The sequence below is a fragment of the Castanea sativa genome, chromosome 9 (assembly GCF_040712315.1).
Source record: "Castanea sativa cultivar Marrone di Chiusa Pesio chromosome 9, ASM4071231v1".
Taxonomy (NCBI): domain Eukaryota; kingdom Viridiplantae; phylum Streptophyta; class Magnoliopsida; order Fagales; family Fagaceae; genus Castanea; species Castanea sativa.
In genome coordinates, this window is record NC_134021.1 from 40,174,861 (window position 1) to 40,246,949 (window position 72,089).

At 34.4% G+C, this 72,089-nt stretch overlaps 3 protein-coding genes and 1 pseudogene across 3 annotated transcripts in view; 3 read left to right on the plus strand and 1 right to left on the minus strand.

The window, feature by feature from the left end:
* Positions 1–11,008: 11,008 nt before the first annotated feature.
* LOC142609214 (lycopene beta cyclase, chloroplastic/chromoplastic-like) lies at positions 11,009–38,043 on the minus strand (annotated as a pseudogene).
* LOC142609899 (UPF0481 protein At3g47200-like) lies at positions 24,699–26,445 on the plus strand. The gene has a single exon (XM_075781628.1). It carries the CDS (start codon positions 24,699–24,701, stop codon positions 26,175–26,177), a length of 1,479 nt encoding a protein of 492 aa, XP_075637743.1. The 3' UTR covers positions 26,178–26,445.
* A 1,240-nt stretch (positions 38,044–39,283) lies between the features above and the next one.
* On the plus strand, positions 39,284–41,014 carry LOC142609900 (UPF0481 protein At3g47200-like). Its single transcript, XM_075781629.1, has one exon. It carries the CDS (start codon positions 39,284–39,286, stop codon positions 40,736–40,738), a length of 1,455 nt encoding a protein of 484 aa, XP_075637744.1. The 3' UTR covers positions 40,739–41,014.
* Positions 41,015–70,905: 29,891 nt separating this feature from the next.
* LOC142609215 (UPF0481 protein At3g47200-like) overlaps positions 70,906–72,089 on the plus strand; it is a 1,581-nt gene continuing 397 nt past the window's right edge. The window contains exon 1 of the mRNA XM_075780819.1: positions 70,906–72,089. This exon is cut by the window's right edge and continues 397 nt beyond it. Within this exon, the coding sequence (XP_075636934.1) occupies positions 70,939–72,089 (1,151 nt within the window). The 5' untranslated portion in view covers positions 70,906–70,938.

A 72,089-nucleotide genomic window follows, 5' to 3' on the forward strand; every position in this document is an offset into this window, starting at 1 on the left:
CAAAAATGTACTATACCACACCAAACTTGCTATGCGTAAATATACTATAAAGGAACCAGCTTTTTTTATTGTATCATTTAATTTTATGGAAAAAATTACCCAGTAGATATCATTTGGGACAGCTTATTTTCATTTCTTATTTTCTTCAAAAATTAAGTTGAATAAAATTACAACCACGCATGAAATAAATATGGTTTTAAAAAGCTATAGTAAACTCTCTTTTGTATAGGGAAAAAAACTATAATAAACTGACCGTGAAAATAAGTTAGATTTTGTATATCAAATACCAGGCTCACTTTTTTATTTTTTTTATTTTTTATAAACAATACCAGGCTCACCTTAGTAAATGGTGGAAATGGATAAAATAAAATAAACTGGTTCGTTGGTCATGCACACAGCTTAATCAAACTTGAGTTACAAAACAAGTTAAGACTTCATAAAAATGTGTACAGTTGATTAATTCTAGTGGTATATCAATAAGTTCTAATTAAGAGTTTAAGACTCTTCAAGCTATAGAGTTTCAATACGTCACAATCAATCTTTCGTGTATCACATTTAGCTCCTATTGTCTGAAGCACGAATGGCATAATATCGTTCTACCCTTTTTTTCTGAAAAAGATAACCGTGAATAAGAAAAAATAAAAAATAAAAAGAACAGTTTTACTTATTCTTGATACCATGCTTGATGCAAGAGATAGAAACAAAAGCAGTAATTTTATTGCAAAAGTTCATACGAAACTTGCTACGTAGGTAAAGACAATTTCACGTGTCTATCACATTTTTAAGAAGTCAAATGGCCTCTTAATAACCTTCCACCCTTATACCTTTGAAAATTAAATTTTGAAAGCTTTCATGGCCCTCAAAAGTGTTTTATCTTATTTTGAGGGTCAAAAAACCCTTAAATAAATAACCTTATTTATTAAGAATTAAAGATTTACATGTACAACCCTTGATAAATAAGGTTATTTAAGGGTCTTTTTATCTTGAAAATAAATTTTTTATTTTTTAAACTACAATTATGCACAAAATCCACATACAACAACCAAATACATCAAAAATCCAATGTACTATAACCAATCAACCCAGATCATTACAAGACAAAAATTAACATATGAAAATAAGGATATTGTAAAGGTACTAAAAGAGCTCAACAAGGCAGCCAAAGCAGAGGCAGCAGCTGAACCAAATTCAAGTGCAGAAGCCAATAATGGAACTAACTGTATAAATAAATAAAAAATAAAAATAAAAACATAAGCTGGCATTCAAAGACATTTCAAGTAGATAGATAACATTAGAATTTCCATGTCATACCTTTTTCAGGACAATTGGACGAGGAAGCTGCTCTGCTAAATTTGGAAGCTTGCGGAAGAAGGTATCCTTTGCAACAGTGTCTTTTAAATTTAGAATCTCCATAAAATGTATTGTGTCCACCAGTTTATTTTGGAAATATTCTGCCAATCCATTGGTTGAAAAACTTTATAATAAGAGGAAAAAGAATGGCAGAGAAAAGAAAATCCAAGAAGCAACATTATGCCAGAAACAGAAAAGCAGAGATGAGTATAAGAATTCATAGTGAATTTCATCAAAATAGGTACACAACTTGACATAGCCACCACTCACAAGGCACATCATGTAGCAGGTTACTAGGACTAGAGTTTCTCCAAAATTATTAAATACAATCAAGTTTAAGAACTCACCACTATTTTCAATAAGCTTTGATGTATTCAACCTACGAGAAGGCATAGCACTTAAAAGCCGCTGATAATCTTTGAAGAAAACTACAGAGAAAGAGATAGTCCAAGCCATTACTGACAAGATAAATTTATAGCACTATTTGTACTCCAACTTGTGCATCCTATTTCCATATTGAGATTGCACATAGTTTTGTAGATCGTAAGAAAAATGCTTGCATCATGAACTGAAGCAGAGATGTGAATTACAGAAAACAGGTTTTTTTGGCGCTTATAAACTAGTATTGTAGTTCTAAGGATGCAATTTCTTATTTTCAGAGATTGAATACAATTCCACAACAAAGAACTTTGATATTCAATTTAATTCCTAATAATCAAGTAAGGAAAGAGGAAGGTTTATAAAAACAAAAAACCTCAGAAATTCTTAAGAGTTATGAGAGTCATATCAAGAACTAGACAACATTAATCACAATATATATATATATATATATATATATATATAAATCTATATGTTTTGTTTTAGTAGCTCAACTATTGTATTGACAATGTTACTAACACACCACAATGCCACATTGTAAGCATTCACAACACCAAACACAACAACAGATATAAAATACTCAAAACTTTTTTTTTTAAATCTCATTTCAAGCACCAAAGGGAGATCTGAGAGGGATATAGCAAGAAAAACTTCACAAAAAATAAAATAAAATAAAAGACATAACTGATCAGTTGGGATCTCACCCTTTAGTGCATAAGACATACCTGATGATTGTAAACAACACGAACTCCCTCTGGATCAGAATGTCGTTTCCTTCAATTTGCCAAATTTCCTGCAATTCTAACATTGTCGTCCCAATGGCCTCTACTAGCACCCCCGTTTGACTTTGCGTTGTGATTTTCGGCATCCCTGCTATTCTAGAAAGGCATGTGTTGTTTGTTCTACATAAGTATTCTCCACTTGGAAAGAACTCGACCTCAAGTTACCACTATTTGGCTCATAAGGAGAGTGATAATCATTCAAGCCAGCAACATTGAAGGTAGAAGAAATGTTTATGTCTGGGGGAAGAGCAACCACATAGAAATTGTTGTTGATCTTCTTAGTAATTTGAAATGGTCCATACTTCTTGTCTTTCAATTTATTGTAAGTACCAATAGGAAACCACTCCTTCCAAAGGTAGACCAGTACCAAATCCCCAACATTGAAGATCTTCTTGTTAGGGACATATTTTATGTAATTGACAAATCTTTTGACAAAATGCAGTTTAAATGGATAGATCTAGGATGGGTTTAGCACTTTAAGAAATAAGAGTTCAAGTCAGGTTTTAAAGCCATGAAGATCTGACTAAGAAACAAGTGAAGAAAGAGTTGTTCACTAAATCTCGACAGAAGTCTCGACAGAATCCTTTTTATCGAGATTTAATGTTGAAGCTCGACAGAAGCTATTTCTGTCAAGACTTACGAAATTAGAATTTCTAGATCTAAGTTTCAGCCCATGCTGTAATATTTGCATAGGGTTTCTTCTCTCACAACCTTAGACATATATAAGACTTATTTTAAAGGCCGTCGCGAATGCAGATAGTGCCCTAGTTAATTATTCACTCTGATGAAACTACTGCGTCTTTACGCCAAGGGTTTTGTGACCAAGGAGTTTCCTAATCTTCATTATTGATGAACTGAAGAATTTTGCAGCCAACAACCTCTTCAAGTTGCTAGAGTTAGTCACGTACTAGGATCTATGCATCATTGGTTAGTCATATACTGGGATTCGTGCATTGAACGAAAAGATTGCCGTTACAATACAAGTCCAATTGGATATTGGGGTAAAGGTTCAATTATATGTTGGTATTTCGAAATAGGCCAAAGGTTTTGGTAAGATCCTAATAGTAGTGGATTATTGGGAGTGGTGACTTTAAAATCACCCAGTGGAGTTTTGCCTCAGTGGTTTTCCCAATTCGTAAACAAATCACTTGTGTCAAATTTATTTTCCGCTACATTTAGTATAATTGGTGATTTGTTTGTGCTACCACGCCGTCGCATGTAATTTGATCTAATTAATTAACTTAGGTAAGTAATTAATTTGCAAATGGTCAATTCACTTTAACCCAACATTTCTCACACCTCTTCTTATCAACAACTTCCTTGTATTTAGCATTCGAAGCTTCAAGTTTCTGCCTAACTTCTTCCTGCACTACCTGAATGCAGTTAGCCATATCTTCTACTTCTTGACTCACTCTTGGAAGCTTAGGTAAGGGTACCAAATCCAAAGCGTGTTTTGGTGGCACGCAATAGACATTGGCAAAAGGTGACTTACTCGTGCTCCTACTAACAGTGTTGTTGTAAGCAAATTCAGATTAGATTACCTAAGGTTCGGTTGACAACCTCTGTCTAGCCATCAATTTGAGGATGACTAGTGCTGCTGTAATTAAGGGATGTATCAAACCGTCTCCATAGAGTCCTTCAAAAGTGACTGAGGAACTTCGTATCATGGTCAGAGGTAATGGATTTGGGCACTCCATGCAAACGCACTACTTCTTTGAAGAACAGGTTGGCTACTTGAATGGCATCTGAGGTCTTTCTACAAGCTATGAAATGAGACATCTTCGAATAAATGTCAACTACAACAAACACAAAATCTATACCTCGCTGGGTTCGAGGAAGACCTAGTATAAAATCCATGGACAGATCCTCCTAAAGTGCTTGAGGAACCAATAATGGCATGCACAAACCAGTGTTTTGAGACTGCCCCTTAGCTGTCTGGCATATAGGACACTTCCTCACATGATTGCCCACATCTCATTTGAGTTTAGGCCAATAGTACAGCTCCTATTGTCTTGTCTCGCCCCATATGACCACCCAAACCTCTGCCATGCAACTCCCTAACAACCTGCTCCCTTAAAGAACTTCGAGGAATACATTGTTGATTCCTTCGAGAGAGAAAACCATCTTATAGACGTATGCCATCCACAACAAAGTGAATCTCCTGACATTGACTCCAAACCTTTCTAAAATCCTCATCTTCTCATATAGCTCCTTTAGATAATCAAACCCTATAACTTCTGTTCGCAGTGTAACCAGCAAAGAAGCTCATCGACTAAGTGCATTTGCTACCTTGTTAGTAACACCAGATTTGTGCTTTATAAAGAATGAAAAACATTGTATGTATGCAACCCACCTGGCATGCATTCTGTTGATGGTTGTTTGACTATTGATAAATTGCAAAGCCTGATGATCTGTAAACTACCTTCGGATCAAAATGCCGCTTCCCTTCAACCTACCAAATTTCATGCAATTCCAACACTGTCGCCCTGATGGCCTTTACTGCCACCCCCCTTTAATTTTACGTTGTGACTTTCGGCACTCATGCTACTCCAGGAAAGCATGTGTTGTCTGTTTAACATCAATTTTCTACTTAATTTCTTCCATACAACATTGATCTTAGATCTAAATACTTGATATAGTGGTTAATTTAAAAACACTTTTCCAAATTAAAATTTTTTTCTAAGTCTCACTATTTTCTTTCTAACCACAGCCTGCTTCAAATATTGCATTTTCCAGAAACTTAAAAATATGCACATTTTCAACTTACAATATTTTTTTTCAAAAGCATATATATATATATATATATATATATATATATATATATGTATGTATGTATGTATGTATGTATGTATGTATGTGTGTGTGTGTGTATTTGGCATTTGGAGGATTAGAGATGATACTATAATACTTTTAAAAGTAAATAACAGCTGCATTTTTTGTGGTTAGGAATTAGATATATATCTTTATTGTGTTTTTCTTTTATGAATGCAGTTTCCCTGTAGCTTTTATTGTTTTTATATTTTTTCTTATATTAACTTGTATAAGTTTAGATATGTAAAGTCACACTTATTATTTAAAGTAAACAAATCTATATATGTTCCAAAAGTTTTAAAACTATTATTATACTCTAATGGTGTAATTTCTAATTTATTAAGTAAAAAATATAAGGTCATATTTAATGCATAAATCTTCTACTTCTACAAGGTTTCGGAGAAATGATTAGTAGGCAGTCCAAAATTTTCTTTTTGGAAAGGGTAATTCTCTAAATTCAAACCCACAAGCTTTCTAATTTATTCAAAGACTAACATAATGTAAATTTTTGTTAGATATAACATAACATATATTAAATCACGTAAAAAATACATAGGTAATTTTTATATTTAATTTTTAAAGAAAATTAAGCACATATATTGCTTGTCGATCAAATACGCTTGCATTAGTAAATAGTGGTAAAAATGTGTTTTATATATATATATATATAAATTAACTGGTTCGTGCTCATGCACAGCTTACTTCAACTTGAGTTATAAAACAAGTTAAATCTTCATCACAAAATTGTGTAGACTTAATTAATTCTAGTGGTATATCAATAAGTTCAAATTAAGTTTTTAAATTTTTCAAGCTAGAGTTTCAATCCGTCACACTCAATATTTCGTGTATCACATTTAACTCTATTGTCTAAAACACGAATGGCATAATATCGTACAAGAATCATTTCGCTCATTCTTGATGCAAGAGATAAAAACATAAACAGTTTTATTGCAAGAGATATAAGACTATTTCACGTGTATCACATTTTTAGTTTTTATTGTTTGAAGCACGATACATGCAGTGGGTAATTAATCTGATTGAATGTCCTGGTTTAGCCAGTATACCTAGTTAAAATCTTTAAATAGTCTAGCTATTATTCAATACCTTAACCCCAAATAGATATATTCTTAGATAAGTACCATAGCACAGCTAGAATATGACAAAGTATATATTTTTTTATTGCATGCACAGATAAATCATAAAGACTAGGCTTCATTGCAAAAGTGTATTATAAAATTTGCAATCTAAATAAAGTCAGGAGGAAAAGCTTTTGTTCACTGTATCATAGAACAACTAGCTGTATATTAGAGTAGCATAAAGCTGGTATAAATTAAAGCAAAGACTCCAATAAAATTATGCATGTTTAATATATGAGGGCTTGTGGGGTGTGGGGAGTAAAGGCCGGAGTTCAAATCTCCAAGAAGAAACTTCACACACGTGTACACTTAGATTAAATTAGAGCAAAATTTCTATCTTATATATATAAAAAATAACAAACCTGTTCAACGGATAAATGCATAAAGCTAGTCACCATCAATGCTTTATTCAGAAAAGGATACCATATATATAGTGAAACCCTAGCAAGTTTCTTTTTTATTTTTGGTAAACAACCGTCTCAAGCAAGTTTCAGTTTCTTTTATATTTGTTTCCACATATCTGGTACTGGCAGATTAAATTTCAAGCCTGCCATTTTTATCAAGTCATAAAATATAGTTGATTAGGAAAAGTCAAAAGTGTGTATATGTATTCATAACTTTTAAAGAATCCAATAGAAGATGTTGGCATAAAAGTTGTCTGTGGATGTATAATAGAATTTTTTTTAAAAATTTAGATAATTTTGCCTAAATTGACCCATAATAATTAATTAGTGTATAATTGTATAAATTTATAAGTTTTTTTATAGTAATTGTATAAATTTATATTGATATTGTTCATTTTTCATTCAATTTTCTATTATTTCTTTACATATCTCGAGGAAGAAAAAAATGTGTGGACAGTAATTGTTGTGTGAAAAAAAAGAGAAAAAAATTACAAAAATAAAGAAAAATTGATATTTTAATGAAATATAATATAAAATAGATAATCTAATGTGTGGTGTTTTGAAAAATATGTATATAAAAAAATGTAGATTCTTATATTAAAATAAACATAAATTTTTGTATAAGTTGATGGCCCTTAGAGCACTCACATTAATACTTGTATAATAGAAAATGTATCACATTTTAGCCAACAAATCTCAAAATTTACTCTCATTTGGTCATGCAAATTTATGTAAAAATACATGATTGTTACAGTAACCGTACCTATAAATATATTAAGGCACTATTCATTTTGTATTAAGTTTTTTAATATTTCTTTATGTATTCTGAGAATGAAGGAAGAGGTTAAATGGTGGTTTTTATATGTAAAGAAAGAGAAACAACTAAGTTTTTTTTTAAAAAAAGTTGATATTTTATTGAAATGTAGCATGCTATAATTGGTTTGTGATCTAGATTCTAGACAGTTAGAAGTATTTGTGGCTGCTCTCTTTTAATTTCAGCTTCTTGTTCTTTGTAATATCTTTGCATGTGTGTTTCAAAAAATCTTGCTTATTCATGGAAAGAAAAATTGCGACACTACTCTTAAATTCCTCAAGCAAAGTTTATCAAGTATATTCAATTCTACGACATGGATGAGTTGCATCGGAGGAACATAGTCATAAGACATTTATTACTTAAATTATTTTAAATTAAATAATCATTCATTGCATGGTTTGAGTAGTGCCAATTTTTAATATTAAAAAAAATCATTCATGGCATGAATCTTTCACTTTTGCATGGTTTGAGAAGTGCCAATTTTTTTGGACCCATGCTAGCCAATTGTCAATTGGCATTATGACTTTAAGACATAATTTCAATTATTTTTTTGAGTGTGTAACAAATTTTTCCCTTAAACAATTGCCTTAGTGCATTTGAACTTTACTCATATATAAGGTATCAAATTTACGTACTTCTTTGAAGTCCAAACTAGTTTTTTATTCAGGTTTGAGTGTTCGATGAAGCCGTACATGGCAGCATGAGCACGAACCAAACCATTTTTTTTTTAACCTTTTTACTAAAGCAAGAGTGGTATGTGATGCCCAAATTTCAAAATACTTTTCCTATAAATTGTGGGTTACTCCTTCATGTTTATGCAGCAAGATTGCTATCTAATGTGGCGCACTTTGTCAGAGTTTCCTTATGATTCGAACCTAGCTAGTACATAGTTCGCATCAACATATCTATGATAAATCGTGCTTCAAACAAAATAATTAAGAACATATGTGATACACGTAAAAGACTCTTTACCTACCCAGCAAGCATGGTATACACTGTTGCTATAGATCTGTTGTCAATGTGATACACGAGAGATTATTTGCAGGCATTGCTGCCCACGGAAGGAAAGTTTATTTTCCGTACAATAGTGAAGTATGCAAACTAAATTGAAATGAAAAAGAAAATTTCTGAGATTTTTTTTACCAAAAAGAAAATGTAAACTAATTTGGTAAAACAAAAAATCAACAGGTGACTAAATCCCTCCAATTCCTTGGGGAGATTTGGATTAATTCCTTATCACCGATGCCTTATTGTTTTATCTTAAGGGCGGTTTCATGACATATTTCCATTGATCAATGTCTATTTTATATCATTAAGCTGGTATAAAAGCAAAGACCAAAATAAAATTATGTATGTTTAAATACTGGACCTGTTAAAATGGATAAAGACAAAAAGCCAGTCACTATCAATACCTTATTCAGAAAAGTGTACCATATATGTAATGAAACCCAAGCAAGTTTCTCTTCTTTGGTAAACAACCCCAAGCAAGTTTCAGTTTCTTTTATATCTGTTTCCACATATCTGGTAGATTAAATTTTAAACTTGTGATTTTATCAAGTCATAAAATATAGTTGATTAAGAAAAGTCAAAAGTGTGTATATTTATTCCCAACATTTAAATATTCGAAGAGAACATGTTGGGCTAAAGTACATGCAGTAGTTGGTTTGTGATCTATACAGTAAGGAGTGTTTGCGGCTGATCTTTTAGGGTTCGTTCGGTTGGAGGAGTGGAAAAATAGGAAGATAGAAAATTGTGAGAGGATGAAAAATATTTAGCTTTCCCTCTTGTGTGTTCGGTTGGAGGGGTGAAAAAGTGAAAGAATGGAAAACTCTTTTGTTCTGTTGGAGAGAAAAATTGAATGATGGAAAATGTAATTTATATAAATTAACTATTATATCCTTGTTACATAATATGTAAAAAATAAAATTTATTTATACTCATTACATAATATAAAATTTATCATATCATATATATAAATTTTTATTTTTATTTTTATTATTATAATGTAAAAATTCAGCCTTCAGGTAACTTTGAAGGAAAAAGAGAGAGAGAGAGAGAGAAGAGAACGTTGAAAAAAAAAATAAGTGGAAAAAGGGTATTTTTGTAAAAGTGCTACTATAACACTTTTATCTCCAGATTTTCCTTTCGATTTGGAAAGAAAAAAAATGTGGGACCGGAGAGAAAACTTTCTCCCCAGTTTAGTTTTCTCTCCTTCCTATTTTCCTTCCCCAAACGAACATTGAAAAACAGTATTTTCCACTCTATTTTCCATCTTCCCTATTTTCCACCCAAACGAACCGTGGAAAGCTGCATGTTATTTGTAATATCTTTGTATCTATGTTCCAAAAATTCTTGGTCATTCATCAAAAGAAAAAAAAGGCAGCAGTCTTAAATTTCTCAAGTAAAAGTTTCAACGCACTATCAAGTATATATAAATTAAATTCTAGAACATGGAATGTTGTCTAAGAGAAGCAGGGGAAACCGGCAGTGACCACGACCAACCTGCTGAGGAGGCACAGTCAGAGGGTTTCATTCCCAAAACGCTTGCAGGAAGCCAGGTTTAAAACGGTAACGGAGGCAGAGGAAAATTTGATGAATTTATATCCAACCAGTTTTGCATTTTTACCTAAATTTTATAAATTTAAAAGTGTAGTAGGACACACATTAAGCCATCTATTTTTGAAAATATTTTTTCGAAAATTGAAAAAGCTATCAATACTTTTTTAATTCCCTAGAAAATATTTCCAAAAAATGATTAATTATTGTGTGCCCTTAAGGCACACATCAGCAAAATCCAATTTTAAATGACCAGACAATTTGCAGAATGTTAAATCTAAAAAACAAATTGTGCAATGGAAAAAATAAAGAAAACTTGATATAGAGAGGATCCTAGGAGCACACTCTGAATACCGATGGTGGTTTATCTTTATATTTATGTGGCCTATTAAGCCCAATGGCTGTTTTTTTTTTTTTTTCCTTCTTTCTTTTTTCAGACAACTGAACGAAGTAGATTAGTAGATGAAACTTATTATCCAAAAGAAATGTTGAATTATTTCAATTAAAAATCCAACTATATATTTTGTTAATTTCTGAAAATGTAAGCCCTCCATACAGGCTCGATGCAAAGAGGCAAAACAAATGAATAGGAAGAAGTAGTAAAAGAAATTAATTTTATAGGGTTGATTCCAGTGCTATTATTACTAACATAATCTGACAAGTTTTCTTTGAACCAAAAAATAAGTAAAAATTCTGGCAGGTTTCAATCGGCATAACAGAACTCTTCCTCTTATGACAAAATGAGTAGCCAAAAGAGAAAAGACCATGAAAATAACCTTAATAGATTCGAATGACACAACGCTCATCCTCTTCAATGCTTTTCACTTTTATGCCCAGGTGCCTTAATCTAGCCACCATTCTTCCCTTGATATCTTCCAAAGGCACTGCAGGCAGAGCAACTAGGGAAGTTTCCTAAAAAAAATTAATATCCTGTCAGAGGAAAAGGGAATTGCATATAGAAAAGTGGGGATCCTACGATTTCTCTCTATCAGCTCCACATTGTTGTTCAGATTTGAATATCTCTGGTCCACGAAAACCATTTTGTTTACATCAAATGGGTGTTCTTTAACCCCAGCCAAAATCCCATAAGCCACTCAGTAACCAGGATTATAGGGCCACTCACAACAAGAACCATGGCAGCCTGAACTGTGAAACTATCATTGCAAATCAACAAAGATTTCGGCTCCTCATGAATAACCTTAATAACTTTAGCTTGGTGAAACTTGACACCATTTGATATGCATTGTTGCAGTATTTTTTACTTCAACTGCTTTTGAATAACCCTTCCACAACGGTCTATCAAGGTTCTTCTCTGACAAATCATCAATAAACACAGCAGCTCAAGTCTCCAGAACAGGTAGTTGCAAGGCAATCAAGTAAGTCTGTAAAGTTGTGATTTACAACTATATTTTATGTTGGCTTTATTCCATGACAAAAAGGGTTGTATATGCTTTAATTTGTTCCTTATATTTTGTGGGATTTTATTTTATTAGGTTTAGTATTAAGTTGGTGAAGAATCGAGCATGAATTGAAGAACAAGTGGATTTCGCGAGAAGCTCGCGAGAAGCTAATCCACGAAAGAGCCACATGAGAAGCACATGTTAAAAGCTGAAGAGTCATACCAGCCCGGAGGATTTCGCGAGTGTCTCGCGGGTAAGGCCTTCTCACAAGATACTCGCGAAACTCTCTGCCTGGAAGATTTTTAAGTGTGACTTTATTACCCTTCACCCATACTATATATACCCTCATTACTCTCAGAAATTGTAAGAAGACCATTCAGAGAGAAAAACCCTAGATAGGTTTTCTACAACACACACCCATCTTTTAGAGAGAGAGAGCTACTCATCCTTAGTGAGAAATCATTGTAGCCACTTCTCCTTCCCTCTCCCATTGTCATACCTTGAGAGGAGATTTGTACTCAAACACAACCCACACATTTTCAGAGTGAAGAGAGTGTTTTGGAGTTTGAGAAGTTTTGGGGATTTGCCAAAAGAAGCCAGTGAGGTTTGGCGGATGCAATCGAGCGTATTACGGGGATCCGGAAAGCTAGACAAGACACAGTTCTAAGAAGCCTTGTTGGAGTAGAAGCTAAATGGGCTTAGGTGCATTGGGTATATTAGGCTTGAAGGGTCTCTTGCTATTCGTGTATCCCAACTTATTGTCTAGTGGATTGATTTATCACTTAGAAGGAGGCGGAGAGGTTTTTTTCCGAATTCTTCGGTTTCCTCTTCAATAACACATCAACATGTTATCTTGTGTTTGCACCTTTCTTCCCTTACTCTTGTACTTTACTTTTATTGTTTGTTGTTCATGTTTATGCACTAAAATAGTTATCGGTTTATTGCGCCTCATTTACTCTTATTTCGCACTTAGATAAGTTAGAGTAAAAGTAATCTAGCCATAATCTTTTTTTAGGGGGTATAAACAAGCTCTTGGTTCTTAACACAAATCTGAGCTTTCAATTGGTATCAGAGCGAGTACACTTGTATTGGTTGCATTACCTAAGTGTGATCCTTGACCTCTTATGTGCGTTGCCATGGATTGTGTTTTGTATGCTTTTATGGATGTTGTTGAGTGTAACATGTCATGTGTTTGTGAAAATGCCTCTATGAGTGTTAATTCTCAAAATTGTGATGACATGTTACATGAATCTATGGGTGTTGTTGTTGATATTCCAAATTTCAAACTCTTGAAGAAAAAGTTTAAGAAGTTTCATAAGAATTGAGCAAGCTCTCTAGTGAAAAGGATGATTTGATTGCTAAGCTCAATGAATCCAACAAATTGGTTGAAATGTATAAGAAACTTGCTAAAAAATCTTGTGAAAAGTTGAAAGAGTTTGAATGTTTGAATATGGACTTATATGCTAAACTTGTTTTGTCTAACAAACTTGTTGATGAGCTAAAATGTGAAAATGAATCTCTTAAGATGCATGTCAAGTGTTTGATTTCTGAACCTACTGCTAAAAATGATGAAAATATTTGTTGCAATCATGTTGTGGTACCGGATTTTATGCCTATTATGAGTTCTACCTTTAAAAACAAATCAATGTACATTCCTCCACACAAAAGAAATCAAAAGGTAGAGAAAAAAGCTCTTAAGCTAAAACTTCCGTTTAGGTCTCAATCTAAGGTTTTGGAAGGATCTAAGTTTGTTTCAATTTGCCACCATTGTGGTGTGATTGGTCATATAAGACCTCAATGTCCAAAGTTGAAGAGAGAACAAAACCATGTTGCTAGATCCTTTCTCAAAAAGTCTAGTGGACCTAAACACATTGTTTGTCACCATTGTGGTGTTTTTGGTCATCTAAGACCTCATTGCTCTAAGTTTCAAGCTCTTAAGAGAATTGAAAGAAAAGAGAAACTTGAGCTTTTTGGAAGTTGTGCTATGAAAGCAAAACCGGATTTAGGGGAAAATTGTATGTTGTTGAAACAAGTTGTTAATCCTCTTACCTCCTTGTCTATGTGTATCTTTGGTTCTCATTCTTCCAACTCTCGTCTCACTTCTCATGAGACACTCATTCCGAACAATCATTCCGTTTGGAAGAGAAAGGGTTCCTATGGTTGAGCTTATACTCTTTTGGTCTTTGATCTAATTCTTTCGATCTTTGTAGGACCCTTCATGCATTAGATGCTTCATTGTCATGCATTTGTGCATCTTGCATTTCTTTATATGCATTTTTTTTGTTTTAATCTTACCTTTATGTTTTTGTTTTGTGTGAGTAAAAATCCAAAAACACATAAAAAGTGAAAAATTCAAAAAGATTAATCGTATATGTTTGAGCACATTTCACATGTGAGTTTGACCTAATACCTTCGTACTAATGGCGTAGTGCATTTACAAGTGTAGTTTGTTTTGTATGCACATCTATCTTTGTGCAAAAAATCATGAAATCTATGTGTGATTATTGTAAATCGATCTTCAAGCTTGTCATGAATGATTACTTAATAGTGTTGTTGGTCTTGATACATGCATAGACTTGTTCATATATATCTTCCCATGTTTTTATGTTTTGCCTCTATAGTTCATCAAATGTAAAATCTCGAAAAGAGATATTGAGTTGCAAAAGTCGTTGCACATACTAGTATTTAACTAGGAAAAAGGGAAAGCGACTTGTATTGAAATTTATGGTGCCTCAAAAAGCCAAAGGTTTACTCTCAAAGTTGAAATATCAAAAATTTCAGGCATTAATCTCAAAATGAGATGTAATGTTATTATATGATCAAAAGTTATAAGTTGTAAGAAGCTAAAAAGAAAAGTTTCAAAGTTTTGTGATCACTTTTTGTGAGAGGTCATATATGTTCATTTCTATAATTGAGATAGACCACTTGACTTAGTACTAGTTATGTATGGCTTGATTAAATTGATCATTGAAGCTTCACTTTAGACTAAGGACTATTCCGTATTTGATACACACACACACAACACACAACACACAAGTCTATTGTTCAATAAATGCTTATTTCATTTGTGTGATTGTGCATGCTCAAATGTGATGTGTGTGTGCTCAATCATATGTGGATCAAACCAAAAAGATTTTTGTTCTTTTTTTTTTTTTTGCTTTTGGAAGTGATTTGTATCACCCATTTTTTCAAAAATTTTCAAGTTGTTTTTGTTTGAAAAACATGTTTTTTGGGTGTTTTCATAACTTATCTCGTGTGTAAGCTCAGTCACGAGTTATATGATCCAATTCTCAAGTTTTTCAACTTTATATAGAGAGTTTCGCGACTATTTCGCGGGTAAGGTCTTCCCGCAAGTTACAAGCGAAATTACTAGCGAAATTTTCGCGAGAAGCTAACCAGCGAAAATTCCTAACTTCCCACGAAAATTTCCAGATCAGCTTTTTAAAGGGCATTTTGTGGGACATTTGTTTTAAACTTCTCCCATCTTCTCCCAAACCCCTATTTTCATGATTCTACATCAAAACCCAACTAAATTCAAGTGTTTTTCATTCCATTAACATCTCTAAGGTAATCTTTAACTCTTTTCATTAATTTTGATCCTTAAATTATGTTTTTGAGGTTTTTATGTTCATAGTTGGGATTTTCTCAAATGAGAGTAGGAAAACTTATTTTTTGTCAATCTTTTTGATTGGGTTTTGTTTTAAATGATGATTCGCTTTGAATGTTGGCTCCTTGTGGCAAAAATAACATGTATTTAGGCAAGATTTTCATATGTTTATGCAATGTTTAACATACATGTGTAGTGTGTGCACTCTATGTAATTGATAAAATGCCTAAATGGCATTTTCTCATTGTTTTGGACTCCGATGAGTACTAAACTTTGAGAATTACCATGATTATGCATGTTTATCATGTTTTGATCATTAGTTGTATTTTTTATACACTTTGCCCCATGAGTGCTTGTTCATGCATTGGTCATGCATCTCACATGCACACTAAATGCACCTTTGCTGCACAAACTCTAACACATGACATGTTTTGCATTCACTTATGCTAGTTAAGTCTTTTTATACCTTTAAGCACATATAACATGTTCTTGTTCTTGTGTCTATGTCATGCCTAGGTTTATATCTTGTTTCCACATCCTTAGTATGTCATGTTTACCTTATGCTTTGTAGAATTGTGTCTTTAAGATGTTTTATCTTTTGTTTAAGCTTCATTTTCTCATTCATCCTATACCCCTCATGCAACTTACCTTTATTCATATCTTCTTTTCTTTCCCTCATTCCTCTTGTTTCATTTGTCCATTCATGAAAAAAGGGGGAGAGTATACTAGAGAATATACCAGATTGTATCTGTTCGATTTTAGACCCCTTAACACAACCAAATTAACCTAGTTATTTAGCCAAGTTATTAACTTAGTTAAATTAAGCAAATCTAGGTTAACACAAGTATACCATATCATGCAAAGTAACGGAAAAATAAAGAACACAATGATATGATGACCTAGGAAAACTAAACCGGTAAAAAACTTGGGGAGGATTTAACCTAACTATCCTCAAGGTAAAACTGAATCCACTATGAAGAAATTGAGGTTTTTACAATAGATACTTAGACCACTAATGTCAAGTTTCTCCACAATATCAAGCATGTTCTAAATCAAGAGAGATATCATAATTCATGTAATCCTCAAAACAAATAAAACAAGACACAAAATAAAATATTTTTGTCTTCTTGAAATTTTTCAATGTTTTTGGATTTTTTTTTAAATAAAAAAACAAAAACAAAACAACCAAAAACAAACATAAAACATGTCCACAAACAATTGAAAGAATTAAATTAGGAACAAGTCAACAACACTCACCTTAGAGAATCTTTTCTCACCCATATAACACGAATCTTCGGCTTTGTAGGTGAAAATCCATGAGAAGTAGTGTATTTGAGAGATTACACCAATTTTCTGAGAAAGACTAAAATCTTGCAATTTCCTTTCACAAGCCAACAAGCTTAAATTTTTCAAAAGCATATGAAACAATTTATATGGACTTATGGCAGGAGAAATACCATCACATATCCTAGATTGAAATACAGAATGCTTAAATTTTAATTTATGACAATTAGGAAGAATGTGACCGAAGACACCACAAAAGTGACAAACAGAACAAATTTAGGAACATCAGTATCCCTAACAGCAAATCTAGTCCCAGATTTTGGTTTTTGCCTCAACAAAGAACAATTTGGTCTAATATGACCAACAACACCACAAAGGTGACAGGTAGGCACAAAAACAGATTTCTTATGCTCTCTAATGGTAGGTTTAGACAGGTTTAGAAATTTCAGAGTTTACATTAGAACTTTTACCTTTGTCTAACCTAGCAAAATAAGTCTTTTTTTTTATTATTCCTCTTGAAATGAGGGATATGAACTTTTTCAGTTTTAGGCTTAAGAGAAACAGAAACACTTCTGTTATCAACAGCAGGCTTGGTACTAGTCAAATTTTCAATTTTTGCCTTAAATTCAACTAATTCGTGTTCCAAGCTTTTCATCTTCTCATCTTGAGAGGAAATTTGATTTCTAAAAAATTCATTATTTTTATTAGATTCATCTAATCTCACAATCAATTCCTCTTTTTCAAGATTAGCCAATTTTAACTCTTGCTTGAATTTCTTAGCAATTTTCACATATTTCAATAATTCCTTACAAAGAGTTTCACAGGCATCAATAAAATCAACACAAACAACAGTATCCTTTTTATTCAAATCATCACAGTAAAAAACAGTAAGACAAAAGATCTAAAGATCTAATAGGGATCAAGGATCAGCTCTTAGATCAAAATATCTAAAACAAAAGAGCTACCCGCTCTGATACCACTTGTTCGATTTTAGACCCCTTAACACAACCAGATTAACCTAGTTATTTAGCCAAGTTATTAACTTAGTTAAATTAAGCAAATCTAGGCTAATACAAGCATATCATATCATGCAAAGCAGCGAAAAAATAAAGAACACAATGATATGATGACCTAGAAAAACCAAACCGGTAAAAAACCTGGAGATGATTTAACCTAACTATCCTCAACGTAAAATTGAATCCACTATGAAAAAAATTTGAAGTTTGTACAATAGCGACTTAGACCACTAACATCCTATTACTACCTCGAGTAGAAAACTTACTATCACGACCACGTGATAGCTCCGAGTCCACGGACTACTTTCTTCTTGGATTCCTAGCAAGCGAGTCTAAATCTTCTGTCCCACTTTTCCTGTTCCACTCTATACTCCACCAATAAAAACTTGCCACGTGTTCATCTAATTAATTAAATATTACTATTAATTAATAACCGTAGCATTAATAAGTCAATAATGATAGTATTTAATTAATTAGATGAACACGTAGCAAGTTTTTATTGGTGGAGTATAAAGTGGAGCAGGAAAAGTGGGACAGAAGATTTAGACTCCCAGCAAGCACAAGCACCACCGCTTGTATATCGTTAAGCTCTAAATGCAGCAACTGAATGATCACCAAATTCTTGACATAGTCTTGATTCTTGATAACCCTAAATATATGTGAAGGAAAACACTTCTAGATCTCACAAGAGATTGACATACACAACAACAACAACAAAGACTCTAGAGAGCTTTTGGGTACAAACCCTAAATACAAAAAGAGGCACACTCTTCTCTCTCTTAGAAACCTTTAAAAACATGCTTAGAGTTTCCTTTATATAGTGGGAGAAGTAGACCTGAAACCCTAATCCATAATGGGCTTGGGCTGAGTTGGAAAAATCTGCAGAAAAATAATCTGCACGACTTTCGATCGGTCGAGTATAATTCTCGATCAATCGAGCTAGGCAGAATTGCACAGTAAATTCTGCAGCAACTTGATTCCAACTTTACATATAAGACATATACTTTGAGCAGTTTAAACAAGACTAAAACGTTTTGATCATGGTTTGCCAACATTACAAATTAATGTTCTAATACATTTAAATCTAAAGGTCTTAGAACCTAACAGTATTGTCATTTCTATATGACTCATATGCACATTCTTAGGGGGAGAAATTCTACCTCGTGCACCTTCGTAAGAGGAGAAAGCCATAGGAGAGATGCATATACCAAGGGAGAGAAGACAATTTTTATGAGAAAACTTTGTTTTTGCTTTTTGCTTGTTTTCTCGTTGTTTTATGGTGCTTTGAGTTACATTTAGTATCTATGCTTTGTTGCTCTCATCGCATCGTGTTTATGTGTTGGAACACACTTGTGCCCTTGCTGGATCTTGTATCCTTAATGTAAATACCTTATGTGTTTTGCATTGGTTATGTGTTCTTATGCCCTTGTTGGATCTTGTATCCTTAATACAAATACCTTTTGTGTTTTTCATTGGTTGTGTGTTCTTGTGCCCTTGTTGGATTTTGTATCGTTGATGCAAATACCTTTTGTATTTCGCATTGGTTATGGGTTGAACATGCTTATATCCTTTGTCATTGTGCCTTATAGGTCGCATGTTCAGATGATCATTTGTTTTGCTATATGATCATTGTAGTCATTTCCATATAACTGTTATGTGTTTGATCAAGTTGCTTATATGTTTCACATTATGTTTACTTGATCGCATTTTACTTGTTACATTATACTTGTCCTTTTATCACTTGCTTTACCTTAAGGGTCTAATGTGTTTTGTGCAAGTGTTTCAGGTTACAAATATATATGTTCCAAGTGCTTCACAGCTTCTAGATTTAGGTGTGAGTGAGTTTTTCCATTGTTCCCAAACTCACGTTTAAGTGTAGAGACTGTTATAGGGTGTTTTTTCAAGGAATAGCCAAAGGGGGAGATTGTAAAGTTGTGATTTACAACTATGTTTTATGTTGGCTTTATTCCATGACAAAAAGTGTTGTATTTGCTTTAATTTGGTCCTTGTATTTTGTGGGATTTTACTGTATTAGGTTTAGTATTGAGTTGGTGAAGAATCGAGCATAAATTGAAAAACAAGTGGATTTCACGAGAAGCTAGCAAGAAGCTAACCCACGAAAAAGCCACGTGAGAAGCACATGCTGGAAGTTGAAGAGTCATGCCAGCTTGGAGGATTTCGTGAGTGCCTCGTGGGTAAGGTTTTCTCGCGAGATACTCACGAAACTCTCTGCTTGGAGGATTTTTAAGTGTAACTTTCTTACCCTTCACCCATACTATATATACCCTCATTACACACAAAAATTGTAATGAGACCATTCAGAGAAAAAAAACCCTAGACAGGTTTTCTACAACACACACCCATCTTTTAGAAAGATAGAGCTACTCATCCTTAGTGAGAAATCATTGTAGCCTCTTCTCCTTCCCTCTTTCATTGTCATACCTTGAGAGGAGATTTGTACCCAAACGCAACCCACATATTTTTAGAGTGTAGAGAGTGTTTTGGAGCTTAGAAAGCTTTGGGGATTTTCCAAAAGAAGCCGGTGAGGCTTGGTGGATGCAATCGGGCGTATTGTGGGATTCAAAAAGCTAGACAAGACATGATTCCGAGAAGCCTTGTTGGAGTAGGAGCTTTTAGGGCTTAGGTACATTAGGTAGATTAAGCTTGGAGGGTCTCTTGGTATTCGTGTATCCCAACTTATTGTCTAGTGGATCGATTTATCGCTTGGAGGGCAGCGGAGAGGTTTTTCGCCGAGTTCTTCGGTTTCCTCTTCGATAACACATCGACGAGTTATCTTGTATTTGCATCTTTCTCTTCCCTTGCTCTTGTGCTTTACTTTTATTGTTTGTTGTTCATGTTTATGCACTAGAGTAGTAATCGGTTTATTGCGCCTCATTTACCGCACTTAGATAAGTTAGAGTAAAAGCAATCTAGCCGTAATCTTTTATTTTGGGGTCTAATCAAGCTCTTGTGTATTCACACAAATCCAAGCTCTCAAAGTCCATGCACTCCTAACCATGTATGATGACAGCGCATGTGCTAGGCTAGAGTACATGAAGTTCACACAATGAGTTACGCAATATGAACTTGTGTGTGGCATTCTAACAAATAGTTTGTGCGCAATACTGAATGAAAGCAATTTCAAGAGAATTGGATAATGTAATTTGGGTGCCATACCCATGCCGTATATGTGTCATACTCGTGTCTTATGAGTGCAGTCACCGTGTCATGTCCATACTCGACCTGTGTCCAAATCTGTGCTTTCAATATGAAAGCATGTGAAAGCACCAAAGCCCTACCTCAAGATTTTGTTCATAACACATGGGTGAAAATAAGAGGTCATAAATCTAGAAACCTAAGAATCTCTGTATCGATTCTTTAACAAAAGAATACTCATCTGATTCTATCTTCTTTAAACTTGACTTGAACAAGAAAGCCTCTTGACTTACGAAGTTTGCAAATCAAACAAATTGATAAAGGTGTTGCAAATATATTTTTGTATTAATCAAGTAGTGAGTACAATCTCTGTTTCAATTCTTTAATGAAATAATACTCATCTGATTCTATCTTCTTTGAACTTGACGATTGAACGGTCTTCACAAAAGATGGATGGATTGAACGGGGATTAAACAATCTTTGAACGATCTCCATAATAAATCTCTGGCTTTGAGCTTGTTAATTGTTATTCTTCATGTTCTTCAAGTCCTTGGGACCGAATTTCTCTAGAGCTTGGTCTTCTTAAAAACTTGGTGTTGAAAATGAGAGGGGATGTCCTCTATATATAGTGGTTTTAGAGGATAAACTTTGCTTTGAATTGATATGATTGAAGATATATAATAAACTCTGCTTAGCTCAAATTTTGCTTAGAGATAATTATCTCTATTTATATATTTTGATAAAGATCATATTTTCATAAAGATAATAATCAACAAAAATAAATAATTATCTCTATTTTATTTATTTATTTTAATAAAAATAATTATCCATAAATTTTGAATAAGAAATTTATCTTTATCTTGTGGGCCAAATGACACATGGCAAATTTCAATATGCCAATGTGATGTCAATTTGGATGACACATGTCATTATTTGTTTAATTAATTAAATAACACATAAATTTGGAATTTATTACTAAATTTTGACATGGCATATTGTAATTGGCTTGACGAATTTTTGCCTCCTACAAACATTTTCTAGCTCTATCTTTGCTTCAAAATAATATATCATGCCATGCCAAACTAACGAGGTAAATAAAGTATGTAACATCTCAGTCAATCTGACTTAAAAAAAAGAAAAAAGAAAAAAAAAAGAGTAAAAGTCAGATTTTTTTTTAGCCCACATGTGCCCCCCACCTAACCCCACTTCCCCACCACTCATTTTCACCTACCTCTCTTCTCTCTTTTGGCCGGCTCTCTCTCTCTTTTCTTTCTTTCATTTTCTTTCTTTTCTCTTCACTTAAACACACACTCATTTCCCACACTCACCCGCCAGCCATTACTCCAAACCACACCATCTCACCATCATTTTTCCGACAAGATCACCGGAAAAATACTTAGGAACCCCTAAGCATCTTCATCATTTTATTTGAGGTATAATTTCTAATCTTTTTGGTGGATTTTACACTTTTGTTTGAGGTTATTTTTATCTAAACTTGAATAATGATACTCATGTAACTTATGAGCATTGGAAGTGGTATTTATGTGTTTTTATGTATGGGTTTTGTATTGGTGGAATTATTTGATGAGTGGGTATATAATTTGTGTTAAAAATGGCTACTTAAGGTTTATGTATGGTGGAAAATTTAGGGGTTTTAAGTTATAACATGTGATGGATGGTAAATTTAATTTTTCCTTTGCCATTGGGTTTATTTGGAGTTAGTTGAAGTTCTAAATTTCTTGTCTTGGAGGATATTTTGATTTTTGCTTTCATGGGTCTCTTAAAGATGTAGTGTAAATTTTATGAAAGCTAGTCATAATGTTGGAGATGATATTAAATGGGTTAACTTTATAAATTGGAGTTTATATATGCCTTGTGAATCAATTTTTTAAGAAACTTTGGATGTGGAATATGTTAATATTGATGAGGTTAAATACTAGGCTTGCCTAATTAAGTGTTTATTTGGCAATTCCTAAATTGTGGCTAGATACAATTTTAAGCTCTATGCTAATTGTGATAGGTTTACTTGATATTGTTTAGGTTCTAGCTAATCTCCTTGGAGCTTGGAGAATTAGGCTTTTCTAGTTGCGAGGTAAATAGCTTTTTAATGGGATTTTTGGAAAATAATCATGTTTCATAAATGTTGTTTTTGGGTCAAACACATTTTGGAAAATTATATATGGATATATCTTTTCTTAAAAGTGTTGTGTTGTAACCATATTATATATTATTATATATGAAAATGCATCATATTTGGTATTGCATTTGGGGAAATGCATGAATTGTTGACATGGAAAATATGAGCATCTTTTATTTAATCTTTGATAAGGAAATTATGAACTTTATGGTTTATTAGAAAATCTAAAGATGCTTATCTTGTCTTGTTATTGGGAAATTGATATAAACTCTTTTGACAAGAATGAAGTTGAAAACCTTACAAACCTTGTGGAAGTTAGATTATTTAAGGTTTTCCTGAAATTATCTAGATATAAACTATGTATTTGAAAGTAATGTAACCTGTGAGTTTTATGTGGTTTTAACATCATGCCATGTGTGATTTCCCGGTGATCACCCGATTTAGTTTTCGTAGTCTTTGTAACAACGGAATCAAATCCAAGTCAGTGCCTTTTCAATTTGAATGACGCATTCTTCCCTGTTGCCCATGGGGGGAAGAGGTTCCTTGATTGTGTGTGGGTGAGGCTGCTGTCCAAGGGGCCAAGAGACCACATGCAAGAGAGGTACTATTTGACGCGCTCTCTCTGCTGCCCATGGGGAGAGAGAAAAACCTTGAGGGTATGGATGAGGCTGCTATCTATAGGGCCAAGAGTCTGCATACCAGAGAGGACAATATCATGCTAGTTGTAAATGGATAGATCCCCTGACCGGTCTATGTGGTAGTGTAGTATATTTGCGATAATTTACCGTATATTAGATTTTATGGCTTTGAAAATTATATTATTAGTGCTCACTGCTCACAGATTATTGATTATAGTATATAGTTTCAACATATTTACTTTGAGAAACTTTGTGTCATTATTTAATCATTTTTGTCATATTTTTATTATTGAAGATGAAACTTGCATTTCCCCCACCCCCCATTAATTATGCTACTTACTGGGCTCTGTCTCATTCCATTATTTTTATAAACTTTTCAGAGTAGGCAACAATCTTTTGAGAAAGCTTTTTTGGTGGCTAACAGTAGTTAGACTAACTATTGATGGAGACTGAACTTTTGTAATGGAGTTATTTGATGATGTACATCTTAAAATAGGCTTGACTCATTCTTTTGTATATTGTAGTGGTTGTGACTATATTCCCATTGATGGGACAAGCTGTTGATGTGTAATTGTTTATTCAAACATCTATTCTTTTGTGGCTAATGGTCCTTGTAATTAATGTTTAGAGCTCTGATTTACTTTGAGAGTATATTCAATAGAATTATTATGATAATTTTTTATGTTGGTACTTGATAGGTTTTATGTGAAATGAATGGTCAAAAAGGGAAAAAAATTTACAGGTACTTAAGACGTTTTTCTCGCGCTTTAGACCCTTTGGGGTTTGGGGCATGACAAAGTAAGAAGAAACAAGCCTATTCACTGTATCAATCAATATTTGTGTATTGTCTTTAATTTAATAGAAAAGATGATCCCTGTCCCCCGACTTGGTGTATTAGTAGAAAAGATGTTGAGATTACGCATGTTCAACATCAATCTTCCATAATGGATAATGACATAAAGCAAGTTTCAATTTATTTTGCATTTTTTAGATATATCTTGTAGATTATATTCCAAGCTTGATATGTTAATCCATCACAAAATATAGTTGCTTTAGGAAAATTTCTATATTCAAATAAGAGCGATAGTCCTAATTTCTCAAGCTAAAGTCTCCACGCACTACGTCAAAAATAAATTACAGTAAATACGAGTTAGGAAAGCAAACTTAAAAAATTCAATTGCCTTCTTTGGTTCGAACTTTCATTGGCCGAAAAGGAGCATTTTGTTTCCATGGAGAAGTCCCATTCAAGGAGCAGCGGCATCACCGAGGAGCCCCAGGCGCGCAGCATTTTAATCGAAACTAGTGAAAATAATACCCTCGAGACAAGGCTAAGGGAGGCAGAAGAAAATGCAAAGAATCAATCTCAAACACCAAAGATACAGAAGGTTATATTCTTGCTGCGAGATAACAAAGATTTCAACAAGTATTATGAGCCAAAAGTGGTATCACTCGGCCCAATCCATCATGATAAACCAAATTACCAGCTAGGAGAGAATTACAAGCTACTATTGACAAATAAATTCATCAAAGGTAGCGGTAAAAGCATGCAAGATTTATACCAGAAGATTAAGGAGAAAATCAATGAACTGAGGACATGCTACGAGAAGGAGGTGACCAAGGACTATGATGATGAGGCCCTCACCTCGATTTTGTTCGTGGATGGCTGTGCAATATTACAGTACATATATTGTGCAACTAACGACAAGTTCAAAGAGTTGCATATAAAAACGGACAGTCTAGCATTTGGGCAACAGGATTTGTTCTTGCTGGAAAATCAACTTCCCTATCGTCTACTTACATTGTTGATGAGCTTGAGTGTGAAGAAAGAAGAATTGAGCACATCAATTGAAACTTACATTGACTCGCACGTTAAGGTACCAGAGTATCAGCAATCGAATTGGTTATCGTGGACACTCTGCCCAAGATTGAAGCCACAAGCACAAAGTGCAAAAGAAAAAGGCCACGACAAGAAGAAGCCACAAGATCATACCATATCAGTGGCTACAGAGCCCATCCATCTTCTTGACCATCTGAGGACACGAATGCTTCATGAACCAGGGTATGATGGAAAGGTTGGTAAAATCAACCAAAATATACAAAATGTCCAAAAGTGGCAATCCTATCGCAATGTCCAGGAGCTTAAAACAGCAGGTATCCATTTTAAACGTGGTAACAATAGTTACTTGAGTAGCATATCATTCGCTAAACAATTTCTTTTTCGTGGACAACTTCACCTTCCTCCAATTGTTGTGGATGACTCAACCAGGCCTAAGTTCCTGAACTTGATAGCATATGAAATGTGTCTGGATTTTGAAAATGATTTTGGGGTCACCTCTTATATATCCTTCCTCGATTCACTAATCGATGAAGCCAACGATGTTAAGACGCTAAGGAAAGCACAGATACTCCACAATTTCCTTGGCAGGGATGAAGAAGTGGCTAAATTCTTCAATGAGATAGGCACCGACTTGGTGCCTAACATCGAAATATACAGCAAAGTCAGATCACACATTCAGAAGCACTATAGGAACAAGTGGATGACCTGGATAGCTCAAGCCTTTCACAACCATTTCAGCAGTCCCTGGACGATCATGGCTTTCATTGGCGCATTGTTAGCACTTGCTCTAACTATCATTCAGGCTTGGTATGCTGTCAACTCTCCCCCAGGACCCTGCGATAACTTCTGCAAAAACTTGACACCAAAGTAAATATGCAAAAGGTAAAATTTTATTTGCTGCTCTCTTTCTGAGTGTGTCTAGCTTTCTGAGAATTACATGGTTTAATTTCTTTGCCTTCCACACGGCGATTTCTAAATAATAAGGTCATCCCAAAGCCATATCATCTTGTTAATTTGTTTATGGCTTGGCGTTGAAGTTTTCTTGAAATAAGTCAGGGTGATTTTACTTTCTAATTTGATGTAATTTGTGTCGATTGGAAATAATTGTGTCTGAGTTTGTGCTTGATGTGTGTTAAAGTTTCATATGTAATAAAGTTTCAAGATGAATATACTTGATTCAAATTCAAATTTGTCTAATTTTGCAAAGCAAGGTGTCAGTAAACACAATTGGCTGTGTCCTTTTTCTGCAACAATATTAGTGCATTGTAAGGCAGTTGCAAAGGACACCGTCAGTTGCATCAACTTTATGCCACATTATCGTCATTGCAGTAAGCGTGGCTGTTTGAGGAATGAGGGAGCATTATCTTCAGAATATATTGTTGGCCTAATACAATTCTTGTAAGAATTCTTTGGAAAAAATAAAAAAACTTCAGAATATATTGTTGTTTGCAATTGGTGATTTTGTTGCATGGAGGTGAATTTCTTATAACCTAATAGAAAACTCTTTTAAGAGGGGCACATTATCACCTTAAAGAAAGCATTTGCAACACGCCCTCAAGTTGAACTATGTTTTTTGATCATTGTTTTCCGTTCAATCTCTTCCATAAAACATTTATTTACTAAATGTGTAATTATATTCCTACTTGATACAGTGGTTTAAAGCTACACCTTTTCAAATTACAGAATTTGAAGCCTTACTCTTTTTTTTCTTAAGCACAACCATTTCAAACAATGCATTTTTAATAAACTTCTAAATATTCACTTTTTGAAATTTTAAAAAAAAAATTCAAAAGTAAAATCCCATTTTTTATTTTGCATTTGGAGAATTAGAGATGAAACTTACATTGTCCTTATATTAGCTTGTATAGGTTCAAATATGTAAAAATGTGACATTTATTTTAGGCAAAAATGTAAAACAAAGGTCTAAATATCACCAAAATTAATTTCAGCATTCTATCTATATTTTTCAATTTTGTTCCATTCAATCCTTTAAATTTTAATTTAATTCAAATTAGTACTTCCGTTAGTTTCCATCGGAATTGTGCTGCTAGTGACCTAAAAACTACATCGCTTTAAAATAAATCCAAAAAGCTAATAAATTTTTTTTTTCAGAAAAAAATAAATTAAAAAGATATTGATATATTTTACCAAAAACATCCAGCAAATTTTCCCTAGATATCCAGAAAACTTTCCACGCAACCAAACAAACTAAAACAATCCAACCACAACACGAAAAAAAATTAGAAACAAAAATTTTCATCACCAGTGAAAGAAACACCATCTATCAACAAGAACAATACTAAAATCAGCCAAAGATCTAGAACAATTTTATATTTTTTTTATATATAAAAATTGCTTCCCACATCGAATCCGACGACGCCGAACCCTGAAATGCCTGGATCAACCTCACTTGGCTGCAAATCTTAAAGGAGTCGGGTACAGGAACACACAAATCTCCGGTATGTTTTGGAGATCCGAACCCATTCTTGTCGACCCATTTGTCAAGTTCAATGGCTTCACCTCCACTCTCTCAGCGTAAACCGTACAGGTCATGCTTTTGGTGTAGAGAAAAAATTTTCTTCAAGTGCTTTGGACTTTTGCGAATGGAGTTTGGTTTGAATGTGCAGAAATTGTGTGTATAGATTAGTTATTATGAGTTTGATGCTTTTGTGGAGCATATTTTTGAGTTCTCTTTTCGTCTATATACGTCTTTTTTTTTTTTTTTTTTAATTATGGTGCGAAAATGAAAATGATTCTAAAAAATACAGTTGGGAAAATGTTTTTTTTTTTTTATAGTTTTCTGGAATTTTTTTATAATTAAAGAAAATTTAGAAAATCAAAATAACATAGTTTTGGGAGTTACTAATGGGGAAATTAATAGAGGACTTAAAATGTGTTTTTTTGCATTTTAGCCTATATTTTAAGTTAATAAATCTATTATCTATGTATGTTTTTAAAGTTTTAAGACTATTATCATACTCTAATGGTGTAAGAAAAAAAAAATAGAAGGTCTTATACAAGGCATAAATCTTCTAACTTTTGCAAGGTCTAAAAATGTGATCAGCAGGCCACCCAAAATTTTCTTTTGGAAAAATTAATTTTGTAGCTTCGTTTATGTGATCTTTCTAGTTTATTTTAAAGACTAACAAGATATAATTTTTTGTTAGATATAAAATAACATATATTAAATCAGTTAAGGCTTAAAGAGATGGAAGTGGTATGGTGGAAAAACATGCTTTTATGGTTTCCTCAAGCAATACAAAAACATGCTTCTATGGGGTGGCTTACTTTGAAAAATAGGTTGACTACAAAGTAGGCCTATTCTCCGAGATAGTTATTGTGCATTCTATAGAAATAAAATAGAGAGTAGGGAGCATTTGTATTTTGAGTGCTCCTTCACCAAGAGAATTTGGAAGCATATTATGGGGCTTTGCCTAGTGACTGATGTTCCTATTATTTGAGATGAAATAGTCCAACGGGGGTGACTATTTTAAAGGGCAAAAGTTTTAGAGCTACCTTTTGCAAACTAGTCTAGTAGGCTACAATTTACCATATATGGTTGCAAAGGAATAGCAGATGTCATGGACAAGGGCGGAGCTAGAATTTTTTGTTTGGGGGCGCCAAATTTTGGTACTAATATAGTAGTTACGAGCTAAGATAAATCATTACATACATGCGCACGTACACATATATAAACAATTATATTTTGATACTAGAGTTGGTCATACTTTATAAAATATATCGTGTATATAAAATTAACAAGTTTCGCATATGTATCTTCGTAAGATAATTTTTAAGGGAACTTATCATCTTTTAAGCTCCAATGAGAGTACAAAAACTATCTAGTTTGATATTAAAAATGTAAAAAAAATGAATTTGTGAAAACAAAAACTACCTTATTTCTATAATTACTAGATCGATTGACAAATTCTATTGGTTTTTATGAGCATTATTGGACTAACTCAAACATTTGAGGGGGGCCATATTCTATTCTTGTAGCTAAATATTTAAATTTTTTAGTACATACACATAATATAAAAGTATTTTTTAAAATTTTGGGGGTGCCATGCCCCCCCCCCAAGCATTGCTATAGCTCCACCCCTGGTCATGGAGGAGTTGTTTTGATAGAGGAACAAATTATATAGAGAATTAAATGGGATATTAGAGCCAAAATGGAGCATGTTGTCATGGCTGGAAATATCATTCATCACAAAGTTTTAAGCTCTAGATGGGACATACTTCTTTCATATGATAATGGCTCTTATGGCCAAGGCCAATTATGTTTACTAGTGTTTTTTATAGATTAAGTTGTTGCTTTAGTCAGTGTGTAATAGTAATGTCAAGGAAGTTACAAGAAAACGAACACATTGCCTTCTGAATGAAAAAGAAACTAAAAATGTTAGCTTCTAAATGAAAATGGAAACAAAACACGTTAGCTTCTTAATGAAAACCTTGAATTCATAAGGGGTCTATTAAATTCACAAGGTGATAGGGTTCTTAAATCATTGAAGAGAAATAAACAAAGTTTGTATTTTTATAAATCTAAAAACTAAACTGTCCTGGAGGCTACAATATGTTTAAATAGTAAAAAGAAACCCTAGGTGGCTAGGCAAATGCTCAAAAACCCTAATTCGCACTAATCATGTAATTAGGTGGCAAAATAGTTGTTCCTGCCAAAAATAGCAAAATTGAAATAATTGCAAAAATTGAAAATACTGTTTCGAAGAAACATCCCAAAACAAATGGAACCATATTTTGACTTTTAAAATAAAAGTTATTTAGAAAAAAATATATTACTATAAATAGGAAAAACACTATTTTCTGGGCCTTAACAAAGAAATTTGTCTAAATTTAGGAGACACTCGAGATTTTGAGTCTAGATCAAAATGTTGTTTCCCTTCAACCTGCCAAATTTCATGCAATGCCGATATTGTTGCCCCGATGGCCTCTACTAGCACCCCCCTTGATCTTACTCCATGACTTCCAGCACCCTCGCTACTCTAGGAAGGACTATGCTATCTTTTCTACATCAAATAGGAGTGCTAGATGGAATTTTGTTGTTCTCTTCGTTTGCAAGTTGTAGCCAGAGGATTTGACTCTGTTTTTATCTGAGTGTGTAGACTTATTGTCATTTGTTATATGAAATTGCTGAATTCTCACCCAAAAAAAAAAACATATATTAAATCATTTTAAAAGTATTCTTTATATTTATATTATACATAACATTATTAATTGGAGGTTATTTTTATATTTAAATTCTGATATATTTACCTTCGTCTCCTAAAGAAAATTTCTGACTCCGACACATTGTTCATTCCACTTGAGTAATAAAACAAGTTAAAACTTCACAAAATTGTGTACACTTAATTAGTTCTAGTGGTCTATCAATAAGCTCAAATTAAGATTCTAAATTCTTCAAGCTAGAGTTTCAATCCGTCACAATCAATATTTTGTGTATCACAATTAACTCGCATTGTCTGAAGCACGAATGGCATGATATATATCGTTCTACCTTTTGTTCCCTGAAAAAGTTAACCATGAATAAGAAGCATAAACTGTTTTACTTGTGCTTGATACCATGCTTGATGCAAAAGATAGAAATAAAAACAGTTTTGTGGCAAAAGTTTATCCGAAACTTGCTATGTAGGTAAAGGCTACTTCACGTGTATCACATTTTTACTTTTTATTGTTTGAAGTGGATACATTGTGATAGGCCCAATAAATATCATTGTTCAGACAAGCCCATCAAGTACCATCGTCCACTCAGACCCAGCATAGACGATGGTAGAAGAGCCATAAAGAGGAACATTCAATACCTCGGATAGTTACGAATCAGCCAAGAAGACCGTTGGAGACCCATCAAAGCCCACATTGAATGAGCCCAGAGGCGTTACCAAAGCGGCACTTATGCCACCATAAATAGGGTACAATGGCTATAAGAAAGGGGATATATATATATATAAGATACACTTCAAAACTAGAGAAGGTACATACATGTACACTGAAACACTGATACTTTCTTTATTTACTCTAGCTCTCATGAGCCCTTTTTGCCAATTCTATTCATTGACTTTACCATCGGAGACTCCGTGGCCGGCACCACACCGGTGACCACTCAGAGAGAGTTCCATCATTAACCTTGCAAGTACAAAGACGAAGCCCGTGCCAACCTATCTGGACAAACCTACTTGATTGACGATCTCGACATCATCAGTTTGGCGCCATCTGTGGGGACAACAATTTGGTACTTAGGTTTGAAAGCGTAGTTCCATTCAACTCTAAGGCCCAAATGGAGTCTAGCACGCCTCAAGATTCTGCAGCACTAGCCTTGCAAATCCAAACACTCACAACCAGCGTGGAAGAACTCACAGGGCAAAACCAAGAGACGAGATTGCAGCTTCAGCAAGAAGATAATCATTTCAGGAACAACCGAAACGATGATGGAGACAGCCAAAGAAGGAATGATCACCGACGACCAAATACCCCTGAGGGAGTGAACTTAGTCCTCCTAAGAGAAATGAGAAGGGAGATGGACGAGTTGAAAAGTGCAATAAGGGAGAAAACAGATCGGAACTTAGACAGGATGGTCAGGAGGATGGACTCACCTTTTATAACAAGGGTCTTGGAATGCCCAATGCCTTCAAAGTTTCATCTCCTATAGCTCGAGCCATTTGACGGCCTGAAAGATCCGCTAGACCACCTCAACACCTTCAAGACAACTCTAAGTCTTCAACAGCCCCTTGATGAGATACTGTGCCGTTCCTTCCCCACTACTCTCAAAGGAGCTGCACGGAAGTGGTTCAGTAAGCTACCAACATTTCCATCGATAGCTTCGAGCAATTGGGCAATTCTTTTTTACGCCATTTCATCAGTGGACAGCACTCAAAAAGGCCAGCAGACCACCTGCTCATCATCAGGCAAGGGGAGAAGGAGACTCTGAGGTCATATGTGAAGCGTTTCACTAGAGAAACCTTGGAGGTAGATGAAGCATATGACAAAGTGCAGTTGACAACTTTCAAGGCTGGATTGAAGTTCAGAAAGTTCGTGGTCACACTCACGAAAAGCCCTCCTCAGATGATGGCGAAAATGCTGTTGAAAGCATAGAAGTATATGAACGCCGAAGACACCCTTGCAACAATAAGGGACGAGGAGAAGCCCAGGGAGAGGGAAGGAAAGGAAGAAGAGCAGATGGGACAAAAAAGCGAAAAGGGTTTACTTATGCTTGATCCTTGATGCAAAATATAGAAACATAAATAGTTTTATCGCAAAATTTTATTCAAAACTTGCTATATGTAGCTAGGTAATAAGGTAAAAGACTATTTCACGTGTATCACATTTTTACTTTTTACTGTTTGAAGCTCGATACAATATTGCACAATGAATTTGGTCTGGTAAACCAATACCTCGTTAAAATTTTTAAATAATCTTAGCAATATTTCAATACCTTTAGCATTTAACATTCACTGGCCAAAATGGGGATACACTCATTTCGCGCAAAACATGTAGCAAAATGCCCTTGTTTTGAAACTATTTAGGAAAATGCCCCTATTTTAAATTTGATTTTTTAAAAATCGAGTTTCAATGAAAAGCGCGATTTTTAGAAAATCGAGTTATAGGCAATCAAACTTTAAATAAATAAATAAAAAACTACATGGAACTCAAGTTCCATGTAGTTTTTTTCAAGTAACTCGATTTTTGCCAAATCGAGTTTTTTATTGAGTTTCAAAATAAAAGACATTTTGCTAAATAGTTTCAAAACAGGAGCATTTTGCTACTTGTTTTGGGCAAAAGGGACAAAAGCTCATTTTCTCCAACATTCACGTCATTCATAGTTTCATACTTCACTATTTTGAGGTGAAAAAATCTCCTTTAATTGATACATAGAAAGTTAGAAACTAATCTCGCTGATTGTACTAGCTCTTATTCTTTAAATTCAGTACCACCGTTTCTCCAATTTTGGTGTAGTCAAATAAGTGAATAACATTTCTTTCCGTTTTCACTAAAAAGATGACCCCAAATGGATATTGTTGGGTTTTAAGACTTTAAGTTTAAATGTATTAAAACTTCATGTTGTAATGTTAGCAAATCATGATTAAAACGTTTAGTCTTGTTTTTAGACTTGCTTAAAGTATATTTATGTGTAAAGTTGGAATCGAGTTCACTGCAGGATTTATTGTGTAAATCTGTCTGGCTCGATCGATCGAAAATTAGACTCGATCAATCGAAACTCGTGCAGATTATTTTTCTGCAAAATTTTTCCAACTCAGCCCAAGCCCAGTTTGACGTGTAAGGTTTTATGTTTTGTCCTAGATATAAAAGGGAAAACCCTAGCCACGTTTTTAAGGTTGTTGTAGTTGTTGTTTATGCTGTGTATGTGAATCTCTTGTGAGATTTAGATGTGTTTGCCTTCACATATACTTAGGGTTATCAAGAATCAAGATTATTTCAAGAACTTAATAATCATTCAGTTGCTGCATTAAGAGCTTAAAGATACACAAGCGGGAGTGTTTGTACTTGCTGTGAATCTGAGAAAGAAGTAGTTCGTGTACTCAGAGCTATCATGTGGTCGTGGTAGTAAGTTTCCTACTCGAGGTAACAATAGGATGTTAGTGGTCTAAGTCGCTATTGTGTAAACTTCAATTCTTTCATAGTGGATTCATTTTACCTTGAGAATAGCTAAGTTAAATCATCTCCTAGTTTTTTACCGGTTTGGTTTTCCTAGGTTATCATATTGTTGTGTTATTTATTTTCCGCACTGTTTCAATGATATGATTTATATGTGTTAACTTAGATCTGAATAATTTACCTAAGTTAATCACTTTGCTAAATAACTAAGTTAAACAATTTGTGTTTTAAGGGGGTCTAAAAACGTACAGATATATTATTAGATAAGTACCGTAGCACAGAATATGACAGTATATATTATTTATGGCAAGAAAAATTATAAAGACTAGGTTTATTGCAAAAGTGTATCATAAAAATTTGCAATCTAAATCAAGTCAGGAGGAACAAGTTGTGTTTAATGTATCATTGAACTGCTATAGGGGATTTTTTTTGAGAAAAGAGCCAAAAATACAAGAATGACCCAAATCTTCCCTCTTGTTTTTTAGAAGTGATTTTTTGTGGAGAGTGAAGCCCAAAATTCCAATTAATTGTATGATAAACAAAGGCTAATAATGCTTTAACAAGAGAGAAATCAAAATGCCAATAATTGAAATCAGAAAAATGCTTAAAAACAACAGGTCTAAAACTTCAAACTACAAACAACAGGGAGAGGAAATTAAGAGAATTCATGAGAAAGAGAGTAAAGGTTCTTCTGTACCCATATTTCCACCCCTAAGCTTTAAAATGGTGAGAATCTCTATTAGCTAAATGAGTTTTTGCTCTAAAGTTTCAGCTCTAAAGGTAATACGTAGCTAGTCATTTTTAAGCCAATGAGAGGCATTTAATATAGAGTTTGGGCCTTTAGGGTGCTGCTAATGACTAGTTTTTGGGTAGTAGAAGAGGCTTTTATCCCCCATTACACTAGTTTTGTGTCTTGGCTTAGGTTGCTTTTGTTTTGGGAAGAGTTTGGCATGCAAGCATGATTTGGGAAATAAAATGGCCCTAACTCAAGGGTTGTTGTTTCTTGATCATTGCAACTCTTAGGTATTGCATTTGGTGGCCAAAATAGCTAAGCTAGGCTAATTATAGTTTAGTAGCTTTTTTTTCTTTTTCTTTTTTTGGTGGAAAAGAGAGCAAGGCAGCCAACTTTGGCCATAGACAACAAAAACATAAGACCTCATTTGGGGTGGAAAATTTAGGTACAAGACCTCCTCTATAGCCTAAGATTCTACAAATGTCCCTAACTCGCTTGGTAGCATATATGCATGGGCTAATAAGCTCATGCAAAAGTTCTGAAAGGAACTAACCTATACCCTCCAAGCCACAGTCCCTCAATTTCTCCAATATATTATATGGGCTTGGGTCATGCATAAAAGAATAAAATATAATATAATATATGAATTGAGCTTGTAGAGAATGTATCATGAAAATGAGTATCAACAACTGTAAAATTATCAATTTTTCCAAAGGTTTGAGCTATTGGGTAATAGTAAATTTAATCATTTAACCATATAATTTTTTCATTTCCTCAAACTACCTTTTAATAAGTGAAACCAAATACCTGAGATTTCAAATAGAAGGTAGAGTAGAGAACACAATGATTGAACTCAAAACTTCTTACTCCGATATCATTTTAAGTAACTAATTGTATATTAGAAGAGTTGCATAATTTTTTATTTTTTTTTTTTAGAAGAAGGGTATCATAAAGCTGGTATAAAAGCAAAGACCAAAATAAAATTTTGCATTTTTAAATACTGGACCTGTTAAATGGATAAAGACATAAAAGCTAGTCACACTATCAATACCTTATTCAGAAAAGTGTACCATATATGTAATGAAACCCAAGCAAGTTTCTTTTTTCTTTTTCTTTTTTTGGTAAACAACCGCTGGCAAGTTTCAGTGTCTTTTATATCTGTTTCCACATATCTGGTAGATTAAATTTTGAACTTGTGATTTTATCAAGTCATAAAAAATATAGTTGATTAAGAAAAGTCAAAAATGTGTATATTTATTCCCAACATTTAAATATTCGAAGAGAACATGTTGGGCTAAAGTTCATGCAGTAGTTGGTTTGTGATCTAGACAGTAAGGAGTGTTTGCGGCTGATCTTTTAAGCTGCTTGTTCTTTGTAATATCTTTGTATTTATGTTCCAAAATTCTTGCTCATTCATCAAAAGGAAAAAAAGGCAACATTCTTAAATTTCTCAAGAAAAAGTTTCAACGCACTATGAAGTATATATAAATTAAATTCTAGAACATGGAACGTTGTCTAAGAGAAGCAGGGGAAACCAGCAGTGACCACGACCAACCTGCTGAGGAGGCACAGTCAGAGGGTTTCATTCCCAAAACGCTTGCAGGAAGCCAAGTTTAAAAAGGTAACGGAGGCAGGGGAAAATTTGATGAATCAATATCCAACCACAAATATACAGAAGGTTATATTCTCTCTGCGACATGGCAAGAATTAACTTCGAGATAAACTATGAACCATGAGTGGCATCATTCAATTCGGTCCTACATCATGGTAACCCAAAGTACCAGCTAGGAGAGAAGTACAAGCTTATATTGACATATGAGTTTGTCAGAGGTAGCGGAAACGATATATCGAACACTATCTACTCATTTCTTTGTTTTATTTTTAAATTTTTGCAGCTTTATATACATACTAGTTGTTAACACACACACACACACACACAAAAGTAATAAGTTTTTTGAAAAATTAACCAAGTCTCAAAAAGGGTTCTTAAGAGAATTTGTTACTAGCAATGAACACAATATGATAATAGTAAACAAAAAAAAAAAAAAGTGAAAATATAAAAAAAACAAATTAAGAAATTTTCATTAAAAAAGGCCTTAAGAATTCTCCGAGAGTCGTGATTGCGCATGGGTCATCCCAAGGTCACATCATTTTATAAGTTCTTTAACTTGGCTTTGAAGTTTTCATGCAAGTCTAATAGAAGTTAGTGTGATTGTACCTTCTGATTTGATGTAATGCATGTGGATTTTAAAATAATTGTGTCAGCTAGAGTTTGTGCGTAATCAAGTTGAAAGATGAATATATACTGGGTTTTTTTTTTTTTTTTTCTGAATCTAGATGAACACATTCATATCCAAAATGCTGCCAATTAATAATTTGAATCTTGCAACCAAAAAAATAAATAAATTGAGTTAGGTGAATTGCATCAACTTAATGCTACATTCTTATCATTGTACAAAAGTCCTGGGCTCTGATCCAACTTATCAAGGGGAAAATGATGGTCTCAATTTGAAATTGATCTATGATTCAAATTAAATTTTATAAATTTAAAAGTGTACAAATTGTCAATCACCTAAAATTTTAAATGACAAGACAATTTGTAGAATGTTAAATCTAAAAAACAAATTGTGCAATGGAAAAAATAGAGAAAACTTGATTTAGAGAGGATCCTAGGAGTAGGAGCACACTCTGAATACCGATGGTGGTTTATCTTTATATTTATGTGGCCTATTAAGCCCAATGGCTTCTTTTTTTTTTTCAGACAACTGAACGAAGTAGATTAAACTTATTATCCAAAAGAAATGTTGGATTATTTCAATTAAAAATCCAAATATATATTTTGTTAAGATTTGAATCTCTCTGGTCCATGAAAACCATTTTGTTTACATCAAATGGGTGTTCTTCAACCTCAGCCAAAATCCCATCAGCCACTAGGTAACCAGGATTATAGGGCTTGTGATACTGAACAAGGCACTAGAAAAGCCAGTCACAACAAGAACCATGGCAGCCTGAACTGTGAAACTATCATTGCAAATCAACAAAGATTTAGGCTCCTCACGAATAACCTTAATAACTTTAGCTTGGTGAAACTTGACACCATTTGATATTCATTTTTGCAGTATTTTTTACTTCAGCTGCTTCTGAATAACCCTTCCACAAAGGTCTATCAAGGTCCTTCTCTGACAGATCATCAACAAACACAGCAGCTCCAGTCTCCAGAACAGGTAGTTGCAAGGCAATCAAGCAAGTCCATGCACTCCTAACCATGTATGATGACAGCGCATGTGCTAGGCTAGAGTACATGAAGTTCACACAATGAACGTGTGTGGCATTCTAACAAATAGTTTGTGCGCAATACTGAATGAAAGCAATTTCAAGAGAATTGGGTAATGTAATTTGGGTGTTGTACCCGAGTCGTATATGTGTCATACTTGTGTCTTACAAGTGTCATGTTCATACTCTACCTGTGTCCATATCTGTGCTTTCAATATTAAAGCGTATGAAAGCACCAAAGCCCTACTTCAAGATTTTGTTCATAACACATGCGTGAAAATAAGAGGTCATAAATCTGGAAACCTAATAAAAAAAATCACCAACAACACTGTTTCGATTCTTTAATAAAGCTTTGAGACCGAATTTCTCCCGAACTTGGTCTTCTTGAAAACTTGGTGTTGAAAATGAGAGAAGATGTCAAACTCCACTTTGAATTGATATGCTTGAAGATATGTAGTAGACTTTGATTGGCCCAAATTTTTCTTAGAGATAATTATCTCTATTTATCTATTTTGATAAAGATCATATTTTCATAAAAATAATAATCAACAAAAATAAATAATTATCTCTATTTTATTTATTTATCTTAATAAAGATAATTATCCATAAATTTTGAATATGAAATTTATTTTTATTTTATTTATTTATTTTAATAAAGATAATTATCCATAAATTTTGAATAGAAAATTTATCTTTCTCTTGTGGGCCAAATGACGACACATGGCAAATTTCGATATACCAATGTCAACTTGGATGATACAAGTCATTATTTGTTTAATTAATTTAATGACACATAAATTTGGAATTTATCACTAAATTTTGACTTGGCATATTGTAATTGGGTTGACAAATTTTTGCCTCCTACAAACATTTTCTAGCTCTACCTTTGCTTCAAAATAATACATCACGCCATGCCAAACTAACGAGGTAAATAAAGTAAGAAAAAACAAAGTCTATTCACTGTATCATTCAACATTTGTGTATTGTCTTTACTTTAATAGAAAAGATGATCCCTGTCTCCCGACTTGGTATATTAGTAGAAAAGATGTTGAAATTACGCATGTTCAACATCTATCTTTCATAATGGATAAAGACATAAAGCAAGTTTCAATTTATTTTGCATTTTTTAGATATATCTTGTAGATTATATTCCAAGCTTGATATGTTAACCCATCATAAGAAAAAGATATAGTTGCTTTAGGAAAATTTCTATATTCAAATAAGAGCAACAGTCCTAATTTCTCAAGCAAAAAGTTTCCACGTACTACGTCAAGAATAAATTACAGTAAATACGAGTTAGGACAAAACTAACAAAATTCAATTGCCTTCTTTGTTGCGAACTTTCAATGGCCGGAAGAGAGGAAGGTGAAACGAGCATCGGCATCACTGATCTCAAGGCAAGGCTTGAAAAAGTAAGGGAGGCAAATGAAAATGCGATGAATCAATCTCGGACACCAAAGATACAGAAGGTTATATTCTATCTGCGAGAACAAGACGATTTCCACAAGAATTATGAGCCAAAAGTGGTATCACTCGGTCCGATCCATCATGGTAATCCAAATTACCAGCTAGGAGAGAATTACAAGCTACTGTTGACATATGAATTCATTAAAGGTAGCTGTAAGAAAATGGAAGATGTATACAACATGATTAAGGGGAAAATCTATGAACTGAGGACATGCTTCGAGGAGGAGGTGACCAAGGCATATGATGATGAGGCTCTCACTTCGATTTTGTTAGTGGATGGCTGTGCAATATTACAGTACATATATTGTGCAACTAAAGACAAGTTCAAAGAGTTGAATATAAAAAGGGACAGTGTAGCATTTGGGCAACAGGATTTGTTCTTGCTGGAGAATCAACTTCCCTATCGTCTACTCACATGGTTGATGAGCTGGAGTGGGAAGGAAAAAGAATTGAGGGAATCAATTGAAACTTACATTGACTCGCACGTTAAGATAAGAGAGGATCAGCAATCGAATTGCTTATCGTGGAGACTCTGCCAAAGATCGAAGCCACAACAAGCACAAAGTGCGAAAGAAGAAAGCCACGATGAGGAGAAGCCACAAGATTATAGCACATCAGTGGCTCAGCCCGTCCATCTTCTTGACTATCTGAGGACACGAATGCTTCATGGACCAGAGTACATTCCTGATGGAACGGTTGGTAAAATCAACCAAAATATACAAGATGTCCAAGAGTACTGGCAATCCTATCGCAATGTCCAGGACCTTAAAACAGCAGGTATCCATTTGAAACGTGGTAAAAATTGTTACTTGAGTGAGATAAAATTCACTAAACAATTTCTTTTTCGTGGACAACTTCACCTTCCTCCAATTGTTGTCGATGACTCAACCAGGCCTAAGTTCCTGAACTTGATAGCATATGAAAGGTGTCTGGATTTTGAAAATGATTTTGGGGTCACCTCTTATATATCCTTCCTCGATTCACTAATCGATGAAGCCAACGATGTTAAGATGCTAAGGAAAGCACAGATACTCCACAATTTCCTTGGCAGCGATGAAGAAGTGGCTAAACTCTTCAATGAGATAGGCACCGACTTGGTGCCTAACATCGAAATATACAGGGATGTCAGATCACAAATTCAGAAGCACTATAGGAGCAAGTGGATGACCTGGATAGCTCAAGTCTTTCACGACTATTTCAGTAGTCCCTGGACGTTCATTGCTTTCTTTGGCGCATTGTTAGCACTTGCTCTAACTATCACTCAGACTTGGTATGCTGTCAACTCTCCCCCAGGACCCTGCGATAACTTCTGCAAAAACTTGACACCAAAGTAAATATGCAAAAGGTAAAATTTTATTTGCTGCTCTCTTTCTGAGTGTGTCTAGCTTTGCTGAGAATTACATGGTTTAATTTCTTTGCCTTCCACACGGCGATTTCTAAATAATAAGGTCATCCCAAAGCCATATCATCTTGTTAATTTGTTTATGGCTTGGCCTTGAAGTTTTCTTGAAATAAGTCAGGGTGATTTTACTTTCTAATTTGATGTAATATGTTTGGATTGGAAATAATTGTGTCTGAGTGATAGTAATTTTGCAAAGCAAGGTGGCAGTAAACACAATTGTCTGTGTCCTTTTTCTGCAACAATATTGGTACAATGTAAGGCAGTTGCAAAGGCACTATCAGTTGCATCAACTTTATGCCACATTATCGTCATTGCAGTAAAAGCGTGGCTTTGAGTAATGAGGGAGCATTATCTTCAGAATATATTGTTGGCCTAATACAATTCCTGTAAGAATTCTTTGAAAAAAAAAAAAAAAAAAAAAGAAACTTCAGAATATATTGTTGTTTGCAATTGGTGATTTTGTTGCATGGAGGTGAATTTCTTATAACCTAATAGAAAACTCTTTTAAGAGGGGCACATTATCACCTTAAAGAAAGCATTTGCAACACGCCCTCAAGTTGAATTATGTTTTTTGATCATTGTTTTCTGTTCAATTTCTTCCATAAAACATTTATTTACTAAATGTGTAATTATATTCCTACTTGATACAGTGGTTTAAAGCTACACCTTTTCAAATTACAGAATTTGAAGCCTCACTTTTTTTTTCCTTTTCCTTAAGCACAACAATTTCAAACAATGCATTTTCAATAAACTTATAAATACTCACTTTTTTAAATTTTTTTAAAAAAAATTCAAAAGCAAAATCCCATTTTTTATTTTGCATTTGGAGAATTAGAGATGAAATTATATTGTCTTTATATTAACTTGTATATGTTCAGATATGTAAAGTGACATTTATTTTAGGCAGAAATGAAAAACACAGGTCTAAATATGACAAAAATTAATTTCAGCATTCTAACTTTATTTTTCAATTTTATCCAAATTCAATTCTCTAAATTTCAACTTGATTCAATTCAATACTCCCATTAGTTTCCATGAGGATTGTGCCGTTAGTGACCTCAAAACTACATTGTTTTAGGTTTTACAAATTAAAAAGATATTGATATATTTTACCAAAAACATCCAGCAAATTTTCCCCAGCAATCCAGAAAACTTTCCACGCAACCAAACAAACTATAGAAAAATCAAATCACAACATGAAAAAAATTAGAAACAAAAATTTACATCACCAGTGAAAGAAAAACCATCTAACAACAAGAACAATACTAAAATCAGCCAAAGAAACCCAGATCTAGAACAATTTTATATTTTTTTTAATATAAAATTTGCTTCCCACACCGAATCCGACGATGCCGAACCCTGAAATGCCTGGATCAACCTCACTTGGCTGCAAATCTTAAAGGAGTCGGGTACAGGAACACACAAATCTCCGGTATGTTTTGTAGAACTGAACCCATTCTTGTCGACCCATTTGTCAAGTTCAATGGCTTCGCCTCCCCTCTCTCAGCGTAAACCGTTCAGGTCATGCTTTTGGTGTAGAGAAAAAATTTTCTTCAAGTGCTTTGGACTTTTGCTAATGGAGTTTGGTTTGAATGTGCAGAAATTGTGTGTATAGAGTTATTAGAGTTTGATGCTTTGGGGCCAAAATGGGCAATTAGCCATAGATATAGAAGAATATAGTTAGTAGGCACAGTTTGGAAACTAAATATAATACTAACATCTCGACTCTAAGAAAGTCGATTTTAAAGGCCAAAATCGAGTATCAAAGACTCGATTTCCATGGTCTATCATATCTGATGTGGCATTTTATCCACGTGGACTCTACCTGAAAATCGAGTCTTATAGACTCGATTTACAAACCAAAAAAATTTCACCTGTCACCTCAAAAAAAAAAAAAAAAAAAATTCAGAAATCCGAAACTCTGGGTTGCGCGGCCTGGTCGGGCGCCTGGGTCGCGCGGCCTGGATCGCGACCTGGGTCGCGCTCCTGGTCGCGAGACCCAGGCGCGCGGCCTGGATTGCGACCTGGGTCGCGCTCCTGGTTGCGCGACCTGGGTCGCGCTCCTGGTTGCGCGACCTGGGTCGCGGCCTGGATCGCGAGACCCAGGCGCGCGGCCTGGATCGCGACCGGGGGCGCGCTCCGGGTCGCGCGCCCTGGGTCTCGGCCAGGCGCGCGACCCAGGTCGCGACCCAGGCGCGAGACCTGGGTCGCGTTAGGCGCGCGACCTGGATCGCGACCTAGGTCGTGGCCAGGTCGCGACCTGGGTCGCGGCCTGGGTCGCGACCTGGGTCTCGCGCCTGGGTCGCGCCGCCTGGGTCGCCTTGCTGGGTCGACGGCGATGGGCTGTGGTGGCTGAGCTTGTGCAGGAAGCAGATGAACAAATGCATCCATGAAAAAGGAAGGAGAAGGAAAATAAGAAAAAACAAAGGGAAACATATAAATCGAGTGTTAGATACTCGATTTCCAGGTGGAGTCCACGTGGATAAAATGCCACGCTAGATGTGATAGACCATAAAAATCGACTCTTAGAGACTCGATTTTGACCTCCAAAATCGACTCTCAAAGAGTCGAGATGCTAGTATTATATTTAGTTTTCAAACTGTGACTACTAACTATATTCTTCTGTAAATATGGCTAATTGCCCATTTTGACCATGCTTTGGTGGAGCAAATTTTTGAGTTTTTTGTCGTCTTTATATGTCTTTTTTTTTTTTTTTATGGTGCGAAAATGATTCCAAAAAATAAAAAAATGTTCGGAAAATGTTTTTTATTTTTATTTTATAGTTTTCTGGAAATTTTTTATGATTAAAGAAAATTTAGAAAATCAAAACAATGTAGTTTTGGGAGTTACTAATGAGGAGACTTACAGAAGAGACTGAATTGAACAAAAATGAAAAAACTAAACTTTAAAGTTACATTTATTTGGATCGAATAGATGAGAAATACCGCCCAATAAGAATCATAGACACGATCATACAAATTGCATCCAATAGCAATAAAAATGTCTTGATTAGTTGAGTAGTTGATCATAGATGTATTGAGTTAGATGTTTCACCACATTTCTTGAAATCTCCCACATCATAACTCCTTAATAACTATAAAAACTGCTTGAAAGAGGCTGTAGCAATACATTAAACATATCTTATCAACACATGGGATTGAAAAAATAAATCCAAATGATTCGCTTATCATAGAATTCAATGCATTAATCTTTGGAGTATTTAAGGATCATAAACCATAACTGCAGGCTAAGAGTTAGAAAAGTAGAAAAGAAAAAGAAATGTAAACATTAAAAGTAATAGAGCTTACAAAAATTAATCTATTTTCACAAAAGGAATGAACTACGCACATCTAAACTAAATCTCAAATTCTCCTAAATCCAACTTGTTCCTTCAAAACCATAAAGTCATAAACCCAAGTCAAATATATAAGGTCCATTACCATAGCTCAAAACATTACAATTAAAGTGGTAGCTCAAAACATTATGATAATAAATAATTAAGAAAAGGAACCCATACGATGTTGGGATTGTTCTATAGTCAATTAATCGATCTGGAGTATGCCTTCTACGACATTCAACTCAGCCTTATGGTGCTTTAGTGATTAATTAAATAAAACCCCAAACCTATAACTTTTAATCCATTTATCAAATGAAAAAAAAAACCTCAATCAGATAGGCCCCTTAGATTATTACTAAATAAATTGTGCTCACCTGCATAGTTTGCAACCAAAACAAATTGATATTCCACGCTTCTTTGTATCTGAAGAGAAAAATATGGGCAGAGGCACCTTAGATTGCTACTAATCATTCTTATTAAAATAGAGTTGACAGGGAATATAGAGTCCAAAAAGATTTTGTAGTCATCTCTAGATGTCTAATTAGAATTGAATTAGTTGGTTTGTTTGTTTTCTTCTTAATATGTTTATATAACAAACTGAGATAATGTAAGACACTACTGGACAAATTTAAAACTGGAAAGGCATTCTAGTACAACACCAAAATAGAGCTATTTCAAAAGTTACCATTATGTTCTTAATCATGTTTTTTTTCTTCATTTATGTTCTTATACCAATGACATAATTTTTGGCAACTTGGATTGGTTCTTGTATCTGCAAAAACCAACACAACCACTTTTTCATCACCAAAAACATAAATTTTCTTACCTCACCAAATATAATTCACAAATCCAAATGCATATTAAAGCTAGAAAACAAACAAATTCAAAGAGAAAAAACTAAATCCAATTGGGAAGAGAATTTTACTTCAAAAACACTACAAAAATAATAAAAGTGCAAGTACAATATTTTATAGTGCCTATTATGTTGATAAGTTGTACTTCTGAAAAAAATAAATAAATAAATAAAAGGCAGAACTAGTATTTTCTAGATAAAAACCAGAAAAGGCAAACCTGTTAGGGACGTTGATCAAAATTATGCTGGTAGACATTATTTACTTTGTCATTTATTTCAATGCTTCCAATTCTTTCACATTTACACTTGCCTTCATTACAAAGTACCTCTAAATTTTACATCAAGTGGAAAAAAAAAAAAAAAAAAGAGGGCAAAAACACCATTTTGGTCTCTACATTTTGGTGTAACAATCAATTTAGTCCTTACATTTTGATAGCAGTTAATTTGGTCTCTGTTATTTTTAAATTGCAATCAATTTAGTCTCTACCGTTAACTCACTAACGAAAAATGCATACATGGCAAACAGTTTGCATTGTTGGCACACACGTGGCTAAAATAATAATATAAAATCAAATAAATAAATATTAAAAAAACCACATAAGCATTTTAATAAAAAAGAAAATTCCATGTCAATCAAAAAAATTCTAATAAAATTAATTGAAAGAAAACAAATAAAGAAAATGATTTTTTATATAAAAAATCCACAATTTCTTTCATTTTCTTTTCTATTCTTCTTGTACTTTCTTACCTCCCAAACACAAAGCAATCTGAAACCCCAACATAATGAAACCCTTTACCAAATTAAACACACAAATAGAACCCAACAAACACAAATTCTGAAAAGATCTCAACCTACCCAAACCATATCAATCCTTTCACCTCTTTAACAATTCCACTCCGTTGGTACGTACAGGATAATATTATCCTTACCTATGGTGGCTAGCAAGTGAATGAGAACAAAAGAAACACAAAAATAAGCAATGGATAAGCGTAGATTTGATTAAGGAAATCCTGAACTCTGTGGACAAATTTGGGATAATTTTTTTATGATTTTATTCAAGAGTGCTCTACTGGTTTTTATGCCAAAATTTACAATGCAATCTTCAAAAGAATAAGGACTCAAATCGAAAATAAAGGACTCACAACAACCATTACTATTTCTTAGCAAAAGACACTAAACCACCCAAACAACCTATAATGTTAACATAGAAGAACAATTGGAATTGAACTCAAACTCTAAACTAATTGAAGATGATCTGCTGATATCCCACTGTAGAAAAGAAAAATTCTCAACCTATCACAAGCTGACACATCATGCTATCAAGTTCACAAAGTACGGCCAATTATAAAGCGCCACGTACTGCTGCTAGGTTTTGCCATCACTATTCAAAAACCAAAAAAAATTTTCCAAGTATCATTGAAATAAGGACATAAAATGCATGCAAAAAACTAATCACACATTAGCACGTGTAAGCAATGACATAAACAGCCCAGTGCGTGTAAACAATGACACAAGCAGTCCAATCAGGTGCTGACATGTGTCACCATGAAAATCAAAACATTTTGAGTAATCAAAAGATGCCACATGTCTTGAAGAAAAAGTCTTAAATCTCCTCCAATCAAACTATGACATATGTCACCAATTAAACTTCACTACATGTCGCTCACCCACCCCTAAACTCCTATAAATAAAAACCTTCCTAAGGAATTTCTACACACCAAGACATCTAGAGCACAAGCAGCATCAAAGAAGATTCAGAAGCACTCAGAATTACAAAAGTTCTACAGGAATCAAGCCTCAAAGCCTTCAAGAACTTCAACCTCAAAATCGAAGAATATTCAAAGTAGAACCATCCAAACTACTTTCCTAGATCTTAAAGTTTGCTGGAATCAAACTCAAAAGCCTCCAGAAAATTCAAGAAACCGTAAATCAGTGAAGCTCTACAGATTCAAGCCGCAAAAGCCCCGAAGAACTTCCACCATAAAACCTTTGAAGATGAAGAGCAAGTGAAGAACACAAAGAACATACAAAGAACACAAAGAACATACGAAGAACACAAAGAACAAAGAATTTCTGACAAGCTCATAGCCAGAGATTCATTGTAATTCTGTTTCAAGGGTCTTCGATTCATCCTTCAGCCAAATTGAAGTATATTTGGTGTTTGAGTCAAAATCACATTATTACAATTCCAATCAACAAGTTTTTCAAGGAGATCGAATCAGATGATCGTTCTTTTTAATTTCAGAAAATTGTACCACATATTCATCAATACAAATTTGCATTTGTGAAACTATTTTACTTGTTTGATTTATTTCAAACTAGAAATTTAGTCATCTCCACACACAGGACCCACATATGGGTCCTCATCCTTTGTCGTTTTTGAATTGATTTAAGCAGGCCTACCACCATCAAGCCCCACACCATTGTCGTGACCCATCAAGATTGAGAGTCTCCATCCAGCCCAAGCTCCACCATGACCATGCCAATCTAAGAAAGGGAGAGACAAAAAGAGAGAGAGCAGGTCTGTGAGAGAGAGGTCTAAGTGTGTTTGCTAGGAAATATATGAAAAGAGATAGAATAGAAAGAAAATTTGAGTGTCAATAATTGTGTGATTAGTGTTTTTTTCAGATTGCTGTGTTTGCTGGGTATTGTGTTTGGTGAGTGAGAAAATGCAAGAATACAAAAGTAAATAAAAGAAATTGAAGATTTTTTTTAATTCACTTTCTTTATTTGTTTTCTTTCAAATCATTTTTTCAGAACTTTTTTGGCTAACGTGGATTTTTATTTTTTATTAAAATGCTTATATGGCTTTTTTAATGTTTAATTATTTGATTTTATATTATATTTTAGCCATGTGTGTGTCAACAATGCAAACCATTTGTCATGTATGCATTTTCTATTAGTAAGTTAAAGTTAAGGACTAAATTGATTGCAAGTTGAAAATAACAGAAACCAAATTGACCGTTACCAAAATATATAGACCAAATTTACTGTAACACCAAAATATAGGGACCAAAATGGTGTTTTCACCTTAAAAAAAGCAGCAACAACAATAACAAAGAAAATTACACACAAATAAAGAGACAAATGAGAGAGAAGTGAAAATAATGATTATGGAAGTATACAGAGCATTACCACTACAGAATTTGAAGACTCTCTAGGGATCGTCTTTTTCGCTTCTAAGAACCCTTCGCCATGGGATTGTCTTCTCCAGCCAACTCCAATTGATATCTAAAAATATTTTTGAAAAAGCAAAGCTTAATATAATCTTGAATCTAACTAAGATAGTCAAAACTCTCTGTGATGGACCTAAATTGTGAAAATTATCCTAGATGAACCAAAAAAAAAAAGTCCCTTAAATTTCCTAAATGAACCAATCTTTAAAATCTCTAAATTCTAAAATTATCCCAACACCAAAAGAAACCCCCAATTCCCATTTGCAAACAAAACCTTTAAAAAAAAGGACTTTGGTATGACTTGCAATTGGAAACTTGGAGACAACAAAACTTACTTTCCTTTAGGAGAAGTTTAACTCAAATGAATTGCAAATTGAACAACCTTCTTAACAGCAACATTAACATATTGGTAACACAGCAAACAACCCAAGTATGAAAGGAATATAATAGGACCATTTTCTTAGCAAGAATATATCACACAACAAAAAAATTATTAGGAGAAGAGCAAACTTCATAAAGAGTGCCTTTCAATTATATCAAAAGGCCAATCTTGGGAGCAAAAGCACCAAACATGAAGTACCACTATATGTCTTTTGTTGCGGGAAAAAATAAAATCAAAACCCTTAAATTTCACAAACCCTCACAAACCTAGAAACTATTTCGCATGCAAACCTCAAAAAAAATGGAGAAAAAAAAGACCCCGCAATCAGATATCAAATAAAGATACTAACTTGTTCTCAAGCCAAAAAAAGATGCTATCTTGTTATCAAACAGAAACAAACATGCAACATTAATCATAGAAAAAAAATATTAAAATTATTCAAGAATAGAAATTTTACTAAAAGAAAGGAAAAAGAATTTACTTACATTTTCTTAGGAGTATGTACTCTCTGCTTCCTCGATCTTCATTGTACCACCTTTAGAAAAAAAATCACGAGATTGCAATTATATTTAAGCTCCTTGGTGAGCTAAGAAATTACATAAAGAAATAATGAGGTGGAAATAAATTTATAGACTCTTGCAATCCAAATTGAATTTCGAAACCAACAACACTCAAAATAAAGAAATTATCAACATTAATGGATTAGTAAAACTAAACAAAGTTAAAACGATTCACAAATGTCTAATGCATTGAAGGTTTAAGAAACCATAATACTCCATTTGTTTGTACTAAAATGGATACAGTTGAAGAGTTAGAGAGAGCAACCTTTTTGGGCTTTGGGTCTGGGCTAATACTATTGCTGAGGAAGAGAATGGCTCTAATGGGAGTGTGGGTCTTGTTCCGAGGACAAAGACCTATTTCTTTTTGTAAAGATTTAGACCCCTTAACACAATATGATTAACTTAATATTATCCCAAGTTTATTAATTAAAACTAGGTTAAACAAATATAATGTGTAAAACAAAGAACACAAATATCTGATGACCCAAGAAAACCAAATGGTAAAAAACTTGAGGAGGATTTAACCTAGCTATCCTTAAGGTAAAAAAGATCCACTATGAAAGAATTGAAGTTTGTACAATAAAACTTGATAGGCCAAAAACGTATTTAACCCCTTGTGATGGATTAATTGATTAATTAACTAAGTTCAATTAATTAACCAATTTAACATGCAAATGTATGGTAGCACAAACAAATCACCAATAAACTAAAGTGCAGCGGAAAATAAATTGACACGGTGATTTGTTTACAAATGGGGAAAACCTCTAAGGTAAAAACCCCACGGGGTGATTTTAAGGTCACCACTCCCGAGAATCCATTATTATCACAGCAAGCGGTTACAAGTAAAGGAATCCCAGCACCTTATACCAACCTACAGTTGAACCCTTACCCCAATACCCAATTGGACTTGTTCTATAGTGACAATCTCTCCTTTTGATGCACGGCTCCCAGTACATGACTAACCAATTGCGCAGATTCCAGTACGCGACTTCAATCACCAACTTGAGAAAGATGTTGGCTGCAAAGTTCTTCAGTTCATCCTCACAATGAAGAACAAGAAGATGTTTGGTTATAAAACCCTACGGTGCACAAACACAGCAGCTTCTTCATAAAGAGATGAACTATGGCAAACTTTGTCTCTGGTCACAAATTGCTTGAACAGACTTTGCAACTTGTGTCTCAGCTGTGCGTCACCAAATACGACCCTTAAAATAATCATTTTATATGTCTAGGGTTATGAGAAAAGAAGACCCAAAGACATATCCACGGATTGGAATCAAAACAGATCTGAAATTCTGTTTTTCTTAAACCTCAACAGCTAGAGGTGTCGAGGTGCTATCGAGCCTCGGGGCTAGAACAGCTTCTTAAGCTCGATAGATGCTAGCTGTCGAGCCAACTGTCGAGCTTTAATGACATGCACTTCTTCAACTTGTTTCTTAGATAGACTTGCATGGCTTTAACACTTAATCTTGAAACCTTGTTTTTTGAAGTATTAAAAACATCCTAGAACTACCCAAATACAAGTAAACTGCGTTTTGTCAAAGGATTAGTCAATTACATAAAAGAACGACATATGTTCTTAACAAGTGAACCACATATGTCCTAACAATCTCCCCCTTTGGCAATCCGTGACAAAACCACAACAAACAAATGATCATATAAAAAAAGTCATAAATCACTCAATTCATACTCACTTATTGAATACAATAAAATCTATCCTAACACAAACTGTTGAAAAACTTTGCAAGAAGAGAGTTTATGGCAAGTAGACTTTGACAACCTGTATTTCTGAAACACTTTAAACAAAACACATCAAGGCATCTTTGTGTGAACCAGAAATAATAGATTGCATACAAAAATAAGAAGCATGTGTATAAAGAGAGAAAAGAAACAACACATGTAAAGGTAGGTGAATAAAACATACATCATCACATATATATCAAAGATAAGCATCATGTATGTAAAAATGGTCACAAGACCTCGGTACAAGAACAATGTATCTCCAACAAAGAAAGAAAAGAAAAGATACATGTAATCCTTACTACATCCCTCAAAAACAAAACAAACACTCCCCCTAACAAAAATCTTCTATATCCTAACTCTCCCCCTAAGAATGACTACTCTCATATATCCAAAACTACTCCCCCTTTTTGTCACGAGTGACAAAGGGTAAGAGTGTCAAGTAGACATCTCGTCAGAACTGGAAGAGCTAGCATCTCCATCCTCATCATCATCATCGCCGGAACCATCATCAGGTGTCTCGGATGCCTCGAGAAGAGAAGAGGAAGACTCTACAAAACCAACAAGGCGAGCCTGCCGCCTAGCAATATGGCCAACACGAGTGTTCACCTGATACAACTCAGTAGAAAGTGTATCAAGGCGAGCATCCATGCGCTGAAGCTACGCCATGATCGCATCCAAAGTCACACCTCCCGCTGAAGACGAAGGAGCAAAGATAGAAGGAGCTGAAGGAGTGGGAGCTGCTGAACCGGACCGCCTTGAATGAAATTGCGCCTCGCTCCGTTTAACGGTAGTGTAGTCAATGGTACACATAACGGAGAAGTGGTCAGATGAGGGAAAAGGAACAGAAAAATGGCATAAAATCAACGTGATAGCAAAAGGAAAGATAAACTTATCACAGGTCACCGTATCCCTATAGACATCTATGATAGAAATAATGAAGTGTGAAGGAAAATCTATAGAAAGATCCTCAAGAAGTGATAACAGAAAACAAGAACTAGACTCTGTAATAGAGTTGTAGTGAGAGAGAGGATATAAAACAAAAGTCATCACCATGTTCAAGAATCTAGGACCTTTAGCAAAAGGTCGACATGATGTAAACTGACGCTCACCTCAATTAGTTGGGCGCTTACAAAAAGTAGAGATCATCTTGTCTTTGGACACAGTCCGAAGATGCTCACAATGGGGGTAATCAGGACGCACAACCCTCGGAACACGAAGCACATCGGATACCAACTCCTGTGTGACTTCTATGCGCATACCTCAAACGCGAGTACGAAAGAGAGGTACTGAAGTATCAGTTACATGCATGTTGGAGTAGAACTCCTGGATAAGCACGGAAGGAGAAGTGACCGGGACATCACACAGTGACTCCCATTCCCGATTGTGAATGACATTGGGAAGGTCAATGTCGGCAAAATTCGACAAAATAACTTGGCGTTCCGAATGAACACCTCGTTTAGAGAAGTTCTCCGAGAAGTCCTTTTGGACTTTCTCATCACGAAACCAAACAGAAGAAGGAGTAAGATAAGAGGACGAAGAGGCCCTAGAACGAAGAGGGTTCTGGTATAGAGTAGACTTAGGTTTTGGTGCTATTGACGCACTAACGCAAACTAGAAAGAGAGGGGGGAAGAAAGAAACACTCAGAATAGTCTCAACACATTTCAAATATAACAAGTATATTGAAGGAAAGAACGTATGCATGAAAAATGCATAAACATGTGACATGCAATTTAAAAGACATCATGGGCTCAGCCCAATCCAATCCTACCAGTACACAATCAAATTGCACACATCTAAATGCATGATAATACAGTTATAATGCTCATGGAATGCAATGTATGAGATTTGATACTCAGGTAAGTAAAAACCTATCCCAAAAATTTCACAAAAACTCAACAATTTTGAAAAACCCAAAAAAAAAATTTCAAAAACTCAAAACCTAAATATGAATGCATGAAAAGATCATTAAGAAAGAGAGAAAAAGAGATCATACTAAGTGATTTGAAGCAAGAAAGGCCGAAAATCACGTGGGTTGAGAGTTTTGAGAGAGAAGAGAGTGATTGGGAGATGAACAAGCGCGGATAGATCGAGAGAGAGATTGAGAGAATGAAGATCAGATCGCGCTGAAACAGATATATTCAACCTCAGTAAATCTCAACAGATATAGGTAACGAGAGGTATCGAGACAGGTGTCGAGATAAGTGTCGAGAACACAGGCGTCGACAAATAAAGCAGTCGAGGAGGTGTCGAGGAACAAAGCATCGGACACGAAACAGAAGCTCTATCGATCCACCAGCTGTCGAGAAGCTATCTAGAGGCCAGGAGATTTCTCGATCGATCCACCAGCTATCGAGATTGTGATAAGAAACAGCTTAAGATCTCAACAAATAAGCCAGGAGTCGAGAGGTGTCCAGGAGGTGTCGAAATTGCTCAAAAACAATTTTTCAAGAAGGGAAAAACACAGATATGAATGCAATCACACATGCAACTCAACCAAAGATCCAAAAAACATTTTGAACTCTCAAAATCATCTCTCAACAATAAAAAAATGTTAAGCATTCAGATCCCAAAAACACACACACACACACACACTAAACAAGTCTAACCAATTTTATATTTCAAAAATGAGTTAAGACAGTTTAGTAAGTATACATCAACACATGTAAACCTTATGATGGCCAAATCACATTATACCTACACATGTATCAAGAGCAGCAAAGAATATTGCGTGTTATGTGTGAAAAATATCGCAAGATTGCACAAGTGTCTCTATGTTATGACGATTTGAGATATGAGAAAATTACTTTAACTCACACACAATCATAACTGTTTGATGAGAACTATCACCTTCAAGGTACATCCTATAACTCCCACATCTCCTAGAAAACACGCTTGCAATCATGTTTTAAAGTATTTTGTTCTTTTTACTTTTTATTTTCTTTGCATATATTTTTTTTTTAATTTTATTAAGCAAATCATGCATGGGTATACAAGAGAGAGAAAAGAAATACCCATTTATGTTAAGTTATTTTGACATTACACTTTTGCTATGCCGAAGCATACAGATTTCATTGTCATGATTGGCGGGTAACAATGGTGAGATGGTTATTTATGCCTTTTTCTTAGGATTTTCTAGTCCTTTCTGTCAAAAAGAGTAATATGAGTGTTAAGTACAAGAGATCACTTAACCTTACTCATCACAAACAAAAAGTTACAAAGCTCACTTACTTAGTTGTGCATAGAGATGCTTCTCTAAGCTACAAATGATACAAAGTTTAGAAAACTCTATTTCAATGGTCATTTTAAGGTTCACAAGAACCAATGTGCACATACACACACTGTTTTTGTATTTTTCAATTTTTTCAATTTTTTTATTTTTTATTTTTTATTTTTAAACAAAGCAAAATAACTAAAACTGAAAAACTAACAACCAAAAACATGTAACGCAAAACAAAGCAATGCATAAAACTAGACTGACTCAAAACATTAAAGCAAAACACACAAGTAATGCAAAAAAAAAAAAAAACAGATGGAGAGAGAAAAAAAGTGATTGAATCACTTGGAACCCTTTTCCTTCCACACCTTGTAAGAACCTTTCCTTTTTGCAAACCCTTGAACCGGCAATGAGGGGGAAGAATTGATACCGTTCAAGTTCGAAAGGAACATAAGAGCTTTGAGAAGATCTTCGAGGGGAGCAAACGAGGATGGAAACTGATTCTGGTTTCCCGACGCCATCATGTTGTTGCTATTTTAAGTGGCTAACCACTTATAGCAATTTGGTCGAGTATGACCAGCTGCTCCACAGTGATGACAGAGATGATGCTTCTTTTGTTTAGGCCTTTAAGAGTTAGCCTTCTTAGCCCTTGGGTTTTTAACTTCCTTCTTATCCTACTTAAGGGGTGCTCCTAAGATAAATTTACCCTTGTCTATGTTCTCACTAGCTAATTTAGTTTTAAACATTAGTGTTCTCAATTTCAACATTATTGCTAGGAGGAACAAAAATAGTAGTACTAGAAGAAGTAATATTTGAGGAAGAAAAATCATACCCTAAACCTGTTCGATCTGAAGCAGATTTTTGAAAACTGAGCATCTCATCGGGCTTAGCGCTTAAAGTCCTTTCCAACTGAGCTCTGACTTAGAATAGTTCTGCCTCAAGCTTCTTAGTCTTCTCAGTCAAGAAGTTATTTTCAAACCTCAGTACTCCAATAGTTTGATTTGCTTTATCAAATTTTGTGGAAAGCTCTTCACGTTCAAACTCCATATCACTAAGCTTCTTGGTGGTCAACCTATACAGTTTCTCGTACTTTTTTGAGACCTTGTATAGCTTAGCATAGACTGTGTGAATATCATCTTGATCATCCATCTTCTCAAACTTGGATTCCACTAATTCCTCTTCTTCATCCACATCTTCAACAATCCCCTCAGTAGGATTAACTGTGGCAGTGAAGGCATTCAAGATTCCGTCATTCTCATTGTCGGAATCATCTTCAGGCTCGATGTCGCTTAGCGTAATAGCAAGTGCCTTACTTTTCCTAATTGTCTTGAGATATGTTAGGCACTCCTGTTTCATGTGTCCGAAATCTTGGCACCCAAAGCACTTCGGTCCTGTGGGAACAATGTACTGACCGCCATCCCTTGCATCCTTCTTCCCTTTATCTTGGCCCTTGAACTGAGAAGAACTAGATTACCTACGGTCCTTGTTGAAGCCTTTTCCATTGGCATTCTTCATAAACTTCTCGAATTGCCTGGTGATGTAGGACTTCATCTTAGAATCTTCATCATCTGAAGAATCTTCTGTCTCACTGCTCTTGGCCTTTGGTGCCATACTCTTGCTCTTGCTAGAATTTTCAATTCTAGACAAACCCAATTCATAGGTCTGTAGATTTCCAACCAACTCTGTCAAAGGAATTTTATTTATATCCTTTGATTCCTTAATCGCAGTGATCTTGGCATGGAATCTTTCGGGCAGAGATCTGAGCACCTTTCTCACAATCTTGGGTTCTGGGATAGTTTCTCCAAGATTAAAGGCAGAGTTCACTATGTCTTTAAGTTTGGCATAGAACTCATCAAATGACTCATCTTCCTCCATCTTTATCTATTCGAAGCTTGTAGTGAGCCTCTATAGCTTCGAATCCTTGACAGCCTTTGTTCCCTCATAGGTTGTCTGGAGGATGGTCTATGCTTCCTTTGCAGTTTCAGTGGAGGATATCTTCTTAACCTCCTCATTCGTGACTGCACTGAATAATGCATTCAATGCCCTATTGTTGAAGTTTTCCACCTTGATCTTAGCCTCATCCCCATCGGCCGGCACTTCCTTTGGCTTGGTCCAGCCAATCTCTATAACTTGCCACACCTTCTCATCTAGAGACTGCAAAAAATCTCTCATGCATACTTTCCAGTATGCATAGTTTGTTACATCAAATAAAGGAAGGATAATAAGAAATTGTCTTTATCCATGACAAACAGGGGTCAATGGATCACACACAAGGATTAAACCCTAATCAGAGTGTGCCTGCTCTGATACCACTTGATAGACCAAAAACGTATTGACCCATTGTGATGGATTAATTGATTAATTAGCCAAGTTCAATTAATTAACCAATTTAACATGCAAACACATGATAGCACAAATAAATCACCAATAAACTAGAGTGCAATAGAAAATAAATTGACACGGTGATTTGTTTACGAATGGAGAAAACCTCCAAGGCAAAAACCCAACCGGGTGATTTTAAGGTCACCACTCCCGAGAATTCACTATTATCACAACAAGTGATTACAAGTAAAGGAATTTCAGTACCTTATACCAACCTACAGCTGAACCTTTACCCCAATACCTAATTAGACTTGTTCTGTAGTGACAATCTCTCATTTTGATGCATGGTTCCCGGTACGTAACTAACCAATTGCGCAAATCCCAGTACGAGACTTCAATCACCAACTTGAGAAAGATGTTGGCTGCTAAGTTTTTCAGTTCATTCTCACAATGAAGAACAAGAAGATGCTTGGTTACAAAACCCTACAGTGCACAAACACAGCAGCTTCTTCACAAAGAGATGAACTAGGAAAAATTTTGTATCTGGTCACAAATTGCTTGAACAGACTTTGCAACTTGTGTCTCAGCTGTGCGTCTCCAAAAACGGCCCTTAAAATAATCCTTTTATATGTCTAGGGTTATGAGAAAAGAAGACCCAAAGACATATCCACATATTGGAATCAAAACATATCTGAAAGTCTGTTTTTCTTAAACATTGACAGTTAAAGGTGTCGAGATGCTGTCAAGCAGCTGTCGAGCCTCAAGGCTGGAACAGCTTCTTAAGCTTAATAGATGCTAGCTGTCAAGCCAACTGTCGAGCTTTAATGATAGGCACTTCTTCAACTTGTGACAGACTTGCATGGCTTTAACACTTGATCTTGAAACCTTGTTTCTCGAAGTATCAAAAACATCCTAGATTTACCCAAATACAAGTAAAGTGCGTTTTATCAAAGGATTAGCTAATTATAAATAATAATAAAAAATGACATATGTTCTTAACAAGTGAACCACATATGTCCTAACAAAACTTAGACCATTAACATCCTATTGCTACCTCGAGTAGAAAACTTACTACCACGACCACGTAACAACTCCGAGTCCACAGACTACTTCTTTCTTTGATCCACCGCAACTACAAGTTCTCCTACTTGTGACTTTGAGACTCCACTCAAAGGTTTCACATCTTCTTTAAGTTCTTTATGCAGCAACTGAAGCGATCACCAAGTTCTTGACATGAATCTTGATCTTGATAACCCTAAGTGTGTATGAAGGTAAACACCTCTAGATCTTACAACAGATTCAACACACAGCACATCAAATAATTCTAAAATGTAACTAGGGTTTTTCTTTTTATATGTGAAGTAAACAGAAAACCCTACACGTCAAATGGGCTTGGGCTGGATTGAAAATTCTGCAGAAAATTAATTCTGCACAATTCTCGATCGATCAAGTCTAATTTTCAACCGATCGAGCCTTGCTAAATTTGTCCACTAATTTCTGCAATCACTCGATTCCAACTTTACAATAAAACATACTTTGAGCAAGCCTAAACCTAGACTCTATGTTTTTATCATGGTTTACCAACACATTGCACATTGAAGTTCTAATACATTAGTCCCTAAGGTCTTAGAACCTAACAATCTCCCCATTTGGCAATCCGTGACAAAACACATCACAAAAATGAAGTGCTCAAAGTAAAAAACAGCCCATTTAAATTTAAAATTCCCTGAACACAATTCAACCTAACTATTATCTATTAGTTGCCAATGTAGACAGCAGCTATGACTGAATTAACCTGTATATTCCTGAAACACTCGACAAACACATAAATGCATATGTGAAAAATACAAGTAAATCAAAATAAATTCTTGATTTCACAAAAAATAAAATAAAAGACATGTACTATGAATAACCTCGTAATATCAATCAATAACCAATGTACCATATGTGAAACAAGAAACAATAAAAGAAACAAAGCATAAAGCATAGTGTCTCCCCCTAACATATACAACTCATAAAAAGAAAATACATCATCACCAAAAAGAATACATCATGAGCCAAAAATAAAATTAAATACATCAAGAAGCTCCTAGATACAATCTATGTACCCCAAAACAAAAACTCTCCCTATCTCCATGCAAAATATGTACTCCCCCTTTTTGTGACGAATTTCCAAAGGGTAAACAAGACTCATCATCAAAAGGAGGTGGTGGAGTAGGTCATCTAGCACCTGCCAAATCAGCACATAAAGCCTGAAGCTCCATGAGCACATCCAACAAAATTTTTCCATGCGCCACTTGAACGGTCATGATAGTATCCAGCATACTCCGAATAGAGGAATCGCTCGAAGAAGAAGGTGGAGGATCAACAACAGCAGTAGGATCAATATATTCCTCAGCAGTAGGATTGCCTGAAGAAGGAGGCCTAGATGCATCACCTGTGGAAGACTCTACTCTAGGGCGTTTTGAGCTAACTTTCATTTGAGCCGCTGCTTGCCTAAGGAATGTGGCACCTATGGGGGCTATAATATGAACAAGCTTGGATGCATGAAAGTCCTCTAAACCTAAGTTTAATAAAATCTTATGAATAAAAACAGGAAAGAAAAAACCATGAGATTTTGCATTACTCCTATGAACCTCAACTAAAGAGCTGATAAAAAGAGAAGGAAAAATGATAGGAGCATCAGTGACAAGAGCGTACAAAAACACACATCTCTCGAGAGGAATAGTTTGTAAATGAGAGATAGGCCAAATGGAATGACAAGAAATCTGGAAAAACAAATAATTGAGCTCAATAAGCTTATGGGAGGTGATCCAAGGATCAGTACCCCATCTAATGGAGTACCGATGAGTTATGATATAATGTCATCCAGCGGAGGGGTCTCAGTATAAGGGTACATAGGCTACCATACCAAAGGTACACCAAGAGCAAAAGCCACTACCTGAGGTGTAATGACATACTCTTCACCCCTTATCAAACTCTTCACAAACTGAATGTTGGAATCATCAGAGTGGACAGAGAGGTTTGAATAGAACTTTCTAATCAAAGTAGCAACAGGAGGATGCTCCACATCTAAAAGAGGTAACCAACCCCTACTCTCAAAGTTCCTCCCAATCTCCCCATTAAGCTCATCTAGAATGACCTTACGCTCAGCCCAAACCGACCTAAAGATGTTAAACTCTCATAGATTTCTTGGTTTTTCTCGATTCTAAACCTATCACTCTCAAACACAGGGGTAGAGGGGATGGTGGTTTTCTTGGCTCTAGTCTTCCTAACCATGATGCCAAGGGTTGGAAAGGAAAGACAGAAACAAAGAAAGAAACACAAGAGAAGACTGTATTAGAGAGGGTTAATGCACAAAAATCTTAATAAATAACAATCTATATGATGCATGTAATGAATACACATATGATGCATGCTCTAATGCATTGAAATTTGTTCAATTTTACTTCATAACCATCAATTGACTTGAACACAGAGTTTTTGACCAAAAACCCCAAATTTTGAAAAACCCTTTTTCAAAAATTAAACCAAATTGATCAATTAATCATTACACTAGTTAGAAAACATCATATAATGACATAACCAAGTAATAACACAAGTCAATTTCATCAATTTTAGCTCAATTGAACAAAATCCCTAATTTCTCAAAGTTTCAAACCCTAAAATTTCAAATTTTTCCCAAAACACAAAATTAATCAAATTAATGCATGAAAATCACATGTATATGATCTAGGAACAAAAACCCAGTGATTATAATTGAATAAAAACAACCCAAACATCAAAATCTCCAAAAATCTTATGTTCGAAAATCCTAAATAGAATGCATGAAAATGTGATTTTAATGAAAAGGAATGGTATTTAGGTCTTACCTACACTTGAGGACAAAAACCCTTAAAGATTTGGGGAAGAATACAACAAAAACTCTTAGATTGGATCGGTTGAGGAGAAATAGTGAAAAAAGTGTATGAAAAGTTTGAATAAAATGAAGAACACGTGAGAAAAGTTCTTTTTTAAAAAACTCACTGGCCGATTTTCGATCGGGCAAAAATTAGCTTTGATTAATCGAAAATTAAATTCGATCAGTCGAGCATCAATCGAGCCAGATAGATTCAAACCCATAATTTTGTCATTCAATCGATCGAAAATCTGAAAAATTCAAACTTTTGAAAAACAAAGCAATTTTATGCAAAAACCCCTCAAAGCAGAATATTTCATGACTGAAATGCATGAGTATGAAATTAAAAGTTTTTCAAAAACACATGAATTCAACCCAAATCTTTCAAGCACAAGTTTTCAACCAATTTGCCTCCAAAACTCAAACATTAAACAAATTTTGCATTAAAATCAAGGAACATATAATCTTGGATGGCCAAAACACATTCACACACAATATCATATACTAAGTTTATCAAGAAATAACTTGTGTAGTGTGTGCAACTAGTAAAAGCAGGATAAGTAGATAGTAATCAATCACATTTTCTACATAAGTTTGAAAGAGACTATCACCTAAAGAGTTACATCATATAACTCTCACATCTCCTAGAAAACAACCTTGCAATCATGGAAGTTTCTTAATCTGCCTCATAATATACATACCGATTTTATTTCATTGTTAAATTGATATTTAAGCCAAATAATGTACACACCAATTTTATTTCATTGTGAATTTATTATAGCCCAATAACGTACACACCAATTTGAGTATTAATTCAATGCTACACCTTATGTTCTTTTTGTGCATCTGTTATGCTTTCTCGAGCACAAAATCTTATAATATGCACTAAGATATTCATGATTCACTAGTGAACCGTGATGAGATGGTTATTTATGCCTTTCTCATTTAGTTCTAGTCATAGCAATCAAAAGTATGTGACTTCAAAATCAAGATCATGTGATCAAAAACTATAAAGAATTCCCACACAACATGCACTACATAGCTAAAATTAGCAAAGTGCAGTAAAATTAAGCTCGTCCAAGCTAAACAAGGTACACAAGCATGTTATGTAAAAATACTATGGCCAACCTTCATTACAAAATCCAAGATATAAGATGCAAAACACATTTTTCCTTTCCCCCCTTTTTTTTTTTTTGAAAAACAAAATGTAACCTATCATGAAATGCATGAATGTAATGCAATACAATTCCTAAAAGCAAAAAGGAAAAACAAAACAGAAAAGAAGAATGGTCACAATGAGTATTAAGATGAAGCACAAGGGCCATGTGAGAAAGACTCAATTAGATTAAGCCTTTTGCATCCAAAACTTTTTAGATGCAACTCTAGCATTGGAGTTATTATTCATATGAGAATTCTGAGCAACTCTAGGATTGGTATAAAGGTTTAAAGCCTTTACCAATTCACCAATAAGTACCGTAGGATCTTGTACTTGAGGTACAGGTATTTTTGACTTATTTGCTCACTTTGCAGCTTGCAACTTGAAACAATTTGGACGAATATGTCCAGTCTTTCCACAAAAATGACAAACCCACAAAGGTCTATCATGCAACTTATCCTTAGGGAGGTTAGGATTCTTAGGCTTAGTCTCTTTAAGATCAACCCTAACCTTCCTAGGAGGTGATGTAACTTCTACTAGTTTGACAGTCTCACTCTTGGGACACTAAAAAGAAGGAAAAAAAATTTGTGGAATGAGTTTCAGACATCGAGATACTTTCTATAAAACCTAGACTAGTTTTGTCTAAGGGAGACTTCTGAACACTCAACATGTGATCAAGTTTAGAACTAGCTGACCTATTTGTTTGTTCTCTAGCAACAGATAATTATAGTTCCAAATTCTTAATCTATCAAGCAACAACATGTTTTCAGTTCTCACCTTATCAATCAAAGTATTAGCATCAAGCAAATTCAACAACAAATCTTTCTTATCAAGTTCAAGAGAAGCAATTTTCTTTAAACCTAAATCAACATTCATTGCATCCTTTGCAACAACCTTGCACAGCTTAGTGAAAGCCTCTTGCAAATCAACATATTCATAGAGTTCCCCATCAGAAGGGTTCTCTTCAACCACAACACTTTCATCAACTACAGCAGTAGCTGTAAAAGCAATGAAGTTTCCATCTTCATCACTACCAAATTTGTGATCAGAAACTTCATCATCACTAAAGGCTACCGCTATAGTTTTACCCTTTGATCTCAAGAATGTAGGACATTCTGATTTCACATGACCATACCCTTGACAACCAAAACACTATTGACCTAGAGAGTTACTAGAGATTTGATCAACTTTCTCTTTTGATTTATCATTATTGTTATTAAGCTTAGTTGGTTCATTCCTCTTAAAGTTTCTAGGTTTAGCATTGTTTTTACGTCTTGCCCTTTTGTTGTTATTTTTAAGAAAATTTCTAAAGTTCTTGGCAAGATAGGAAATCTCTGTAGAAGAGAGCTCATCATCAAATCCATTCTCATCAACATCATCTACTAACTTAAGATCCATTGATTTGGATTTGTTTATCTTGGGTAGGTCTGGCTCATAGGACTGGAGAGATCCTACAAGCTCATCAACAAGGATGAAGTCAACATCCTTACTTTTAGTGATGGCAATCACTTTGGGTCTAAAGTCCTCAGTTAAAAATCTAAGGATCTTCCTAACAATCTTAGGTGGATCATAAATTTCGCCCAAATTATAAGCAGAGTTAACAATATCATTTAGTTTAGCATAGAATTCATCAAAACATTCATCATCAGACATTCTAATACTTTCAAATCTTGTAGTTAACAGCTGCAGTTTATTAATCTTAACTATCTTTATGCCTTCATACACAATTTGGAGAATATTCTATGCAGTATGAGCAACTTCAACATTAAAGATTCTCTTGAATTCCTCCATAGAAACAGCATTAAAAATAGCATTCATGACTTTGCTATTAAAAGCGGATGCTTCTTTTTGAGAAGTTGACCACTCGCTTACAGGAGTAGTTGGTTTCTCCCATCCGTATTCAACGGAATTCCAAACTCTCTCATCAATAGATTTCAAGAATGCTTTCATTCTTACTTCCAATAGGCATAATTGTTCCCATCAAAGTGAGGTGGGATCACAAAAGGGTAACCGTGTTCCATGATAGCAGGGATCAAGGATCAACTCTTAGATCAAAGGATCTAAACACTAGAGCTAACCTACTCTGATACCACTTGTAAAGTTTTAGACCCCTTAACACAATATGTTTAACCTAATATTATCCCAAGTTGATTAACAAGTTTGTTAATAAAAATTAGGTTAAACAAATATAATGCAGAAAGTAAATGTTAGGGACATATTTTTATGTAATTGGCATATCCTTTGACAAAACGCACTTTACTTTTATTTGAGTAAATTTAAGTAGGTTCAAGATGATCATTACAAGTGGTTAAATTGAAGACATGAAGATTACTCAACAACTACTCAAGAAAAGTGCAATCTGTAGGTCTCGATACCTCCTCAATAGAAGCTCAATCTGTCGAGATTCATTAAAACTCGACAGATCTCTCGATCTATCGAGCTTAAGGGATTCAGACTATAGCCAGTAATATTTTTATTCTAAAAGGCTATATGTTTATGGGTTTGTATAATCCTTATTGGATTAGGAAAACCTAAGGTTTGTGTAAATATATTTGGAATAGGAGAGCCCATTAAGCTCCTATTTAAAGGAGGTGGAAAAGGAAAAAAAACCTAACCCTAGAGAGCTTCATAAGATTTTCTTTTTGAAACCTAGCCTCCTTCTACAGAAGAAAGAGTTATTTGAAAAAGTTTTTGTACGCCTTTGAGTTCTGTAACCAAGCACAGTCTCTTGCACCAACATTGAAGATCTTATTGGTGTTTCTATGTGAAGCTACTGCAAATCAACTACAACAATCAAAGGGTTGCTGTGGAATTAGTCACGTACTAAAATTCGTGCAAAGAAGTAAGTCGCGTACTGGGATTCGCATATCGATTGGTTAGTCACGTACTGAGAGCCGTGCATTGAAAAGGAGAGATTGTCACTACAGAACAAATCCAATTGGGTATTGGAGTAAGGATTCAACTATAGTTTGGTATAAGGTATTGGAATTCCTTTACTTGTAACCGCTTGTTTTGATAATAGTAGATTCTCGGGAGTGGTGACCTTAAAATCACCCACTGAGGTTTTTGCCGTGTAGGTTTTCCCCATTCGTAAACAAATTACCGTGTCATTTAATTTTCGCTGCATATTTAGTTATTTGGTAATTTGTTTGTGCTGCCACGCTTGTTGCATATAATTAAACCTAATTAATTCACTTGGCTAATTAATTGGTTAATTTATCACAAGGAGTCAATACATTCTTGGCCTATCAGTAAAGAACACAAAGATTTGATGACCCAGGAAAACCAAACCGGTAAAAAACCTAGGGAGAATTTGACCTAACTATCCTCAAGGTAAAACAGATCCACTATGAAAGAATTGAAGTTTGTACAATAGAACTTAGACCACTAACATCCTATTGCTACCTCGAGTAGAAAACTTACTACCACAACCACGTGACAGCTTTAAATCCACAGACTACTTCTTTCATTGATCCGCTACAACCACAAGTTCTCCTACTTGTGACTTTGAGACTCCACTCAAAGGTTTCAGATCTTCTTTAAGTTCTTTATGTAGCAACTGAAGCGATCACCATGTTCTTGACATGAATCTTGATCTTGATTACCCCAAGTGTGTATGAAGGTAAACATCTCTAGATCTCACAACAGATTCAACACGCAGCATATCAAAGACTTCTAAAACGTAGCTAGGGTCTTTCTTTTTATATGTGAAGTAAAACATAAAACCCTACACGTCAAATGGGCTTGGGCTGAATTGAAAATTCTGCAAAAAATTAATTCTGCACGATTCTCAATCGATCGAGTCTAATTTTCGATCGATCGAGCCTTGCAGAATTTGTCCACTAATTTCTGCAATCACTCGATTCCAACTTTACAATAAAACATACTTTAAGCAAGCCTAAACCTAGAATATATGTTTTGATCATGGTTTGCCTACACATTACACATTGAAGTTCTAATACATTAGTCCCTAAGATTTTAGAACCTAACACTTTCATTTGATAGTAGTGGCTCTTTGATTTTTTAGGGATAGAGGCAACTGAACCGGGACATGAAGAATTGGAGAAAGGAAGAGTCATGCAATTAAGTAGGGGAAGAGTCGAGAAAGAAGAGTGAGAGAGTCTTTGTTTTATATAAGATAGAATTCTACTGTAGCCTAATCTAAGAGTATATGTGTGTGAAGCTCCCTTCTGGAGACTTGAACCCCAGCTCTTGCCCCCCACACCCCATAAGCACTTATACTTGTAGAGTGACCATCGCACCAAAGGTATGCAGTGGTGAAAAAGAGAGTCTTTAAACTTTAAAGGGTAAAAATTTACGAAATCTGTCAGAGTAAATCCATATGAAATTTATGAGTTAATTAATGACACCTAAATTAATATTATTATGCTGTCCCCACATAGCACCCAAATTAAGTAATAATTGAAGACAAATGGCAGAGACAAATGGCACAAAATTAGAATTCTAATTTGGAATTCTAATTTGAGTTTCTCTCAGTTTCATCTATTATTATATAGAAATAATTGAAGACAAGTGGCAGAGACAAATAGCACAAAATTAGAACTCTAATTTGGAATTCTAATTTGAGTTTCTCTCATCTTCATCTATTATTATATATATAGATTGGAGTAGATCAAATGACTTTTAGGATTCAGCATGTGGGTTTCTTTTTGTTTCTTGCATTTTTCTAGAATGAGTCTTTGAAGTGATTGATTGTAAAATGTTGCAACTACCAATGAGGTATGTCAATGTTAAATTTTATACTCTGCATTATAGATTATCTTCAATTAAACCTCATCGGACTTTTCTGATTTGCAGAAAAGCTCAGGTCAATTGAGTTGTGTTTGTTAAATAGGTTCAAACTTGTAGCGGTTACAGATCTTTTGAGTCCTAAATGATGAATCATCCTAGATTTTATGTTTTTTTCTGTTTTTAAAATGTTAAAAAAAAATGCTCAAAACTTAAATGATTAGTTTGGAGGGGACATTTTTTTTTTTTTTCAAAATACTCCTATACACTCCTAGATTTAAGCAAAAACAAACTAAAGGATAACCTGATAAAAATACATTTCTAACTCCCTCCAACATTGCCTACAAAATATGATCATTTTTTGTTAGTTTTTAAATTCAATCTGAATTTCAAATTAATTCAGTCAACAATTTTAAAATCTTGCTTCTCAAAAAACCAAAAAAAAAAAAAAAAATTTAGAATCTCTTTTTTTTCTTTTTTTACAATTTGTTTAGCAAAGGATTCTAATAGCCCATGGCCCATTAACCGAAACCTCTCCTAAACTCTAATTACAGTTCTTTTTAACCCACGTTTTTTTAATAATTTGTTTAGTATAGGATTCCAATAGCCTACTATTACCATCTCTAATTTATACTAGCCTCTGAGCGTGCGTGAAATAATTTTTTCATCACACTCCTAGAATTATTTTGTGATTGGAAAATGTAGTAATCCCAAATTATAACAAATGCTCTAAATTAATTCTTTCCCAAAAAATAGATGAGCCTCTGAGCATGCGAGGATTATTTTGTGATTGAAAAATGTAGTAATCCCAAATTATAATAAATGCTCTAAATTAATTCTTTCCCAAAAAATAGATGAGTCTCTGAGCATACGCGTGAGCGCATGCTCAGAGGCTAGTATATTTTTAAAGTTTTAAAACTATTATCATACTCTAATGGTGTAAAAAAATAGAAGGTCTTATTCAAGGCATAAATCTCCCACTTTTGCAAGGTCTAGAAAAGTTATGAGCAGGCCACATAAAATTTTCTTTCTTTTGGATAGGTTAATTCTATAGATTCGAAAATGTGATCTTTCTAGTTTATTTTAAAGACTAACATGTTATAATTTTTTGTTAGATATAAAATAACATATATTAAATCAGTTAAGGCGTAAAGAGATGGAAGTGGTATGGTAGAAAAACATGCTTTTATGGTTTCCTCAAACAATACAACAACATGCTTTTATGGGGTGGCTTACTTTGAAAAATAGGTTGACTACAAAAAATAGATTGATGCAGTGAGGTTTCTCCGGGATAGTTATTGTGCATTCTATAAAAATAGAATAGAGAGTAGGGAAAATTTGTATTTTGAGTGCTCCTTTACCAAGTGAATTTAGAAGCGTGTTATGGCGTTCAACTAGTAACTGATGTTCCTATTATTTGAGATGAAATAGTCCAACGGAAAGTGACTATTTTAGAGGGTAAAAGTTTTAGAGTTAACTTTTGCAAACTGGTCTAGTGGGCTACAATTTACCATATATGGTTGCAAAGGATAACAGATGTCATGGAGGAGTTGTTTTGATAGAGGAACAAATTATACACAGAATTAAATGGGATATTAGAGCCAAAATGGAGCATGTTGTTATGGCTGGAAATATCATGCTTCACAAAGTTTTAAGCTCTAGATGGAACATACTTCTTTGATATGATAATGGCTCTTATGGCCAAGGCCAATTATGTTTACTAGTGTTTACTAAAGATTAAGTTGTCACTTTAGTCAGTGTGTAATAGTAATGTCATGGAAGTTACAGGAAAATAAATACGTTGCTTTCTGAATGGAAAATAAATAAATAAATAAACATGTTAGCTTCTGAATGAAAAAAGAAACAAAACACGTTAGCTTTTTAATAAAAAGCTTGAATCCACCAGGGGTCTATTGAATCCACGAGGTGATAAGGTTTTGGAATCTACCAAAGATAAATAAACAAAGTGTGTATTTTTATAAATTTGAAAACTAAACTACCTTGAAGGCTACAATATGCTTGAATAGTAAAAAAAACCTAGGACAACTAGGAAAACGCTCAAAAACTCTAATTCGTACTAATCACGTAATTAGGTGGCGAAATAGTATTTTTTTCAAAAAATAGCAAAATTGAAAATATTATCTCTTAGAGACATCCCAAAACAAATGAGACCTTATTCTGACTTTTAAATTAAAAATTATTAAGGAAAAGAAATATTACTATAAATAGCAAAAACACTGTTTTCGCAGCCTTTACGAAAGAATTTGCCTAAATTTAGGTGATGCTCAAGATTTTGAGTATGGATCAGAATGCTATTTCCCTTCAACCTGCCAAATTTTATGCAATTTCGAGATCGTCGCCCCAATGGCCTCTACTGGCACCCCCCTTGATCTTACTCCGTGACTTCCAACACCCTTACTACTCTACTACTCCAGAAAGGATTGTGCTGTCTGTTCTACATCAAATAGGAGAGCTAGATGGAATTTTGTTGTTCTCTTGTTTGCAGGTTGTAGCCGAGGAGTTAACTCTGTTTTTATCTAAGTATGTAGACTTATTGTCTTTTGTTATATGAAATTACTGACTTCTCAACCAAAAACAAAAAAAACATATATTAAATCATTTTAAAAGTATTCTTTATATTTATGTTATTTATTTAGAGGTTATTTTTATATTTAAATTTTGATATATTTAATTTCGTCTCCGAAAGAAATTTCTGACTCCGACACATTGTTCATTCAACTTGAGTTATAAAACAAGTTAAAACTTTACAAAAGTGCGTACACTTAATTAGTTCTAGTGGTCTGTCAGTAAGCTCAAATTAAGATTATAAATTCTTCAAGCTAGAGTTTCAAACTTTCAATCCGTCACAATCAATCTTTTGTATATCACAATTAACTCGCATTGTCTGAAGCACGAATGGCATAATATATATCGTTCTACCTTTTGTTCCCTGAAAAAGTTAACCGTGAATAAGAAGCACAAACAGTTTTACTTGTGCTTGATACCATGCGTGATGCAAAAGATAGAAACAAAAACAATTTTGCGGCAAAAGTTTATCCGAAACTTGCTATGTAGGTAAAGGCTGCTTCACGTGTATAGCATTTTTACTCTTTATTGTTTGAAGCGGATACACTGCATAATTAATCTAATCGAAATCTCCTGGCCGGTTCAACCAATTCCTATTTAAAATCTTTAAATAATCTACATATAATTCTATATATACCTTACAATTTCACATTCACAAATTCTCAACAAAAAAAAAACCATTTCACATTCACATCATTCATACTTCACTAATAATGAAATTCTTATAATCACAAGTGATCCAAAATTTTAGCGGATGGATGGACAAAATTTAAAACATGAAGTGAAATAAATAAAAAATAACGTATCTATAATCATTAAACAATACTCACTTCTTTCATTAAAAGGACCATTGAACTGCTTTCTTTTTTTCTTGGGTAGGGGCTCCTATATATATTTTTGTAAGCCAATCACTTCAATTGCCCCCTAGGCATAGCATGATTTTTTTTAAAGCCCGTGTATATATATATATAAAAGATTAAGATTAACAGCAAGCTTTATAACTCAGTGGTATAGCCTACTCTCCTCTATTAGGAGAGTTAGTGTTCAAATTCTCTCACCTCATTGTTATAACTAGGATTGTAAATTAACCAAATTATTTATAAACAATTTGAGCTCGTTAGTGAAAAATAAAAAAACTATGTTTAAACCTAAGTTTAGGCTTAATTATTAAACGAATCAAGTTCAAACATAATAATGTGATTGTAAACATGATGCTCAATTTGACTATAAAAAATATTATATTTTAATATGTATAATTATCTAAAAATATATCTATATATACCTAAAAAAAATATTATTTGTAGTTTATTGATAATATAATTAGTCAATTCTTAGTAAAAATTAATCATAATATATGAAAACTTGAAATATTTTAATCATGATTTTTCTATATATGAAAAAAGAAGCTCAAGAACAAACTTGAACATGTAATTTTCTATATGATGAGCTTGAGTTTGGCTTATGTTCGAAAGAAAAAAAAAATTAAGTCTCAACTTAATAATCGCTCGACTCGACTTGGCTTGGTAATTTATAGCCTTAGTTGTAACTACGGAATTATACAAAACAAAATATAAAACAACCCCTCAGAAAAACAGTGTATAACTTTGACTCTACGTAAAATATAATATATCATACCAAACTAGCTAGATAAATAAAGTAGGAAGGAACCAGCCTTTTACCATTTACTAAGGACACACATTAAGCCATCTATTTATTATAAAAAAAAAATTTGAGAATTGAAAAAACTGTCAATACTTTTTTAATTCCCAAGAAATTTTTGTCCAAAAATAAATACTTATTGTGTACCCTAAGGGCACACATTAGCAAAATCCATATATATATAGACCCACTTTTCATAGAAAAGATGATCCCCAACTTGGTATATTAGTAGATAGCATAAACCTTGTTTTTTTAGGAATGAGGAATTGAAGAATGTAAAGTGTAGATTCTTCTCCAAAAAAACAGGTAAAGTGTTATTTATATATACAAATAATTTTCCTATTCAGTAGTGTATATTGTATTTTTTAGTATATTGTATTTTAAATTCCAATCCCGGTATATTTCTCACGCTAAAGTTTCCACGTAGTAAACTAAATACGAGGAAGGACAGTAAACTTTACAAAATTCAATTCTCTTTCTTTGGTACAAACTTGCTATGGCCGGGAAGGAGCATGTTGTTTCTATGGAGGGATTTTTCAGAAGAGAAGGCGGTGAAACAAGCAGCGGTGTCACTGAGGACGCCCAGACGAACAGCATTTCTATTGAATCTACGACCCTGGAGACAAGGATTGATGCAGTAATGGAGGCCGCAAGAAAAAATTTCACACCATCCCCAGCACCAAAGATACAAAAGGTTAATTTCTTGCTGCGAGATGACAAGGATTGCTTCCAGAAACACTATGAGCCAAAAGCAGTATCACTCGGTCCTATCCATCATGGTAATGCCAGGTACCAGCTACGAGAAAATTACAAGCTTGTGTTGACATATGAGTTCGTCAAAGGTAGCAAAGAGAAGATAAACTATTTGTATAAGATGATTGGGGAGTATATCAATGAACTGAAGGACTGCTTCGAGAAGAGAGTGATTGAAAGCTATGATGATGAGTCTCTCATTTGGATGTTGTTGGTGGACGGCTGTGCAACACTACAATACATATACTGCGCAGCTAACAGCAGGTTCGAAGATTTGAATATAAAACGAGACAATGTAGCCTTTACACAACAGGATTTGTTTTCGCTTGAGAACCAGCTTCCCTATCGTCTGCTCAAATGGTTGATGAGTTGGAGTAAGAATGAAGCCGATTTGAAGCAATCAATTATCGATTATATTAATTGGCACGTGAAGGTACCACTACCAGAGGGTCAATTACCAGTTTTCAGCTGCAGATGGTTAAGTTCGTTATCATTGAATTGGTCGCCCTGCCAGTCATCAAATATCCTACGTTTGTTATCATGGGGTCTCTGCCGGCAACAAGCAGAAATTGAGAAAGAAGAAAGCGATTACTGTTCAACAGTAGTGAATGGAAATGGAAATGAAGATCCAATCCATCTTCTCGATCTTCTGAGGACTTGTCTCTTGGGTAAGCCTCAACTAGGAAGCCGCCCATATCCAAAGAAACGAAAGGTCCAAACTTGGCAGCCCTATCACAATGTTCAGGAGCTTCGAGCAACTGGTATTCATGTGGAACGTAGTAAAAAGGAAAATAGCTGCTTGAGTGACATATCTTTTACTACGCTCGGTTGTTTGGGATTCCTTTGGCTTCCTCCAATAACTGTGGATGACTTAACAATGCCAAAGTTTTTGAA

Excerpts from the sequence above, each read along its gene's own strand:
- LOC142609899 (XM_075781628.1), top strand. The coding sequence starts at position 24,699 with ATGGAGAAGTCCCATTCAAGGAGCAGCGGCATCACCGAGGAGCCCCAG.
- LOC142609900 (XM_075781629.1), top strand. The coding sequence starts at position 39,284 with ATGGCCGGAAGAGAGGAAGGTGAAACGAGCATCGGCATCACTGATCTC.